Source organism: Myodes glareolus, chromosome X (genome assembly GCF_982192425.1).
Source record: "Myodes glareolus chromosome X, mMyoGla1.1, whole genome shotgun sequence".
Classification (NCBI taxonomy): domain Eukaryota; kingdom Metazoa; phylum Chordata; class Mammalia; order Rodentia; family Cricetidae; genus Myodes; species Myodes glareolus.
In genome coordinates, this window is record NC_142053.1 from 123,738,980 (window position 1) to 123,811,068 (window position 72,089).

At 37.1% G+C, this 72,089-nt stretch overlaps 2 protein-coding genes and 1 pseudogene across 2 annotated transcripts; all 3 read right to left on the reverse strand.

Annotated features, from left to right (window-relative positions):
- Positions 1–13,012: 13,012 nt before the first annotated feature.
- Positions 13,013–36,198, reverse strand: LOC146889058 (odorant-binding protein-like). Its single transcript, XM_087902566.1, has 5 exons — positions 36,142–36,198; positions 35,575–35,714; positions 27,471–27,541; positions 13,779–13,889; positions 13,013–13,128 (listed from the first exon to the last, which is right to left on the reverse strand). The coding sequence occupies exons 1-5, from the start codon at positions 36,196–36,198 to the stop codon at positions 13,013–13,015; spliced, it is 495 nt and encodes a 164-aa protein (XP_087758692.1).
- A 7,704-nt stretch (positions 36,199–43,902) lies between these two features.
- LOC146889059 (bromodomain testis-specific protein pseudogene) lies at positions 43,903–49,868 on the reverse strand (annotated as a pseudogene).
- Positions 49,869–62,935: 13,067 nt separating this feature from the next.
- Positions 62,936–68,747, reverse strand: LOC148117462 (odorant-binding protein-like). The gene is made up of 6 exons (XM_087902567.1): positions 68,660–68,747; positions 68,091–68,230; positions 66,908–66,978; positions 64,843–64,953; positions 64,093–64,194; positions 62,936–63,018 (listed from the first exon to the last, which is right to left on the reverse strand). Exons 1-6 carry the CDS (start codon positions 68,714–68,716, stop codon positions 62,936–62,938), a joined length of 564 nt encoding a protein of 187 aa, XP_087758693.1. The 5' UTR covers positions 68,717–68,747.
- Positions 68,748–72,089: the final 3,342 nt, after the last annotated feature.

The window sequence follows — 72,089 nt, forward strand, 5'->3', positions numbered from 1 at the left end:
TTGACTATTATACTGAATCTTGGGTAGGAGAAGCAATTTTCAAAGGAATGAGGAGACATAAAAATGCCACATATTCTAATTGTGGTAGAATAGGACATCTGAGAAGAGATTGTAGTCAAAGAAATTTTAGGATTGATATCTCCTCTGGGAATAGCAAGAATAGGACGATATAGCCTTCAGGTATATGTAGAAGGTGTGGGAAAGGCCAACATTGGACAAATGAATGCAGATCAGCAAAAGATAGACAAGGCAGTCCAATATCATTGGGAAACTCCTTGAGAAGCCCGTCACAGGCCTCCATGCCAAAAGTGGCTCATTCATTCCCAGTCACTGTGGAAGTTATGTCTCATCAGGAATATTTAAAAAAATGCAGAACCTTCTGTAAAAAAAAATTAAACTATTCTAGATAATGGAATAAGCATTGAGGATAAATAAAAAAGTCTGATAGGAAATAGGAAACATATATTCTGGCAGACTTCTGTAAATAATCAAAGGTTAAAGCTAAGAGTGTGTTTAAATTGTATTGTAATTGTTGATTTGATAGGCACAGGTGTGGACATTACTCCAGAACCTTGGCATCTAAGCTGGCCTCATGAAGAGGCACATGTTCAATTACTAAGAATTGGAACCAAATCTCAAGTTAAACAATGCATCAGATGGGATGACTGCATAGGACCAGATGGTCAGAGCGAGAAGCTAAGGCCATATGTGGCTAATATTGCAGTATATTTATGTGTAGTGACCTGCTACAGCAATGGAATGCCCAGAATAACATTCCTGGAGTTCACAGGAACGCGCAATTGCAGGAAGGATATTATAAGGTACTGTACACAAAGGTTACAAGTCATTCAGGCTGTATAGGAACACAAAGCAATTAGCAAACCTTAAGAGGTTCCAACAGCCTTACCTTTATAATGGTTAACTGAGAAAGCAATATTGGTTAAACAATAGCCTCTAACTGAAGAAAAGCTGCAGGCTTTAAAACAGCTGGTACAAGAACAAATAGATGCTCACCATATTGAAGAATCTACCAGCCCTTGGAATTCTCCTGTATTTGTTGTTAAAAATAAATCTAGTAAATGGAGAATATTGACAGATCAAAGAGCTGTCAATAAGGTAATTCAACCAATGTTCCCTGTACAATCTGGAATTCTGCTGCCATCTCTATTAACAAAAGGATAGCCTCTTATAGTTATAGATTTAAAAGCCTGTTCCTTTATTATACCTTTACAAGAAAAGGATAGAGAAAAATTTGCCTTACCATGCCTACTTATAATTCTCAGTCTACTAGAAGATATCAATGGACTATTCTCCCATAGGGAATACTCAATAGTCACACTCTGTGTCAACATTTTGTCAGTCAGTCATTGGAAATGTAATGTAAGCAAATTCCTGAGTCTAATCTACCATTACATGGATGATATTTTGCTATCTGATTCAAATGCAGATAGATACTTTAGAAAGAATGTTTGAAGAAGTAAGAAAGTTTTGCCTAAATGGGGATTACAAAGTGCTCCTAAAAAATACAGAAAGGAGATTCTGTCAATTACATAGGTTATAAAATAGGTCACAGAAAATTATAACACAAATGCACAAATTAGGAGAGACAGGTTGCAGACTCTTAATGACTTTCAAAGCTTGTTAGGAGTCATTTCCTGTCTATGAACGGATGTTGGGATAAAATCTGATTTTATAATTCATTTAAACAAACCTTAGATGGTGATGAAGACTTGAATAGTCCCAGAGAATTAACAGCTGAGGCCTAAATTTGACTAAAATTTGTTGAGTAGAAATTACAGAAGGCACCTGTGGATAGGATAAATCAAAATCTTAATTATATTCTAGTCATATTGCTGTCCAGAATTTCTCCTATAGGAATTTTAATGCAGAAGGATTTTATTATCTTAGAATAAATTTTTTACCACATAACCAAGCGAAAAATTCTCTGAATTAATTATAAAAAAATAAATTGATATTTCTTCAATTAACAAGTATAGACCCAGCAGAGATTATAGTGCCTTTTACTACTGATGAAATACAAAAGTTATGGGAAAACAATGAATCATGACAAAGAGCTTTTGCTAATTTTGGTAGAAACTAATAGCAATTATCCCAAATATGATAGACTTAACCTTATAAATGGGACTTCTTGGATTCTTCCCTGCATTATATGGGACACACCAATAACTGGAGCCTGTACATTCCATACTAATTCAATTAAATCAGGAAAGACAGGCTACAAATCAGAAGAATTAAGTAAGGTGGAACAAAGCCCTTATGATTCTGTCCAGTAGGCAGAATTATATGCTATTCTCATGGTGCTGAGGGAGTTTAAAGAACCTCTTAATATAGTTACTGATTCACAATATGCAGAAAAAGTTGTTTTGCATATTGAAACTATTGAACTTATGCCAGGTGACACAAAATTGACTTCATTATTCATACAGGTTCAAGATATAACCAGAAATAGGCTTTGTCTGATGTACATAACACACATCTGGTCCCATACAGGTCTGCCTGATCCTATAGCACAAGGTAATGCAAAAATTGATCAGTTATTGTTTGGAAGCTTGTTTCAGGCCTCAGAATTTCATAAAAACATCATATCAATAAAAAAGGTTTAAAGAAAGAGTTTTCTATTACATGGAAACAAAATAAGATTATAAAGAGATGTGCTACTTGCTCTTTCTATAACCAAACACCAATGCCTGCAGAGAGTAACCCAAAGGGTACTCAAAGAATGAGATACGGCAGATGAATGTGTTCCTTTTAACAAAATTTGGTAAATTAAAATATGTACACCACACCATAGACACATATTCAGATTTTTAATAGGCAACAGCTATAAGCTCAGAAAAGGCTGATTCAGTAATCACACATTTCTTATAAGTTATGGTCATCATGGTTATACCTGCACAAATGAAAACAGATAATGGTCCAGTGTATGCCTCTAAAAAATTCAACAATTTTTGCTTATTATATTATTTAGCATATTACATATATAACACATTCCTACAGGTCAAGCATTTATAGAGATATCAAATTGAACTGTAAAGGATATATTAAACAAACAGAAATGGATAGAAAATACTTCCAGAAATAGATTACATAATGCTTTTTATAACCTTGAATTTTCTTAATGCTAACGAGAAAGGGACAACAACAGAAGAGAGACATTGGATAATATAAGTCTTCTGAATTAAATCAACTGATATATTTCAAGAATGTGTTGACCTCACAAAAGAACCCAGGAGATATGCTATATTGGGAAAGGGGGTTTTGCTCTTGTTTCCACAGGAGAAGAAAAACTATGGAAACTACCAAAATTAATAAAGATTCACTTTAAAAACTAGAAACTTCTTGACAAAGAGCAATGATAGCTCATCCACAATGGTAACAACCATACAGGTGGTATGAAAACCACATAAGGGTTGGGGTAGGGTTCTGTTCTTGTCATTGTTGACAAATATTTATTTTCAGAAGGTCAAGAGACTCTAGACATCTAGATTCGTAAAGAGGCAAAGATTATTATCCAGATTGAATTATCAAGCAAAGAAAATTATGACTTATGAGGACAAGTCATCTGAGGGTAATAGTCTCAAAACACAAACTAAAATAATAATCAAGACTCAATTAAAAAATAAAAGCTGGCTTTGAAGTTGGACACTGGTTCTATCCTTCTCTAATTACCAGCATGTTGTAAATAAAAATTCAGAGTTTCTGTCTCATGTCAGGAGCCATGATATGGGACAGAAAGAAAAATGAATTTAGAAAAAAACTAACTTTTCTTCGTACCTATTTTTGTCTCTATCATACCTTTCACTGAATATGTATGTCTGTATATGTTTTTGTATAAATAATGTTGACGTTTTCCACAATAAACAATGAATTTTCCTGGAGTAATCTTTGAAATTTCCAGGAAGAAGATGGGACTCTACAACAACAACTCCACCTGATTGATATGACATCATGATTCTGATAGAGCTACTGTAATACCTGGTTTGGTACCAGTTGCTCAAGATGCTTTCAACTTCATTATCTGAAGTGGCAGACTTTTTTTTTTTTACAACGTTCTCCACAGAACTCCAAATAGGAACCTCAGAAAAACTCTCCTGAATACTCAAAGACTATTTGCAATTATACCAGACAGTAATCATGGAACATAACCATCATTTTACTTTCACAGGATCCCATAGAAAGAACATTGTCCTCATGACAGCTGGAAGTAATTTTAGAAGATGACATCCCCTCTCCCAATAAAGTTTGACCTCAGGGTTTGGGATATCATTTTGGGGTTGATTATAATTGGTATGTGGTTGGGGTTAGGGGGAAAATTATGTATGCTCAGGCAACTCTTTGAACAAAAGGGATGGGGAATTGGATGGGATAATAGATTAGTGTGAACTTACTCAAACTAATAATAACAGTAAGTAATAGTGTGAATACTTGTGAGTTATAATTAATAAGCAATTTACATTGGTATAGATTCTTGTATATTTATACAAACTTAAATTATACTGAATATGTTACAATTTCATCTATAATGTTTGTATACCTAAGCAAAGTTATTTTGTCATACTGTAATCACTACTTCTGCTTAAAACATTTTTGTATATTCATACAATTTTAGGATATATTTATCATATTGCAATGTACATTTTTACCTCTGATCAAGATACTTATACATTGTTTATATTATTGTCCTCATTTGTTGCAAAGTTCTTTATTATATAATATTCTCATATGGTGCAGGAGAATTGTCTGTATTCTGTCAATCATGTTTCAAATAAAACACTGATTGGCCAGACAGGAAGTATAGGCGGGTCAACCAGACAGGAAGTAGAGGTGAGGCAATAAGAACAGGAGTATTCTGGGAAGCAGGAAGCTCCCTCCGCAGTCCTGCCCAGATCACAGAAGAAGCAAGGTGTAATCTGCCCGGCTGAGAAAGGTACCGAGCCATGTGGCTAATGTAGATAAGAACAATGGGTTATTATAGGCTACAAGAGTTAACAAGAAGCCTGAGCTAATGGGCCAATTAGTTTTATAACTTATGGAGATCTCTGTGTGATTTTCTCTAGGACTTGATGGTTGTGGGGTACTGGGTGGGACAGAAACCCCAGCAAGCAGGTACCCTAATGTTACATGACATATTGTATATAATATGATGTATTAGTCTTTATGTTATATAGGTATTAAGAAGTATAGATCAATAGTCATCTATGTTTTTCATATTTATACTTAGACTAATCAGGTTCTTTATAAATAGATAGATTTTGTTCTACATAGATAGGTAATCTTCAACCATTTCAAAAAGCTGTAGAATAGAATTTAAATAACTTAGGTTTCTGTTGAAGTAAGACATGGCTGCTCCTGGCTACAGCAGCTCTGTTCTATTCCTGAAAGAATGTTGAGTACCAAAGACACTCTACTTGCAGCTTTTCTTTTTGGCAAAACTGGCCTTTGGGTAAGGAATTGCCTATGCACTGACTACTGACAAAATGCATTATGTCTTGACAGGAAAGGCAGGATACAAGAAAATGCTGTCAAGTCTTTCCAAGGCAGGGTAAAACAGTTTTGAAATTTTTTTTGCCTCTAAAAATGGTCTGTCAATTATTCTATGCCTTAGCCAAAGTTGGTTGCTCCAGCAATGAAAATGAGACTTTAGGTGATTGCCCAGGTAGCCAGTTGTTTCTGTCATTTGTTGCACATTTTGGAAGTTGTTTGATTACACTTCCTGCTTATTCAAGTAATCTTATTTCCTTTCCACATCTTTGATGGGGTTGAAGACTACATAGTTTTAGTAACTTTCCTCTCATAAATTGGCCAAGTTATTTGTTATACAAGACTTAAACTCATTAGGATATTATAAGTATTGAAACATTTATCATGCATTTCTTGCTTGATATATTTGTTCTTATTGCATATAATTTTGTATTAAGCTTAGAACTGTCTTATTTAAACAAAAGGTAGAAGTGCTTTAGGAATTCCTACCACCAGTAGCCTTTAAGTTACCTGCCCACTTGGGCATGGCCTCCTATAATATTTATGCCAATGTAAAGCATATGTCTGGCATTTTTTTCTGGCTGTGGGAGTCAGTTTCTCTTTCCCAATATAGCAGAGGATTGTGATCTGTGAGTCTTCCCCTAAATAAATAACCCTCTATCATTCTCAATTCTGAGCTAGTGTGGGAATTTTTAAGTGTCCTTCTTCAAAGGGTTTAGGAGAGGCTCTGGTCTGGTCTCTGTCAAACAAAGACAGAGACCTTTCATGTACAAAGGTTACACAAGCCCCAAGCCTTGTGGACTGATAATCAGCTTTACATTGCTATCCTGAAGGAACAACCCTGTGTGGCTAATGTTCCAGCTCCTCAGTACTTTTCTTTAAACGCAAAGACTTTGGTTCCTCCTACACTGATAGACTTTAAAATCATAATTTCCCTGCCTCCACTCAACATGTCCTAAAATAAAAGAAGTCAACCACATCATAGAGAGTGCAAATAACTTCCAAATTTTCATAAGTACAACACAGTCTGTCTCTATGTTATTTTGCTTTCTATAATGTTTGGATATTTAATATTTTGAAATAATGTAGACAATATTAAAAATAAAACATATACTTCATTACATTAATTTAAAATAATAAATGTTTGCTAAAACATAATATTTATTTATAATTTTTCACATGGAAAAATATGATGATGTGGTTATGGTTTGTGATTAAGAGATAAAATCACTACTCACTTCCAAATACATGCTTTGTTTCAAATTTAGAAAAGTATAACTCATAGAATTCAGATAAGAATATTTCTAAAAAATAACTGACATTTGGGAAATTTTTAGAGAAGCACAATTCTCTTTTTGTCTTCATGTAGTATTCTTTCCTGTTTTCAGTAAATGAAAGTAAGTGAATACTTCCATTTATATTCTTACTTCAAATTGACCATATACTCATTGTTTGTTGAATGTTCAAACCAAATGGATCACTCATTTACTACTGTTTTCTCAGGAATTCTTCTACAGTCTTCTTGACAGAATGGTTAGGATCAATACTGACAAAGAATGAATAAGATATGTCTGTGACTATTGTTTTCTCCAACTCTGTTGATACCTATTCACACCATTCATTATTTCCAAGAAAGAATGGAAGACTTTTAGTTTTACGAGGTCAGAGTTGTTAATACTTGGCAAATGGAGCCCTGTTTGGATAATCCTGTCTTACACCTATATCTTTTAAGGTATTACCTATGTTTTCTTCTAGTATATCTACTATTTCAATAGAGCTCCATATATCTAATTTTTGTAAAAAAAAATAATAGATTTGGTCTAATTTTCTATACTGCAAGTAGATACCCAGTTTTCTCAACTACATTACTTGAAGATGCTGTCTTTTCTCCAACATAGGTGTTTTCCTTTTATTAAGGTCAATATGCCCATAGTAATAAGTACTTCTTTTTGGGTCCTCTTGATTCTATTGGAATACACATCTATATTTGTACCTGTACCAGATTGCATATATTTATTATTCTGTCTAAATTTTAAGATTATGATTAGAATTACATCACCATTTGCCCTTTGTACTCTTCCACATTCATAGCTTTTTTTCCCCAGGAATTGTTCTTACTTACATATTTCTGTATGTTTAGTCCTCTATTTTCCAAATAGATAAATATAACCGGCTCAGTCTGTATAATGTTAATTATGTGTTTACAAGATGATCATTTGTTACTGAACTGCTCCTCCGTGGAAAGATAATATCTTTCTTTCTTAAGATTAATTAGTTGCATGTGAGTGATATCTGTAGGGCTGAGGCCTCTTGATATTTCCCCAATATCTACTTTGGCATCCCTATTGTGTCTTCCTTGTTCTGCTGCTGTTGAGGCAGTTATATAGATGACACTTTGTGGGGGTAGCATCAGATACTACTAGGATATAGAATCTCATACCAAACATCATGGTCCTCTGGTTACTTCCATCTTTATGCTTCATGTTCCCTAAACCTTAGATATGGGAATGTTTTTTCATATATCTATTGTGAATATGCTTTATATCTCTGCTTTCTAATTGATTGTTGTTTTCTGTAATGTTTCAGTATGTTGAAAACACTTGTTTTGTTTATGAGAGGTCAAGAATAAACTTTTCTGTGTTCGTTAGCACAGAAAAATGTGTGTTTTGATATTGTTGTTATATTGTTGTTGTAATTTCTGTTGTTGCTGTTGATACTGTTAGCTGATATCCTGGCAGTTATTTGTACTATATATCTAAACACTGGTCCTGCGTAGTTAGCTAGATTTTTTTATAACTCTAGACCTATAACATACCTTGAAGACTTAAATGGCAATACCTCCTATACTGATCATTTTATTACAGTATTCTTTTAAGAATCTATAGTCTTCTCAGGTTCCATATGAAAAATAGGAGGCATATTCATTCTTATTTCTGTGAAGAATGTCACATCTTTTGTGGTTTTTTTTTTTAGTTTGGCATTGTATTATATCTGTGAATTGTTTCTTGCATGACAATCACTCTCATAGTATTAATTCTACCATTCTGTGATTATTATATGTCTTTCTAGTTTATAGGACTTTTTCTCAATCTTTCTTCTGAGATTATAAATTTACTTTCTTTTTCTTGGTTATGTTTAACCCAAGATTGTTTTTTTCTTTGATGTTGTTGTGAATGGGATTCTACTCATGGTATCTTTCTAAGGTGGCTTTGTTGGTAGTATATAGAAAGGCTGTTAATTTTTGAAACTAATCCTTTCCTTGTCATACTTCTGAAATTTTGACTCTACATGTACATGTGTTCTGGTACATTTTGGGTATGTCTTTGGTATAAGATCATGCCATGTGAAAATGGGGTTCTTCTCATAGGCACATGATTTTAATGTCCTTCAGTTTCTGTATTGCTCACTGTCATGTATCCACTCAACATTATAGTGGAGTGGGGAGAGTAGGAACCCTGTCTTTTTGCAAGATTTAAGTGGGTTTCCTTGCAGGTATTTTACATATAGAATGTGTATTGACAGTACTTTTGCCAGAAACAACTATAATATTATGAAGTATAGTTCCTCCATTAATATTATAATACAGAGGGGCTGGAGAGATGGCTCAGTGGTTAAGAGTATTGCCTGCTCTTCCAAAGGTCCTGAGTTCAATTCCCAGCAACCACATGGTGGTTCACAACCATCTGGAATTAGGTCTGGTGGCCTCTTCTGGCTTTCAGGCATATAGGTAGACAGAATTATCTATACATAATAAAGAAATAAATAATAAATAAATAAATATAAAAAAATATTATAATACAGAATATTATCTTGAGTATGAGGCATTTTATCATAGTTTTTTTTCTTGAAATACTGAATTAATGATAACATTGCTTGCCTTATATTGCATGGTTTATCACATTTATAGAATTCTGTGTGTGGAATCAAGCTTGTACCTCTGGAATAAAGTCACTTAAATCAATATGAATGAAATGCTTGATATGAACGTGTATGCATTTTTCTAGTACTTTATAATGGTTTTCTGTCTTTACTATCACCAGTTATGTTTTTTAAGTAATTTTATTAAATTATAAAGGTTTCCATTTACGCCCCTCTTCCCAACACCCTCCCACTCCCCCCCTCCCTCTCCTCCTCCCTCTTTGCCCCTAAGGGCAGTCAGGGTTTCAAGCCCTGTGGGAAGTTCAAGATCGTTCCCCCCCCCCTCCAGGTCCAGGAAGGTGAGTATCCAAACAGACTGGATCCCAAAAATCCAGTATATGCAGAGGAAACTAGTCCCAGTGACATTGTCAATGGCTTCTCAGAAAGACTCCAGGCCAGCCACATTCAGAAAATCGGCGACATTCAGAGAATCTGGTTGGATCACGTGCTCGTTCAGTCGCAGTCCAACTGCCCTTGGTAAACTCTCATTAGATCCGACCCCTTGTATCAGTGGGTGATAGCATCCCTCGCAGTCCTTCGTCATTTTCTTCCTCCTTCTGCTCCTCATTTGGACCTTGCGGGGCTCAGTCCGGTGCTCCAATGTGGATCTCCGTCTGTATCGCCATCCATCGCCAGATGAAGGATCTATGGTGATAAGCAAAATATTCATCAGTATGGTTATGGGCCAAGGCCGGTTCAGGCACCCTCTCCTCTGTCCAGAGAACAATCTGGGGATCTCTCCTTGGACCTGGGATCCCATATATAATCAAGTTTCCTATAAACCCTAAAATGACTCCCTTAGTTGAAATATATTCTTCCCTGATCCCATATTCATCCTTCCTCCCTTCCCCCCATCCCGGTCAACCAAGCTTTCTCCATTCCTCCTCTACTCCTTCTCTCTAACCCTCTCCCCTTCCAACAACGCTCCCACCCACCCCCCATGCACCCAAGGTTACCTGGGACTCTTGACTATTTCCTACCTCCTGGTGGATAGCTAAATAATCTTCAACAGGTTCGTCTTCTTATTTAGCTTCTCTAGGATCACGAATAATAGGCTCAAAGACCTTTAATTATGGTTAGAATCCACTTATGAGTGATTACATACCATGTTCCTCTTTTTGGGTCTGGCTTACCTCACTCAGTAAAGCGTTTTCTATGTCCATCCATTTGCATGCAAAATTCAAGATGTCATTATTTTTTACCGCTGAGTAAAACTCTAATGTGTATATGTTCCACACCTTTTTTAACCATTCTTCTATTGAGGGGCACCTAGGCTGTTTCCAGGTTCTGGCTATTACAAATAGTGCTGCTATGAACATAGTTGAACAAATGCTTTTGTAGTATGAGAGGGCATCTCGTGGGTATATTCCCAAGAGTGGAATTGCTGGGTCCTGAGGGAGATTGACTCCCAGTTTCCTGAGAAACTTTGCACTCACCGCCTGCCCCGGGCCGCGTGCCCACCCCGGCTGAGATGGAGGAATTTAAGCCACCAGTTATGTTTTTCTCTATGTGCACAAATAAATGTACGCGTGTTTGTTGAAGAGGATTAAATTCATACAGGCTATGTATAACAGGTTTGGGAGTTATCCTTTACATTCTATGTATAAAAAATGTCAAGAGAATTTTGCTGTAATACTTCTTTGACAAACTTGTTGTAGTACTGATGAAAGTTTAAATAACAGGACTTTTCAACAGAAAATTGTTATTGTTTCTTTTTCATAGCATTTTTATTACTATTGAAGGTATTTTGCTTTCTTTATATCTTTAGACTTCATTAGACTGGAAGTAACAATATTGTCTCATGTATTTTGTTTTTCTTTGTTCCAAGCCCTAAAAGAAAATTGCCTCTGCTTTTTCTAATTTGATAGTTAACTACATCCTAAGGAGTTGTTGAAATAAAAAGAGAAAATTGCAACAAACATATGCATTTATCTAGGTAATGGCATCTATGGAATACCATTCTTATGCATTTATTCTTAAAATGGAAATGACTCATATGTACACTATTTAAGAATATCCTTATTCATTTGCTTACTGAAGTCATTTAACAAAAGATAATCTCCACATATAGACTTTCAAAATCATATTTCATCCTCCTTTTAAATAATATGTTACACAGAGGCATACCCAAAGTGTTTATTCTGTGAAATCTTTATAGTATTAGGAACATTCAACTGCATATCACAATTTTTAGCTAAAAGTAAATATGAAGCACAACATAAAATTGCTTTTTTTCAGTGTTCTTACTCATGGATCTCCAATAATTTTCACATTTCAAATTATTTCAATAGGTTTTAGTAATACAATATCATTTGTAACATCAGAGTGATTATTTTATTACTTTATTGAATATTTATGTGCATTTTGAATATGATACTTTTCTCAAGGGTTTTCTTGCTTCTTCAAACACTTTATTTAATCATTCAAAAATAAGAAGATCTCATATATCTTAGGAAAAGAAAGGAAAGGCAAGTCAGGAATTTGGTATATCATCTTCTGACTTCACAATAGAGAAGACAATTCATTTAAATAGAAATGATTATCTATATATGATACTGATTCCATGATCAAGAGGATATGATGCCTAATTCTATTCCTGCTGTCATCTGTGTATACATTAAATCAAAAATTAAAACATGATTGAACAGAAAGGAAAGATTACATCATTGAGAGTTCATGGATGCAAAATTAAATATAATAATATAATGAGTATAGAGAAAGAATGGTACACAAATAGTTCCTTTGCCAGAAATCACCAATACTTTGTAATTTGAATTTTATAGAAGCATTGTCAACAGAAATTAATGACATTCTGTGGATATACATGAAAATTTATATTGAGAGGTTGCAAGGAATATACTGAAAACATCAACATGCTTGTACCATATCTGTGAAAATAGTATCCCACAATCATAAGTAAAGTAAGATTTTACAAATAACAAGGCACATTCTCTTGATGGAGTATTCCTCAGTATAAACATATTAGCAATTCTGAATTAGATAAAATCCTTTATATTTTTAAAAAATATCCTATCCTTCATTTCTATCTTTCTAAGATTTTCTCTTTTAAATGGCTCATGATATCATGCCTTGGTTTGGTAATTTTTAGTTCACTTTTCCTTGTTGAGATACTTATCTCTAATTTTTTTATGCAATAAGCACAAATCCACTCAAATATGAAGGAATATTAGGTCTGGCTTCTGTTTCTACTCACCTATAGAATGTTGTTATTCAGGACAAGTATCTGTAAAAACATGAAAGGGGTAAGGATTGACAGAAATGGTTTCTTATAGGAATATGATAATAGCTCCCCAAGGATTATTTTTGGAAACAGTAACTGAAAGATTACATTTGAAACATATGATCTAAATCAGGACTCTTACTGATTACATAGGTAGATTGATAGATACATAGATAGAAACATAGATAGATTCAGTATGCATATATACACACATGAATCTATGAATATACATCAATATGCATACACACACACACACACACACACATATATATATATATATATATATAGAGAGAGAGAGAGAGAGAGAGAGAATTTTATGGCAAAAATAATATTAAATAATATAAAATAATATTAACTGGGGTTACCCGTAGGAAGAACTTCTTGAGTGTTTTCTGTTGGAATGTTCTGTTCCTTAGCAAATTCTTCAAGTTTCTTATATTGTTCAGAAGTCAAAGATTGACCTTTTCCTATAGTGCATTAAAGACAATGTCAGAGACATGTTCAAGAATTTTGAAGAAATTACATTACTTCTTTATTGTCCCTGCATCATATGAAATAGAAAACTCCAACTGCTTCAAATTCATCTATACTGATTGGGTCACACAGACAATAGTACTTTTTCCCAAATTCCATGGACATCAATTATCAGTGTTTCATGATGTATCAAAAAATAAAGCAAATTCTCTAGAGAATTCTCACATCTCAATCCAATGTACTTTCAAAAATATAACACTAGGTAGTCCTGGATGCCTATCAATGGAACCTTCACACTTCTACTGAGTCTATACTCTAGAGTTCATAATATAATTTAGTATACACTTGATCAAATGACACTCAAAATGGTCTAAACATTGGACAAATAATATTTGTTCCCTTTTTTCCAGTAAGGAAACATGAACATAAACACTTCCAATAGCATTCCCCATCACCCCTAGTCCTCAATAACCATGCTACTGAAATTATAATATAATATGAAAGTTGGTCCACACAAAAATCATACTGTCATTTAGTGGAGAGGAGTTTGAAAATACCATACTTGGAGTGTGAATCTGATTTAATCTCCATTTGCAGGGTATTACTTCTGTTACTACATCAGAAAACCCACTACCATTGTCACCAACAACAAAAATCTGGTTTGTTGATTGGCAAGCTCTATCCACATTCTTACTGGTAAAGACTATATTCTCTGGTGTTGCATGCCCAGGTTCAAATCTATTTTCACCTTCAACTGTAATAATGGAAACATTTCAAGCTCAGTGTCACCCATTTTCTACTTTGTTTAACGTCACATGTTGAATTAATGTTAATATTGACATCAACTGTAGAAAACATCTCTGATTCACTATCATATGACACAAGTGGGCAAAGGTATTCTTGTAGTCATTCATTTTGCATATCCAATCACAATGGGGTGACTAATCATTTCCACTCTTTAAACCTGATAGTGAATCCTAGGTACAGACACTGTTCCTTTTTTCTGAATTCCTTGTGTCAAGATATGTGGGATCACTGTGTTGGGTATTCTTTCCCCTTTCAACCAGATTCAAAAGATCACTTATCAATTTCCTGAAAGTATAAAACTTTGGTGTCATATCATAGTAATATTTGGTAGGAAAATTAATACGTATACAAAAAGGACATACTAATTAGAAATATGCACAAATGTCTTCATCTTGTAAGAATATGGATGGGAAAGATGTAAGAATGAACATTTTTAGTTTAATAGACATTCACACCGTGTGTGTGACTGTCTCTCTGTGTGTGAGAATTTTTCTGTTTGCATATGGTTCTGTGTGTGTGTGTGTGTGTGTGTGTGTGAGTGTAGTATTTCCTCTTAAAGACAAGGATTATATGATAAAAGCAGTTCACCGGAAAATAAAAGGATTTTAGGATCTTGCAATTTTTTTCATTTTTTATTAAAAATTTCCACATCCTCCCATTTCTATCCTTTTCCCCTCCTCCCCCTCCCTCTCCAGTTCAAAGAGCAGTCAGGGTTCCTGACCCTGTGGGAATTCCATACAGGTCTAGGAAGGTGAGCATTTAAACAGACTAGGCTCCCATAAAGCCAGTACATGCAGTAGAATCAAAACCCAGTGCCATTGTCCTTGGCTTCTCAGTCAGCTCTTACAGTCAGCCACATTCAGAGAGTCCGGTTTGATCACATGTTCCATTAGTCCCAGTCCAGCTGACCTTGGTGAGTTCCCATTAGATCAGTCCCACCATCTCAGTGGGTGGATGCACCCCTCGGGTCCTGACTTCCTTGCTCATGTTCTTCCTCCTTCTGCTCCTCATTTGGACCCTGGAAGCTCAGGCCAGTGCTCCAATTTAGGTCTCTGTCTCTGTCTCCATCCATTGCCAGATGAAGGTTCTATGGTGGTATGCAATATATTCCTCAGTGTGGCTATAGGATAAGGCCAGTTCAGGTGCCCAAGGAGCAAGTTGGGGACATCTCCTTGGAGACCTGGGAACCCCTCTAGAGTCAAGTCTCTTGCCAACCCTAAAGTGGTTCCCTTAATTAAGATATCTACTTCCCTGCTCCCATATCCACCCTCCCTCCATCTCAACCATCCCATTCCTTCAAGCTCTCCCCATCCTCCTCTTTTCTCTCCTCATCTTCTTTACCCCCACCCCACCCCCACCCTTAAGCTCCCAATTTTTGCCTGGCAATCTTGTCTACTTCTAATATCAAGGAGGATAACTATATGTTTTTTTGGGTTCACCTTCATATTTAGCTTCTCTAGAATCACCTATCTCTTGTATTCTGTTGGTTATGCTTGTCTCTGTAGTCTCTGTTCATTTACCCAAATTTTACATATCCAGCCATCCCTCAGTTTGTGTTTTCTTCATTGCCTCTGTTTCAGTTTTCAAGTCTTGAACTGTTTCCATTAACTGTTTGATTGTTTTTTCTTGGATTCCTAGGATTTCTTTTAGGGATTTATTCATTTCTCCAAACTTTTTGCTATTCTTCTCATTCATTTCTTTAAGGGAGTTTTTCACATCCTGTTTAAGGGACTCCATCACTTTTATAATGTCTATTTCTTCTACTTCTTTTTGATTAGGGTGTTCAAGTTTTCCTGTTGTATGTTCACTGGATTCTGGTGTTATCATGTTGTTTTTCAGATTGTTGAAGGAATTCCTGCATTGGCGCCTGTCCATCTCTTCCTTCAAATGGTCTCCAATGGATCTTCTGGTACAGGAGCAGGGCCACTTGCTGGCCAGAGACCTTGCAGACAAAAGGGCAGGCTTGCTGTGTAGGCTCAGTTAAACAAAAGAGCTCCTGTGTAATTGCACTCACCAATTTTTCCCCAGACCCTTAGCCCCAAAGCAGCCTGAGTTGGAGAGCCTATGACCCTGCAGAAGAGAAGGGGTGCCTGGGAGCAAGCTGGGATGGGATAGGAAGAGAAAGGCAGTAGCCGGGGAGAGAAGCCCTTGCTAAATGACCATCCAATGTATCTTCTGGTGTAGGATCAGGGCCACTTGCTGGCCAGGGACCTTGCAAACTCAGGATGATATTTTCCACAATATTAATTCTACTATTCTATAACTTTTAAATGTCTTTCTACTTTATAGGATGATTTGGCTATGTTTTATGTATAATATCATGTCATCTGAAAATGAGGATAATTTAGAGTCCAGATAATTTAAATTCATCTTTTCATAGGTGTTCTACTTTAATATCCTTCATTTTCTGTATTGTTGATGGTAATGCATCAAAATGACATTTTAAAGCATTAAAAGTGAAGTAGAGAGAGTAATTGTTTAATATATATTGCCCATAAATTTGAATGTACTTTGATTTTTTATATCTTCTGTCTTCAGGGGACTGAATATAACAACACTGTCTAATTTCTTCTCTTTTTCCTTGTTACAAGCCCTCAAAGAAGAGTGTGTCTGCCTTTTCTATTTTTAGAGCAAACTACACTCTAAGGAATCATTGTTATACACAGAGAAAATTGTAATAAACAGATGCATATTTTCAGGGCTTGTTATCTGGTAGATCATACTCAGAAATTTATTCTTCATGTGTGACTGACTCATATTTACACTATTTAAGCATATCCTGATTCATTTGCTTACTAAAGTCATTTAACAAGAGATAATATCCTCTGATGGACTTTTGAAAACTTATTTAATACTCTCTTTTATATAATGTATAATATGGGGACCTACCCAAAGGGTTTATTCTGAGAAATCATTTACTGTGTTAGGATCTTTCAAACACAAATCACAATTTTCAGTTAAAAGTAAATATAAAATACAACATGCAATTCACTTGGCAGTGTTTGTTCCCATCATTCACCAGCAATTTTGACGTTTCTAAATTTTTCCAATAGGTTTTAGTAATACAGATATCATTTGTTATACAAGAGTCATTATTTTAATTAGCTTAGTGGATGTTTACATGTTTTTTGAATGATATCCTTTTCACAAGGTATTATTGCTTCTTGAAATATTTAATCATTCAAACAGTAAGTACAGCTCATAGGTCATAGGACGGGAAAGAAAAGGAAAGAGAGAAAATTGGAATGTGGTATCCGGACTTCACAGGAAAGGGGAAAATTCATTTAAAGAGATATGGTGATTTGTATGTAATACTGACTCCATGGTCAAAAGGATATGATGCATAATTCTCATTCTGTTGTCATCTGTGCAGACATGAAAGCAAAAATTAAAACATAGTTGAACAGAGAAGTTTTCATCCTTGAGAATGTATGAATGTAAACTTAAATATAACAATAAAGAGTATAGAGAAAAGATTATACATACATAATTCCTTTCCTAGAAGTCACCAATACCCTGTACTTGGTATTCTATAGGAGCACTTTTGGCAGAAAATAGTCATATTCTGTGGATATACATGAAAATTTATATTGAGAGATTTCAAGGAATATACTGAAAACATCAACATGCTTGTACCATATCTGTGACAAATAATGCCACACAATCATAAATAAGGAAATATTTGTCAAATACAAGACACATTCTCTTAATGAAATATTCTCCCCCCCTCCGCCCCCGCCACCCCGGTGTAGGAACTGCTCTTCCACATTTATAAGGAGCACTATACTGCCCTGGTTCTGCTGGGGGACCGCGGGCCGGGGCAGGCGGTGAGAGCAAAGGGGCGGGAGTCCCTTTGTTCTGATAGCCGGCCTGCAGCAGCTAAGACCGCAGGCAGGGACTCTTCTGACCAGCGAGGGGCTCTGATCCTGTGCATGGGTAAGTGTGTGGACCGGTGAGGGGACACACAATATTCCCGCCATCCTTATCTCCCTGGCTACTCCAAAGGGGCAGCTTCCCCCAGCTAATCCCTCTTTCCTGCTACGCCATCCCAGCTTTTGGCCTCGAACCCCTCCCCTCCTCTCTCCCTTCTTCGGGGCTTAAATTCCTCCATCTCAGCTGGGGCGGGCACCGCGGGCCGGGGCAGGCGGTGAGAGCAAAGGGGCGGGAGTCCCTTTGTTCTGATAGCCGGCCTGCAGCAGCTAAGACCACAGGCAGGGACTCTTCTCACCAGCTAGGGGCTCTGATCCTGTGCAGGGGTAAGTGTGTGGACCGGTGAGGGAACACACAATATTCCCGCCATCCTTATCTCCCTGGCTACTCCAAAGGGGCAGCTTCCCCCAGCTAATCCCTCTCTCCTGCTACGCCATCCCAGCTTTTGGCCTCGAACCCCTCCCCTCCTCTCTCCCTTTTTCCGGGCTTAAATTCCTCCATCTCAGCCAGGGTGGGCACCACGGGTCTGGATAGGTGGTGAGTGCAAAGGGAAGGAAGTCCCTTTGTTCTAATAGCCTGCCTGCAGCTAGCTAAGACTGCAGGCAAAGTGATTCCTGGATAGCAAGGGACACTAATCCAGTAGAAGAAGACCCAGCAGAGGGAAGAGCCATTGGAGAGCATCTGAAGGAAGAGATGGGCAGGCGCCAAGGCAAGAATTCCTCCAACAATCTGAAAAACAACATGAAAACACCAGATCCCAGCGATCTTACGACAGAAGGACTTGAATGCCCTATTCCGGAAGAAGTGGAAAACAGTGTCATTATGAAAGCAATAGAGTCTCTTAAACAGGGTATGAATAACTCACTTAAAGAAATAGAAGAGAAATATAACAAAAAAATGGAAGAAATGAGTAAAGAAATGGAAGACAAATATAACAAAAAGTTTGAAGAAATGAGTAAATTCATAAATGATACCCTGGGAAACCAAGAAAAAGCAATCAAACAGGTAATGGAATCAGTGCATGAATTGAAAACTGAAATGGAGGCAGTGAAGAAAACACAAAACGAGGGCCGGCTGGATATGGAAAATCTAGGTAAACGAACGGAGACTACAGAATCAAGCTTAACCAATAGAATACAAGAGATAGAAGAACGAATCTCAGATTATGAAGACACCATAGAGAAAATAAACGCCCTGACCAAAGAAAACAGCAAATCCAACAAATTCTCATCACAAAACATTCAGGAAATATGGGACATAATAAAAAAACCAAATCTAAGAATAATAGGAGTAGAAGAAGGAAAAGAATTGCAGATCAAAGGTCCAGAAGATATATTCAACAAAATTATAGAAGAAAACTTTCCCATCCTAAAGAGGGATATTATTATGAAGGTGCAAGAAGCATACAGAACACCGAATAGACTGGATCAGAAAAAAACGTCCCCTCGCCAAATAATAATCAAAACACAAAGCAGTCAGATTAAAGAAAGGATATTAAGAGCTGCAAAGGAAAAAGGTCAAGTAACCTATAAAGGTAAACCTATCAGACTTACACCAGACTTCTCTATAGAAACCATGAAAGCCAGAAGGTCCTGGATAGAGGTACTGCAGATATTAAGGGACCATGGATGCAAGCCCAGACTACTTTACCCAGCCAAGCTTTCGTTCACTATCAACGGAGAAAACAAAATATTCCAAGATAAAAACAAATTTAAACAATATGTAACTACTAATCCAGCCTTACAGAGAATACTAGAAGGAAAATTACATCCCAAGGAATCCAACACTGCCAACACTGACTACAATAATTCAGACATCTAGCGACCCTTCACTAGCACAATTCAAAGAAGGAAAACACATACACTCTATTACCACCAAAAAAAATGACTGGAGTCAACAACCAATGGTCATTAATATCTCTTAATATCAATGGACTCAATTCACCTATAAAGAGGCACAGACTTAGAGTTTGGATACGAAAACAGGATCCAACATTCTGCTGTTTACAAGAAACACACCTCAACCACAAAGACAGACACCTACTCAGAGTAAAGGGTTGGGAAAAGGTCTTCCAAGCAAATGGACCTAAGAAACAAGCGGGTGTGGCCATTCTAATATCTAACAAAATCGACATCAAACTAAAATCAATCAGAAGAGATGGAGATGGACATTTCATACTCATAACAGGAACAACTCATCAGGAAGAAGTCTCAATCCTGAATATCTATGCCCCTAATGTAAAGGCACCCACATATGTAAAAGAAACTCTTCTAGAACTCAAGGCAGTCATCAAACCACACACGCTAATAGTAGGAGACTTCAACACTCCTCTCTCACCAATGGACAGGTCAATCAGACAGAAACCAAACAGAGAATTAAGAGATTTATTGGAGGTATTGAATCAAATGGACTTAACAGACATCTATAGAACACTCCAACCAAATAGGAAAGAATATACCTTCTTCTCTGCAGTTCATGGAACCTTCTCGAAGATTGACCACATACTTGGCAACAAAGAAAACTCCCACAGATACAAAAAAATATTAGTAACCACCTGTGTCTTGTCAGACCACCATGGATTAAAATTAGAATTCAACAACAATGCTACCCCCAGGAAGTCAACAAACTCATGGAAGTTGAACAGTCAACTACTAAATCACCCCTGGGTCAAGGACGAAATTAAGAAAGAAATTAAAGTCTTCCTTGAATTTAATGAAAACAAAGACACAACGTATTCAAACCTATGGGACACTATGAAAGCAGTGCTAAGAGGAAAGTTCATAGCAATAGGTGCCCAAATAAAGAAAACGGAGAAAGCACACATTGGAGACCTAACAGCACACTTGAAAGCTCTAGAAAAAAAAGAAGCTGATTCACCCAGGAGGAGTAGAAGACTGGAAATAATCAAACTGAGGGCTGAAATCAACAAAATAGAAACAGAGAAAACAATCCAAAGAATCAATGAATCAAAAAGCTGGTTCTTGGAGAAAATCAACAAGATTGACAAACCCCTATCCAAACTAATCAAACGGCAGAGAGAGCACATGCAAATTAATAGGATCAGAAATGAAAAGGGGGATATAACCACAGACTCAGAGGAAATTCAGAGAATCATTAGATCTTACTACGAAAGTTTATATGCCACAAAGTTGAAAAATGTAAAAGAAATGGACATTTTTTTAGATAAGTACCATATACCAAAGTTGAACCAAGAACAGGTGAATAATCTAAATAGACCTGTTAGTTGTGAAGAACTAGAAGCTGTTATCAGAAATCTCCCTACCAAAAAAAGTCCAGGACCAGATGGTTTCAATGCAGAATTCTACCAGAACTTCCAGGAAGAGCTAATTCCTATACTCCTTAATGTATTCCATAATATAGAAACAGAAGAGTCATTGCCAAACTCCTTTTATGAAGCTACAGTTACCTTAATACCAAAACCACACAAAGACACAACCAAGAAAGAGAATTATAGGCCAATCTCACTCATGAACATCGACGCGAAAATTCTCAATAAAATCCTGGCAAACCGAATCCAGGAACACATTAGAAAAATTATCCATTATGATCAAGTAGGCTTCATCCCAGAGATGCAGGTCTGGTTCAACATACACAAATCTATCAATGTAATCCATCATATAAATAAACTGAAAGAAAAAAATCATATGATCATTTCATTGGACGCTGAAAAAGCATTAGACAAAATTGAACACCCATTTATGATAAAGGTGTTGGAGAGACTGGGGATACAAGGATCATACCTAAATATAATAAAAGCAATATACAGCAAGCCGATAGCTAACATCAAATTGAATGGAGAGAAACTCAAAGCCTTTCCACTAAAATCAGGAACACGACAAGGCTGTCCACTCTCTCCATACCTCTTCAATATAGTGCTTGAAGTTCTAGCAATAGCAATAAGACAACATAAGGAGATCAAGGGGATTCGAATTGGAAAGGATGAAGTTAAACTTTCGTTATTTGCTGACGATATGATAGTGTACATCAGTGACCTCAAAAACTCCACCAAAGAACTCCTACAGCTGATAAACACCTTTAGTAACGTTGCAGGATACAAGATCAACTCCAAAAAATCAGTGGCCCTCCTATACACAAAGGATAAAGAAGCAGAGAGGGAAATCAGAGAAACGTCACCTTCCATGATAGCCACAAATAGCATAAAATATCTTGGGGTTACACTAACCAAGGAAGTGAAAGACCTATTTGACAAGAACTTTAAGTCTTTGAAGAAAGAAATTGAGGAGGATACCAGAAAATGGAAAGATCTCCCTTGTTCTTGGATTGGGAGGATCAACATAGTAAAAATGGCAATTCTACCAAAAGCAATCTATAGATTCAACGCAATCCCCATCAAAATCACATCAAACTTCTTCACAGACCTTGAGAGAACAATAATCAAGTTTATTTGGAAAAACAAAAAACCCAGGATAGCCAAAACAATCTTATACAATAAAGGAACTTCAGGAGGCATTACCATCCCTGACTTCAAACTCTATTACAGAGCTACAGTATTGAAAACAGCTTGGTATTGTCATAAGAACAGAGAAGTCGACCTATGGAATCGAATAGAAGACCCGGATATTAACCCACAAACCTATGAGCACCTAATTTTTGACAAGGGAGCTAAAGGTATACAATGGAAGAAGGAAAGCATCTTTAACAAATGGTGCTGGCATAACTGGATGTCAACCTGTAGAAGGATAAAAGTAGATCCATACCTATCACCATGCACAAAACTCAGGTCCAAATGGATTAAAGACATCAACATCAATCCGTCCACTTTGAACCTGATAGAAGAGAAAGTGGGAAGTAGTCTACAAGATATAGGCACAGGAGGCCTCTTCCTAAGTAGGACCCCAGCAGCACAGACAATAAGAGAAACAATGAATAAATGGGATCTACTGAAACTGAGAAGCTTCTGTAAAGCAAAGGACACTGTCAGTAAGACAAAAAGGCTGCCTTCTGACTGGGAGAAGATCTTCACCAAACCCTCATCAGACAAAGGTCTGATCTCCAGAATATACAAAGAACTCAAGAAACTAGGCACTAAATCTCTAAATAACCCAATTAAAAAATGGGGTACTGAACTGAACAGAGAATTCACAACAGATGAACTTCGAATGGCCAGAAGACACTTAAGGTCATGCTCAACCTCCTTAGCAATCAGGGAAATGCAAATCAAAACCACTTTGAGATACCATCTTACACCTGTCAGAATAGCTAAAGTCAAAAACACCAAGGATAGCCTATGCTGGAGAGGATGTGGGGTGAGGGGAACACTCATCCATTGTTGGTGGGAATGCAAACTTGTGCAGCCACTGTGGAAATCAGTGTGGCGGTTTCTCAGGAAACTGGGAGTCAACCTCCCTCAGGACCCAGGAATTCCACTCTTGGGAATTTACCCTAGAGATTCCCTAGCATACAACAAAAGCATTTGTTCAACTATGTCCATAGCAGCACTATTTGTAATAGCCAGAACCTGGAAACAGCCGAGGTGCCCCTCAATAGAAGAATGGTTAAAAAAGGTGTGGAACATATACACGTTAGAGTTTTACTCAGCGGTAAAAAATAATGACATCTTGAATTTTGCATGCAAATGGATGGACATAGAAAACGCTTTACTGAGTGAGGTAAGCCAGACCCAAAAAGAGGAACACGGTATGTATTCACTCATAAGTGAATTCTAACCATAATTTAAAGGTCTTTGAGCCTATAATTCGTGATCCTAGAGAAGCTAAATAAGAAGACGATCCTGATGAAGATTATTTAGCTATCCGCCAGGAGGTAGGAAATAGTCAAGAGTCCCAGGTAACCTTGGGTGCATGGGGGGGTGGGAGGGTTGTTGGAAGGGGAGAGGGTTAGAGAGAAGGGAGTAGGGGAGGAATGGAGAAAGCTCGGTTGACTGGAATGGGGGGAAGGGAGGAAGGATGAATAAGGAATCAGGGAAGAATATATTTCAACTAAGGGAGTCATTTTAGGGTTTATAGGAAACTTGATTATATATGGGATCCCAGGTCCAAGGAGAGATCCCCAGATTGTTCTCTGGACAGAGGAGAGGGTGCCTGAACCGGCCTTGGCCCATAACCATACTGATGAATATTTTGCTTATCACCATAGATCCTTCATCTGGCGATGGATGGCGATACAGACAGAGATCCACATTGGAGCACCGGCCTGAGCCCCCCAAGATCCAAATGAGGAGCAGAAGGACAAAGAAAATGACGAAGGACTGCGAGGGATGCTATCACCCACTGATACAAGGGGTCGGATCTAATGAGAGTTTACCAAGGGCAGTTGGACTGCGACTGAATGAGCACGTGATCCAGCCAGATTCTCTGAATGTGGCCGGATTCTCTGCATGTGGCTGGCCCGGAGTCTTTCTGAGAAGCCATGGACAATGACACTGAGACTAGTTTCCTCTGCATATACTGGATTTTTGGGATCCAGTCGGTTTGGATACTCACCTTCCTGAACCTGGAGGGAGGGGGGACGAACTTGAACTTCCCACAGGGCTGGAAAACCTGACTGCCCTTAGGGGCAAAGAGGGAGGAGGAGAGGGAGGGGGGGGAGTGGGAGGGTGTTGGTAAGAGGGGCGTAAATGGAAACTTTTATAATTTAATAAAATTACTGTCAAAAAAAATATTCTTCATTATAAAAGTATTAGCAATTCTGAACATGATAAAAGTCCTTTAAACTGTTTCATAAATAAAAAATATTCTATCATTAATTTTGTTACTGTAAGATATTCAACTTTAAAAGACAAATAGTATTCTGCCTTAATTTTGCCTAATTCAAAATTCATTTTTTCCTTTGTCACATACTTATCTCTAATTTTTATGTAATAAGCATAAATCCATTCAAATATCAAGATGATTAGGCATGGTTTCTCTTTCTACTCACTTAAAGAATGTCATTATTTAGGACAAATTTCTGTAAAAGAACATAAATGGGGTAAGGATTGACATAAATGTTCTCATAAAATTATGAGAACAGTTCCCCAAGGATTATTTTTGGAAATAGCAACTGAAAGATTGAATATGACTAGATATAATCTAAATCAGGAATCTTACTGAGCATATAGAAAGATAAAAGGATAGATAGATGGATATATATGTAGATAAAAGACTGTGTATGTATATATACATGTATGTATGAATATAAGTCAACATATATACATGTATAAATATGTATCTATATATTTCGAAATTATATGGCCAAAATAATATTCACTGAGGTTACCTGTATCCAGAAGATCTTGAATGATTTCTGTTGGAATGTTCTGGACCTTATCAAATTCCTCAAATTTTTCATATTGTTCAGGAGTCAAAGGTTGTCTTTTTCCTATATTGTATAATTGACAATGTCAGAGATATGTTCAGTAGATTATGTAGAAATTAAATTGCTTCCTTAGTATCCCAACTGCTCCAATTTCATCTACCCTGGGTGGGTCAATGCAGACAATAATACTTTCCCAAAATTCTATGGACACATTTAATGAAGTGTAAATGATGGTATGACATCACTTTTCAGGGTTTCATGATGTATCATCCAAAAATAAAAACAACTTCTCTAGAGAGCTCACTCATCTCAATACTACCCACTTTCAAAAACATAACACTAGAAAGTCATGAATATCTGTCAATGGAACCTTCACATTTCCTGCAAGTTTATAATCTAGAGTTAATGTTTGAATTTATTACACACTTGTCCAGTGACACTCAGAATTGTTTGAGCTTTGGGAAAATAATATATGCTCCCTTCTTTCCTGTGAGAAAATATGAACATAAACACTTCCAATAGTTCCCTCATTACCCCAAGTCTTTAATGATCATGATACTCAAATTATAAAATAATGTAAAAGTTATATTTTCCCAAAACAATCAGATTATTATTTAGTGGACAGAAGTTTGGAATCACTACAATACTGTATTTGGAGGGTGAATCTGACTTAATCCTCATTTGTAGGGTGATAATTTGGTTACTATTAAAAAAAAATCCACTACCATTCTTACCAACAAACATAAATCAGGTTTTTTTTTCTGGCTAGTTCTATTCACATTCTAATTGGCAAAGATTATGCTTTCTGGTGTTGAATACACATGTGTAAATATACTGTCACCTTCAATTGTAATAATAGAAACATTTCAGAATGAGTCTCACTCATTTTTTACTGTGTTTGACATCACCTGTTGACTAAACATTAATATTGATCCCAACTCTTACAATCATCTCTATCATATGACACAAGTGGACAAAGATATTCTTGTAGTCATTCATTTTACATATCCTATCATAATATGGTAACCAATCATTTCCACTCTTAAACCTGACGGTGAATCCCAGATACAGACATTTCCCTTTTCTCTGAATTCCTTGTGTTAAGACCTATGGGATCACTCTTTTGGATATTCCTTCTCCTTTTAACTGGAAAAAGATCACTTAACAATTTCCTGAAAGTATAAAACTTTGGTGTCATTCCATGGTAATACCAGGTGGATAAATGAATACATATTCAAAAAGAGACCATAGTAATGAGAAATATGCACAAAAGTTTTCATCTTGTAAGATTATTGATAGAAAAGATATAAGAATGAACATTTTGTTTACTAGATGTTCACACAGTGTGTGTCTCTCCCTGTGTATGAGAGTTCTATGTACATATGTCTCTCTCTCTCTCTCTCTCTCTCTCTCTCTCTCTCTCTCTCTCTCTCTGCCTGTCTCTCTCTCCTTCTCTCTCTCTGTCTCTCTCTCTGTCTCTCTCTGTGTCCCCCTCTCTCTCTTTCTGTTTCTTTCTCTCTCTCTGTGTGTGTGTGTGTGTGTGTGTGTGTGTGTGTGTGTGTGTGTGTGGTGTTTGTGTGTTTGTGCCTGCAAATGAAATTTCCTCTTACTGACACTGATTAAATGATAAAAGTTGTTCAGGGGAGAATAAAAGGATTTTAGGATCTGGTCATTTTCTGTTACAGGACTGCTTTTTAATATCCAAGTAAAGTTTGGAAGACAGTAGACTTGCCAGAAAAATGTATCCTCTATTCATGTGATATCAAAGCATAAGTCAAACCAGTTACAAATCAGGTGAATAATGTTGCTATTATTATACAGAAAAGGAAGGTTTAAGATGGCACTCTTAATTTAAATCCTTTATGAACTCAGGTTGATAGATAATGCCTAAAATATAAGTGATTGATGGCCTGAGGTATAAAGTTTGCAAAGATGTTTGAGGCCTCTGAGACCTATTAGAGTGTGTCAGGCCTGTCCAATAACAAACCGAGATACTGTATGAAAGAAAAGTCACTGAATATTATCTAGAGGTAAATTTTCATGCAGGAAACAATTTGGAGATGTTTTGTTAGCATTACTCACATCTTCAGGTAATATTGTTCTTCTCCATGTAAACTTCAGATGACCTACAATATACTCCGACTTTGAAGCTTATTGCAGTTGGTTGGAAGGGTTGATAAATTTAAAAGTAACCAAAATGGTTTTAAATTTATGTACCTATGGGTGGCTGAAGTGTCAGCTTGTATGTACACACCCACGAAGCTTTTGTTCAGAGAAAGCTCCCAAATCCCCTTCTCACACTGTGCTCTGTACTGGCCATCTTCTTGCCTATTCCCAATGACTTTGCTATTTTTACATTTGACATTTGCCCTAAAAATTAAACATGGAAACAATGGTTTATTCTTTATAACCTTTGAATTCATATTAAAATCATTCAAGTAGTATGATGAACTTGATGAAGTAATACTATCTGTGAACTGTGTACAAAGTTGGAAGAGAAGTACCTATGCTTACCTCAGTTCTCCTGATTCTTGTTTAGAAAATATCATCCTCTTTGTAATGATGCACATGACTTCCTTGATTTGGGACAATTTTGACAAATCCTATGAAGGCTCATATTTCTTGCTTATCCAAATTTCACTATTCACTGAATATTATGTTTAATATGTTAATTCTCTTGTCCTAGTCTAACAATAATATGTACATAGAATTATATGCTTGTGTTATGTAATATTATTTGTAACCTAAAAGTTAAAAATGTGGGTAGAACATAGTAATGATTTAAAGCATTTAAAGTTCTTATGATGATATGCACTCTTTCATTGAACATTGTCATCCAAATGTCAGAAAGAGAATCTTTGAATCTAGAGCATCAGAGACAGTACTTTACAAATTAGATTTATCTAATCTGGGTGTAGAAAACTTTCCTCTGACTTCATTGACTAAATAACATAACATGTGTGCCTTTGAACCATATGCTCACACATACTTTTGAATTAATAGAAATTAGATTATTAGAATCTCTTGCATACAATTTTAGAGTATAAAATTCAAGCACAGGACTCCAACCTGGGCAAATTCTAAAGAAACACTTAAGAAATTGGAGACAGAAGACCAACTAGCCCTGTTGCACTGCTTAGGAGTTCTTCCCAGAGAGGTGTGTGGATGCTCACCTGGGCAGCCTGCCTGCCTGGGAAGAGAGCACAGCCCCCAACCCAGCTTCTGCAGCAGGGTCTTCGGTGTTCCAAGGGACCCCTCCCCTTTCCCCCACTGCTGCGGGCCCTTTGCCTCCCGGGTCCTGGGAAGACCAGCTAGCCCTGTTGCACTGCTTAGAAGTTCTTCCCAGAGAGGTGAGTGGGTGCTCACCTGGGCAGCCTGCCTGCCCGGGAAGAGAGCACAGCCCCCCCCAGCTTCTGCAGCAGGGTCTTCGGTGTTCCAAGGGACCCCTCCTCTCCCCCCCCACTGCTGCGGGCCCTTTGCCTCCCGGGTCCTGGGAAGACCAGCTAGCCCTGTTGCACTGCTGAGGCGCTCTTCCCAGAGAGCTGAGTGGGTGCTAGCCTGGGCAGCCTGCCTGCCTGTCCGGAAAGGGAGCACAGCCCTTCCCCCCTCAGCTTCTTCGGCAGGGTCTTCGGTGTTCCAAGAGACCCCTCCCCTCCACCCACTGCTGCGGGCCCTTTGTCTCCTGGGTCCTGGGAAGACCAGCTAGCCCTGTAGCACTGCTTAGAAGTTCTTCCCAGAGAGGTGAGTGGGTGCTCACCTGGGCAGCCTGCCTGCCCGGGAAGAGAGCACAGCCACCCCCCAGCTTCTGCAGCAGGGTCTTCGGTGTTCCAAGGGACCCTTCCCCTCCCCCCCACTGCTGCGGGCCCTTTGCCTCCCGGGTCCTGGGAAGACCAGCTAGCCCTGTTGCACTGCTGAGGCGCTCTTCCCAGAGAGCTGAGTGGGTGCTAGCCTGGGCAGCCTGCCTGCCTGTCCGGGAAGGGAGCACAGCCCTTCCCCCGTCAGCTTCCTCGGCAGGGTCTTCGGTGTTCCAAGAGACCCCTCACCTCCACCCACTGCTGTGGGCACTTTGTCTCCTGGGTCCTGGGAAGACCAACTAGCCCTGTTGCACTGCTGAGGAGTTCTTCCCAGAGAGGGCTGAGGAGCTCTATCCAGAGAGTGCTGTGAAGTCCTACCCAGAGAGTGCTGAGGAGTTCTATCCAGAAAGTGCTGAGGAGTTTCATCCAGAGTGGAGGAGATGGGCAGGCGCCAATGCAAGAATTCCTCCAACAGCCTGAAAGGCAACATGACATCGCCAGAATCCAGGGAGCTCGAAACTAGAAGAATTGAACACCCTACTCCAGAAGAAATAGAAGAAATCGACTCTAAGCACTTCTTTATGAAAATAATAGAGGAACTTAAACAGGAGGTGAAAATCTGCCGTAAAGAAATGGAAGATAAGTATAACAAAAAAATAGAGGAAATGAGTAAAGAAATGGAAGGGAAATATACCAAAAAGTTTGAAGAAATTAGTAAATCCGTAAATGAAATTCTGGGAAACCAAGAAAAAACAATCAAACAGGTAATAGAAACAGTTCAAGATTTGAAAACTGAAATGGAGTCAATGAAGAAATCACAAACGGAAGGCCGGCTGGCTATGGAAAATCTGGGTAAACGAACAGAGACTTCAGAAACAAGCTTAACAAATAGAATACAAGAGATAGAAGAAAGAATCTCAGACTCTGAGGACACCATAGAGAAATTAAACACTCTGACCAAAGAAAACAACAAATCCAACAAATTCTCATCACAAAACATTCAGGAATTGTGGGACACAATAAAAAAACCAAATCTAAGAATAATAGGAGTAGAAGAAGGAGAAGAATTGCATTTCAAAGGTCCAGAAAATATGCTCAACAAAATTATAGAAGAAAACTTTCCCATCCTAAAGAACGATATTCGTATGAAGGTTCAAGAAGCATACAGAACACAGAATAGACTGGATCAGAAAAAAACATCCCATCGTCATATAATAATCAAAACACAAAGCATTCAGACTAAAGAAAGGCTATTGAGAGCTGCAAAGGAGAAAGGTCAAGTAACTTATAAAGGTAAACCTATCAGACTTACACCAGACTTCTCGATGAAAACCATGAAAGCCAGAAGGTCCTGGATAGAGGTACTGAAGAAACTAAGAGACAATGGATGCAAGCCCAGACTACTTTACCCAGCCAAGCTATTGTTCACTATCAACGGAGAAAACAAAATATTCCAGGATAAAAACAAATTTAAACAATACGTAGCTACTAATCCAGCCTTACAGAGAATACTAGAAGGAAAATCACAACCCAAGGAATCCAACATTTCCAACACTGCCTACATTAACTCAGACATCTAGCGACCCTTCACAAGCACAACTCAAAGAAGGAAAACACATACACTCTACTACCCAAAAAAATGACCAGAGTCATCGATCACTGGTCATTAATATCACTTAATATCAATGGTCTCAACTCACCTATAAAGAGGCACAGACTTAGAGATTGGATACGAAAACAGGATCCAACATTCTGCTGTCTACAAGAAACACACCTCAACCACAAAGACAGACACCTACTCAGAGTAAAGGGTTGGGAAAAAGTTTTCCAAGCAAATGGACCTAAGAAACAAGCGGGTGTGGCCATTCTAATATCTAACAAAATCGACTTCAAACTAAAATCAATCAGAAGAGATGGAGATGGACATTTCATACTCATAACAGGAACAATTCATCAGGAAGAAGTCTCCATCTTGAATATCTATGCCCCTAATATAAAGGCACCCACATATGTAAAAGAAACTCTTCTAGAACTCAAGGCAGTCATCAAACCACACACACTAATAGTAGGAGACTTCAACACTCCTCTCTCACCAATGGACAGGTCAATCAGACAGAAACCTAACAGAGAAAAAAGAGAATTATTGGAGATATTGAATCAAATGGAATTAACAGACATCTATAGAACACTCCACCCAAATAGGAAAGAATATACCTTCTTCTCTGCAGCTCATGGAACCTTCTCGAAAATTGACCACATACTTGGTAACAAAGCAAAATTCCACAGATACAAAAAAATATTAGTAACCACCTGTGTCTTGTCAGATCACCATGGATTAAAATTAGAATTCAACAACAATGGTACCCCCAGGAAGCCAACACACTCATGGAAGTTGAACAGTCAACTACTAAATCACCCCTGGGTCAAGGAAGAAATTAAGAAAGAAATTAAAGTCTTCCTTGAATATAATGAAAACAAAGACACAACGTATTCAAACCTATGGGACACAATGAAAGCAGTGCTAAGAGGAAAGTTCATAGCACTAAGTGCCCACCTAAAGAAAATGGAGAAAGCACACATTGGAGACTTAACAACACACTTGAAAGCTCTAGAAAAAAAGAAGCTGGTTTACCCAGGAGGAGTAGAAGACTGGAAATAATCAAACTGAGGGCTGAAATCAACAAAATAGAAACACAGAAAACAATTCAAAGAATCAATGAAGCAAAAAGCTGGTTCTTGGAGAAAATTAACAAGATTGACAAACCCCTATCCAAACTAATCAAAAGGCAGAGGGAGAACTTGCAAATTAATAGGATCAGAAATGAAAAGGGGGACATAACCACAGACACAGAGGAAATTCAGAGAATCGTTAGTTCTTACTACGAAAGTTTATAAGCCACAAAGTTGGAAAATGTAAAAGAAATGGACATTTTTTTAGATAAGTACCATATACCAAAGTTTAACCAAGAACAGATGAACAATCTAAATAGACCCTGTTAGTCGTGAAGAACTAGAAGCTGTTATCAAAAATCTCCCTACCAAAAAAAGCCCAGGACCAGATGGTTTCAATGCAGAATTCTACCAGAACTTCCAGGAAGAGCTAATACCTATACTCCTTAATGTATTCCACAATATAGAAAAAGAAAAGTCACTGCCAAACTCCTTTTATGAAGCTACAGTCACCCTAATACCAAAACCACACAAAGACACAACCAAGAAAGAGAATTACAGGCCAATCTCACTCATGAACATTGATGCGAAAATTCTCAATAAAATCCTGGCAAACCGAATCCAAGAACACATTAGAAAAATTATCCATTTTAATCAAGTAGGCTTCATCTCAGAGATGCAGGGATGGTTCAACATACGCAAATCTATCAATGTAATCCATCATATAAATAAACTGAAAGAAAAAAACATATGATCATTTCATTGGATGCTGAAAAAGCATTTGACAAAATTCAACACCCATTTATGATAAAGGTGTTGGAGAGACTGGGGATACAAGGATCATACCTAAATATAATAAAAGCAATATACAGCAAGCCGACAGCTAACATCAAATTGAATGGAGAGAAACTCAAAGCCTTTCCACTAAAATCAGGAACACGACAAGGCTGTCCACTCTCACCATACCTCTTCAATATAGTGCTTGAAGTTCTAGCAATAGCAATAAGACAACATAAGGGGATCATGGGATTCGAATTGGAAAGGATGAAGTTAAACTTTCGTTATTTGCTGACGATATGATAGTGTACATAAGCGACCCCAAAAACTCTACCAAAGAACTCCTACAGCTGATAAACACCTTTAGTAACATGGCAGGATACAAGATCAACTCCAAAAAATCAGTGGCACGCTTATACACAAAGGATAAAGAAACGGAGAAGGAAATCAGAGAAACATCACCTTTCACGATAGCCACAAACAGCATAAAATATCTTGGGGTTACTCTAACCAAGGATGTGAAAGACCTATTTGACAAGAACTTAAAGCCTTTGAAAAGAGAAATTGAGGAGGATACCAGAAAATGGAAAGACCTCCCCTGCTCTTGGATTGGGAGAATCAACATAGTAAAAATGGCAATTCTACCAAAAGCAATCTACAGATTCAATGCAATCCCCATCAAAATCCCATCAAACTTCTTCACAGACCTTGAGAGAACAATAATCAAGTTTATATGGAAAAACAAAAAACCCAGGATAGCCAAAACAATCTTATACAATAAAGGAACCTCTGGAGGCATTACTATCCCTGACTTCAAACTCTATTACAGAGCTACAGTATTGAAAACAGCTTGGTATTGGCATAAGAACAGAGAAGTCGACCTATGGAATCGAATAGAAGACCCAGATACTAACCCTCAAACTTATGAACACCTAATTTTTGACAAGGGAGCTAAAGGTATACAATGGAAGAAGGAAAGCGTCTTTAACAAATGGTGCTGGCATAACTGGATGTCAACCTGTAGAAGAATGAAAATAGATCCATATCTATCACCATGCACAAAACTCAAGTCCAAATGGATTAAAGACATCAACATCAATCTGTCCACTTTGAACCTGATAGAAGAGAAAGTGGGAAGTAGTCTACAAGATATAGGCACAGGAGGCCACTTCCTAAGTAGGACCCCAGTGGCACAGACAATAAGAGAAACAATGAATAAATGGGACCTGCTGAAACTGAGAAGCTTCTGTAAAGCAAAGGACACTGTCAGTAAGACAAAAAGGCTGCCTTCTGACTGGGAGAAGATCTTCACCAAACCCTCATCAGACAAAGGTCTGATCTCCAGAATATACAAAGAACTCAAGAAACTAGACACTAAAACTCTAATTAACCCAATTAAAAAATGGGGTACTGATCTGAACAGAGAATTCACAACAGATGAACTTCGAATGGCCAGAAGACACTTAAGGTCATGCTCAACCTCCTTAGCGATCAGGGAAATGTAAATCAAAACCACTTTGAGATACCATCTTACACCTGTCAGAATAGCTAAAGTTAAAAACACCAAGGATAGCCTATCCTGGAGAGGATGTGGAATGAGGGGAACACTCATCCATTGTTGGTGGGAATGCAAACTTGTGCAGCCACTGTGGAAATCAGTGTGGCGGTTTCTCAGGAAACTGGGAGTCACCTCCCTCAGGACCCAGCAATTCCTCTCTTGGGAATATACCCTAGAGATTCCCGAACATACTACAAAAGCGTTTGTTCAACTATGTTCATAGCAGCACTATTTGTAATAGCCAGAACCTGGAAACAGCCTAGGTGCCCCTCAATAGAGGAATGGTTAAAAAAGGTGTGGAACATATACACATTAGAGTTTTACTCAGCGGTAAAAAATAATGACATCTTGAATTTTGCGTGCAAATGGATGGACATAGAAAATGCTTTACTGAGTGAGGTAAGCCAGACCCAAAAAGAGGAATACGGTATGTATTCACTCATAAGTGGATTCTAACCATAATTAAAGGTCTTTGAGCCTATAATTCGTGATCCTAGAGAAGCTAAATAAGAAGACGAACCTGATGAAGATTATTTAGCTATCCGCCAGGACGTAGGAAATAGTCAAGAGTCCCAGGTAACCTTGGGTGCATGGGGGGGGGGGGTGGGAGGGTTGTTGGAAGGGGAGAGGGTTAGAGAGAAGGGAGTAGGGGAGGAATGGAGAAAGCTCGGTTGACCGGGATGGGGGAAAGGGAGGAAGGATGAATATGGGATCAGGGAAGAATATATTTCAACTAAGGGAGTCATTTTAGAGTTTACAGGAAACTTGATTACATATGGGATCCCAGGTCCAAGGAGAGATCCCCAGATTGTTCTCTGGACAGAGGAGAGGTGCCTGAACCGGCCTTGGCCCATAACCATACTGATGAATATTTTGCTTATCACCATAGATCCTTCATCTGGCGTTGGATGGCGATACAGACGGAGACCCACATTGGAGCACCGGACTGAGCCCCCCAAGATCCACATGAGGAGCAGAAGGATGAAGAAAATGACGAAGGACTGCGAGGGATGCTATCACCCACTGATACAAGGGGTCGGATCTAAAGAGAGTTTACCAAGGGCAGTTGGACTGCGACTGAATGAGCATGTGATCCAACCAGATTCTCTGAATGTGGCCGGATTCTCTGAATGTGGCTGGCCTGGAGTCTTTCTGAGAAGCCATTGACAATGACACTGGGACTAGTTTCCTCTGCATATACTGGATTTTTGGGATCCAGTCTGTTTGGATACTCACCTTCCTGGACCTGGAGGGAGGGGGGAGGAACTTGAACTTCCCACAGGGCAGGAAACCCTGACTGCCCTTAGGGACAAAGAGGGAGGAGGAGAGGGAGGGGGGGAGTGGGAGGGCGTTGGGAAGAGGGGAGTAAATGGAAACTTTTTATAATTTAATAAAATTACTTTAAAAAAAAAGAAATTGGAGACAGTGTCTAACTTCTGTGTAGTGTCCAGAGCTAACTCATCATGGAAAAACATAATCCCATTTCTGGAAATAAGGCTTCAAGTTTATGACCAGAAAGAGAACATTCACCTGTAAGTTTAACAACATAAAATCTGTAAAATTGAAATACTATGCTCAGGTTATATGGTTGACAACTTACTTACTTGATATAAAATGTGACTTCCAATTCTTTACATGCCTCAGTACAAGCAAGTTTGCGAGCATAGAGTCTCGGTGGTCCTCCTTGCTCTATTATGTCCACATTGTCATCAGCAATAGAAATGGTAATCCACTTTCCTTCAGTCTGAACAAATAACAAAGGCCATTTTAACGTGAGTTGATATCAAATCTCTGACTGCATTTCTTGGAAATACATAAATTATCTAAAAATATAAGTCACTAATATTTTGTTCATTAGTTAAAAATTATGCTTCTAGGGATATAGAATAACACAGGGTAATATGATGACTCAATTTACATAGCATTTGATACCTGGGAGATTTTGGAACTACTCATGTGCTGGTCTCTTAAGCTCTGAAATTCAGCTCATAGTTTCCTTATTTCATTAGTTTCATTTTAGAAAAATCTGATTGAAAAAGTATGCATGAGTGAAAGTCAGAAATGTTATTTCAAGAATATGGACTTACATGGACAAACTGAATGACATATCACATCAACAGAAATATGCTATTGAATAACATCAAACCAGTTCACAGATCAAATAAATTTACCTCAGCATGACCATGAGCTGGACCAAATGCCAAAGTCAGCAGCAGAAACTTTATCATGGCGGTGCCTGACGTTGGTCCTGTGTAGAAGCTCAAAGTATGATATTAGTTGTGAAGGAACTGAACTGACAAAGCTTCTATACAGTTTGTTAGAGGGAGTTTCATGGAATCAATCAATGGTTATGCACCACAACATCTTGCATCTGTCCAGTATTTCTACTTTGACCCTGTTGAATGGTGTATGAATGCATATCCTAATAAAAATAGACTAAAGATCAGGTTCTGTTGGGATGATTAATTGAGCTTTCCTCTCAGAAAGAAATAATTATTCTTTTGAGCGCATTAAAGCAATGATTTTGCCTCCAGAACTATACTAGTGGGTAAAGGTCACAATGCATATGCATATGTCCTATCAGATTCATTTAAAACCATGGCACATGATTTAAAATACATTCTGAATCTAAGCATGATACAGCGCAGTTAAATGAATTTAAAACTGTAGCTTGGACTATATGAGCCAAAGCAACCACACTATTAGAAGATAAGATGGTAAAACTAAATAAGTATTTCCTTTATGGATATTGATTTGTCCTATGTTGCCTTATGTCTTTCCAGACATTGACTACTTCATTCTTCTAGTACAATGAATTCAATGGTTATGACATAGAACTACAAGAGATATCACCAATTTTTAACTGTATAACGAATGAAAAAAATGCTGCTAGATGTCCCCATGGAATGAATACAGGTACCATTAATCAAAGGAAACCAAATCAAGTGAAACAGTCTATAAAAATATGATGTACAGAAAAACTGCTAAATATGCAAATGAACTCTGCTCAATATATGCTTAGGTATCCTAAAGCAAGGACCCTCCCTGCCCAGTTGACTTCTTTACACATCAAAACCAAGATCTGTGTTGTGCTTACCCATAAGATCTTGTCATCCATTTCTAGGAACATGCAAAGTTATCAGAACTCTGCAGTACTTTTTTGTCCTCTGGGGCTTCCCTCTCTAACACGTGGAATAACCTACACTTACCACATTAGTGTTTTTGTTTGACAACCCATGATTAATAATTATACAATTATAAAGAATTTGTCAGTCCTTCATGACAGTTTCTTTAAATTATATTCTATTATTCCTTCTATTTTCTTAATTTTGAGATTATAGAATAATTGCACCATTCTCTGCTCTTCTTTCTTCCCTCTAAACCCTTCAATATGCACCGCTTCATTTCTCAATTTTGTGGATCTTTTGTCAGTAAATGTTACATGCATGTGAGTCCAAGGTCACAAGTGAGTCCTTAATATTAATATGAAGATTGGGAACTGGAAATAACAGGAGAGACCTAACATGCAACACTTGTCCTTTCATATCTGGGTTAGCTCACTCAGTAGAATCTTTATAGTACCTGCCATTTGCCTGCAAATGTCATGATTTCAGTTTTCTTTACAATGGAATACTTGTAACTTGGTGTACCTGTATCACTATTTCATCATTCATTCAACAGCTGTAGAACTTTTAGATTGTTTCCACTTTCTAGCTGCTGTGAAAAGATGTCGTGAGCCTACATGAGAAAAATACCTGTAAAGTCGAATATCAAGTCATTTAGGCATATTCCAAGGAGCAGTATAACTGAGTCACATGGTCCATATTTACTTTCAGAAAACTATGTATTCTCCACACTGTTTGCAGATTTGCTATACAATTTTGCAAAACCAACAAAAGGTGTCTCTGGTCTCCTTGTTTAAACTCTCTCACTTTCCATGTCTCTTTCTGTCTCTGTCTTTCTTTCTCCTTCCTTGTCCCATGTCCATTGTGACTGGACTGTCACTTTTCTCATACTTTGTGTTTTAAACTTGTCATGTATCCTGGGTATTCATTCACAGCTAGCATGTTTGCTTACACTAGACATAAACTAACCATTTCCTGTGTGCTGGAAGTTATGGAAGGGGACTTGTCTCATGGGATTATACATTTCATTTCTGAACTATGGGCCAATGATATGTTGGTGTAGGAAGAACATTGTCCAGCCCTATTCTTTGTAGTTGTGAGTCCATTAGTGCCCAAGCATTAGTTCCAAAGCTAAGGGAGCACATATAGTAAACTTATAGGGTCACAGATAAACTTAATAAATAAATGATAATGTGAAAGGGATTTGTTGGGTGGGGGAGGATATTTGATAGGATTGAGATGACATCAGAGAAAGAATTCGCATTATATTTTTTATATGTGGGAAATCATCATAAACAATTTTAAAGGCACGTTACTGGAGATATCTATGAGAAGCCCATGTTTTCAACACAGAAAGGAAATATTTTTGAGTACAGAAGGAAATGGGAAGCATTGACACATTCTGTAGATTCAGGTTCACAGGCCTGGGCCTGAGCCACATAAACTCTTTCTTCCACAAAATCCGTCAACTCTGATCCACGACCCAATCTTATGTTTAGTGACACTCATAGAAGGTGCATTTTCTCCAAATTTTAGAAATATAACAATAACAGTGAAGTTCAGTGGTGGTATTGCACACCTTTAGTCCCAGCATTCATCAGATTGAGACAAATGAATGCTTGTGAGTTCAAGGTCAGCCTGGTCTATACAAAGAGTTTCAGGACAGGTTACAAAACTACACAGAGAAACCCCATCACAAAAAAAACAAAAAATAACATAAAGTAGCAGTGGAATGAAGAATAGTTCTCATTCTTTCCTCATGTGCTTTTGCTGTCTGTAACCAGTAAGAATAAGTGGGAAATCCACTTTAAAATCCAATTACAGACTGATGATATGCTTCTCTCTTTGCTGACCTTTTTAAAACAAGGACAGGATTGACTTGTGTTTTATAAGAAATCACTTAGAAATCAGCTGCTGTATTTCTTGACTTGATACTCAGAATCAATACGAAAAGAGTTAGGTCCTATTTGACATAATTGCTTCTATCATTTTGCCAATATTCAGCTACTACGCACAGATACATTGTAGTATATTTATCATGATTTCCATTGGAAGTCTAATTTATATTATCAGAAGGAATAAAGGGACCTGTTAAATGATTACTCCATTTCATTATTTTCTATAGCCCTCTGTTCAAATCATTACTCATTTATATAAGCTGCATTTTATTAATATTACTGATTTTGCTATACATTTTGATATATGTACTATTTTCAATAATGTTTTTAATATTCAGAATAAGTGTGCTGTTATAAATAAGGTATTTAAGTATCTTCTCAATATAAGAATTTTCTACCAACTTATCAAGTGATAAGTTCTCCTAAACACGTTCCAGTTTTCCTCCTAGATAGAGTGATCTTGCATTATCCTGGATGTAGCTCTATGTACTGTGGAAAACTACTCATATATTCATTTTCCTGAACAATTAATACATTGTAAGGAATGACTTCTTTACTGAAATGTTTATTTACTTTTTTCTCCTTCCATCATCTTTTCTTTTCTGTATGGCAGGAGCATGTCCTGGATATTCCCACTGCCCTTGTAGTAGTAAAAACATATTCATTCTGTGTTTACTACTTCACCACTCTGACTCATAGTCTCTATAATCTAAAGGTTAATAAAATTTACCCCTCCTCTCTTCGTCTTTGGAAATCCTAGAATGAAACATTCTGTCACTGATGATTTTACTAAATGATTTCCCACATTTAATTTCCAAGTTCTTAGACTTTAACATGATAGTTCTTTTAATGTCTCCTCCGATTCCCTTTTTAGTTACAAATACATATGTTTCACCTGGACACAACTCCAATGTATTGGGGAAAATGACTCTAAAAGTTTTAATTGAAGTTATTTGTTCCCCTCCAAAAATATGTTTATGTTTAAAATATTTTCCCCTGTGCTTATCAAGACCCTATCAGATATTCATTGACAACTGTATCCTCTATAATTTTCATTATACAGTTTATTTTTAAATTTCCAAATTAATATATACATTTTGACCTAAATGTATTATGAAAAAGATACAAGTTATTTTCTAAAATCCTACTGAAGTTTAGAGTACAAAGTTGAATCAACCATGAGAGTCTGAAAAATAAATATTCTTTATTTTTAGTTGAATGACAAATCACTTCAGAGTCCCCAATATCAACAGTTCCATGTGGCTTTGGTGTCATGTTCAATCCTAGGCAATTTGCCTCATCTGTTCAGGTTTAGATCAAATCAGAACAGCTTTTAAATATTTCCTTCTTCCTCCATTTTACTCTCCTCTCTGACATTAATGTGCAAGGAAACTGCCTATGTCTTTGCTTGAGCATACACATGTAGAAACTTAGTTAAAGGTTTCATTTTCTGAAAAGATTTATGGGAAACTAAAAAATTCATTCACTTAAATTCCCTTGGTTCTATCTATGCTCCTAAAACAGTCATATTAGTTCATCAAATTTTTAGAACTTTGGTTATGACAACTAATTTTAAGAAATTTCCTTCCTGAATAATGACAGTGAGGAGGGGGATATGGGATGGTTCAGAAAGAAGAAATGTAAGGGACAATTGGTGTGGCTATAATATAATATCTTAAATTTAAAAGAATAAAAAAATAGATTTAATGTCTGCTATAAATATATTTGCCTCTCTGTTTATTTTCAACTGTCTAAAATCCACTTTTTAAAATTTCTTTCACATTTCCTTGATTTTTATTTTATATTAATCTTATGAGTGATATTTTGATCTTATATTCAGTATTCTACCAAGAGTATGGTCACAGAAGAAAAACACCAAGGATATTTACACTTAACTTTCTCATCTAAGTACACATTGCGTTCTCAGAGCCTTCTCTCACTCTGATGACAGACCTTATGATAAGGTTCTGCTAGATGGAGAAAACTCAGGCAATATTTTCAACAGTAAATACAACTTTGCACACATAAGCTATTTGTCCTTATTTTGTTTGGTTCTTAGATCCAAACATCTCACAGAGGAACCAATGTACTTCTATATAATTTCTTCTGTTTCTTCTTGTCTCTGCCTTTTTCGTTGCAGAAGTAAATTTGGCAGACACTAGAATAATAAATTCACAAGCCATTGCATTGAGAAAAGGGTGCTGTTGAGAGTTGCTCAATTGAAACTATGTATATATGGAAATACCTTAAATATTCTTCAAGACATGTAATGAAAAATATACATAAATAGTCCTCAACAAAGAGAGAAATAACATAGTAAATATTGAGAAGATTCAAATGAATCACAGTCAAGTATCATATTGCCCTGATGTAAAATATATGAAGTTCAGTGCTCTGCTGTATTAGAAAGAAAAATCCAAACTCAAATGTCAATGTGTTCTTTACATACCGGTGCTGTTTTAATACATTTTCTTGTTTTCAGTTGTCATCAACTTTCATCATTATCTCTTTTTTCCTTCCTTGTGCCTTTTACCCAAACTTACCCAAATGTAAACATCTTTTATGCACTCAACCACTCAACATCAGACCCTTTAACTTAAATTATTACTAATATATACATACACACACATACTCTCACACACATGTATATGTATATATACATATATATTTATATATACATATAACCTGATGAGTGCTATTTTCTTCTTTGAATGTCTATGGTTTCAGGGCTTACTACTCTGCATTGAACAACCAATTACAGAGGCACTTTTCTCTGGGCTTGTCTAATTCTCCTTATTTATACACTCATTAGATATTTGTGGTCATTGTTCAGTGCTGGTATTCTGCATAAAATTACTCTTTCGTGTAAACATTGTGATTGATATTCATTTATTTCCAACTTTAATTCTATAAATTCTCACAGAGAATTTGGCACAGCAGAATTCTTGGTATTCTGGAATTTATTATCATTCTACACCCTTTTCAGAGGTTTTTCCTGATCCCTAGATGCAGAAACTGAGATGTAGATTAATCCTTTGGGACCTGGCTTCCACAATCTGTTGTTGTCTACCTTGAGTCCAGGCCTGGGTTTCTGGGATAGTTTCCATTTGAAGTAAAGAGGAATGAGAATCTTTACTTACTATGGAGATCTACTTACACTTCTCTCTGGTTATAAAGATAAAGGAGGGTATTGTGCTTGTCTAGCAAGTCTGTAGTATTAGGTACTTTTCTAAAATCCATGATCTCACTAGTCCTGGGCACTTGATAAGGTTTCCAGTACCAGGAATGATTTGCCTCCTGATGTGCCATCCTTGAGTCCTAACAGACAGCTATTGGTTGTCATTGATAAGAGTGTCACTTCTTGTACCCTTTTACTTATCTTGAAATACTTCCATTGTCATTCTTCATAAGTGCTTTTTCTGGGTAGGGTTGTTTGTTTCTCCTCCTTGGCATCCTAAATAATATTTTCTATAACAGGGAGAAAGAAATGACAAGAAAGAAAATTTAGGATCTTATATCCAGTTAGATTATAACACTGCTGTAATAACTGTACTGCAGTTTCAGCCATATGGACCCACCCACAACCTCTGAGATGCAACCAAACTCAGAATACAGAATTTATATTGTTTTAGCAATAACATTGTCAGCCTGACAAATCACTCAAAAGCAGTTTTCTCATTCTTTATATTACCTATTTGTTAGTTTATCATTCCTGTGAGGAATCTATTAGCCCAAGTAACTTAGGTTCCTTTAAGATAGAAATTTCTGTACACATATATATGTATATACTTACATTGACATGTTTTGAGTAAAACTTTACGTAAATATAAAATATAAATACAAAATAAAATTTAAAAATGAATTTAAATATGAACCATAGAAGATTTATCAAATGTCTTTGCTCTTATTTCACCTTCCTGACCTGTTCCCCTGTTGTATTAAATTATCTCCCTCATCCCCACTTGGAACCTTGGCCCTATGGTTTTGTTTTCATCTTTGTAGCACCTTTATCCCTCATTAACTTCCCAATCCACAGTCCTAATGTGCATATGGTTCCTTTACACTGTCCTGATGTCTTTGTTTACTCAACATTCTAAACTCAGATCTATAAATTTGTTGCTGGGAATTCCAGATAAATAAGAAAATGTGGTTTCTGGTGTCTTGGTCTGGGTTGTCTCACTTGATGTGAACTTTCTTGCTTCATTTCATTCACTTGCAAATTTCGAGACTCATTTTTATTTACAGCTGAATCGTGATCTATATTACATGTTAAACACTTTCATATTCAATCCTCAGGTGAAGAGTATTAAGGTGGTTTACATTTTTCAGCTATTGTGAATTGAGCAACAGTTAACATGACCTAGAAAATGTCGTTGAATAAGAAATCAATTCCTTTGGACATGTGACAAGCAGTTGTATAGTTGTTTCATATGCTAGATTTACTGTCAACTTCTTGACAATCATCCACAATGGTTTGTAGAGTTGTACAATTTAGCAAACCTTCCAAGAGTGAATGAGTGTTACCTTTTCCCTTCACCCCTTCCTGCTTCTTCTGTTTGTTGTCCTATTCTTGTTTTTATATACTTTTACATATTCTTCATTTTTTTCAGTCAGATAATCCCTTTCAGACTTGCTTAGATCAGGACTATAATACATAGTTGACAGTCCTCGGTAGAATGATAAAAATCTATTCATTTTTAGAGATCAAAATTATAAAACTTTTTATAAATTATGTATTGAAAATGAACATATTTATTAAAATGCATGTGAAAAATATTTAATTATTTTAGGGCAGTCAAAACATAATATATGATTGGTATCTTGCTGGTTGAAATTAATCACTTTACTACATGCATTGTAAATATTTTTATCATTAATTTAAACATGATAATTAATTTAAAACTGAATTTTAATAAAACTTATTTTCAAACATTGCCATGATGTCACTTTGAAGTGTCATGTCAATGGTACCCGCCATGCTTTTCTTCTCCTCTGCTCTTGCTCTTTCTCCCTTGCTAAGTTCTGGTCTTTGAGACGCTAGAGTTTGCTTAGGTCTTGAGCTTCTAATGACTGCTGTTTATCCTGCTCTTCTCCATGACACTTGATTTCCATTTTGTTTGATAAAGGTTCTAGAGTCAATCCATTCCCAAGCTTCCTCTGATTCTCTTGAGGTACTTTTGGTTCCTTTGGATTCTGTTCCAGGTGTTTCCGCATCTGCTGCTTCTGAGTCTGGGCTTTCGCTTCCTTTTCCATTGCAGCTTTTCAAACTGGCTGAAAAGCTCATCTGAAGATTTTAGTAAACTTGATTTCACTGGCTTGCATAAACTTTTCCAAGACTCTGCATTCGTAATCTTCATATCCTTCGGCACATGAACATGAGTCTGGCTCTATCATTGTGGAATTCTCAGCAGAGGTACGCACCACAGTAGGGCCATTCCAGACTTGTTTGGAATCACCTGAAAGAGACTGAGTCTGCACAGATGCAGTCTTCTCCATGGTCTGCAGATGTCCTGACATATCATAGCCATTCACCTGCTGGGATTGCTTCTGTGGTGCTGCACATGGTGGTGTAGCCTGCTGAGCAAGCCTAGGGTCAGCAGAGCTGCATCTTGCACAGAAAATTGTATCTTTATATTCTCTTTCAGAGGTAAATCATTCTGTTTTGCATCAGTAAATTTAGGAAACATTTCTGGTTCTGAATCGCTGCTGTCAGAGGAACTTGAATCACTGCTGCTGCTCGTGGACCACAAGCTGCTGCTGTTGGGGCTGTTGCTGTCACTCAGGCAGGTACAGCTCACCAGCTGGGGTTGTAGGTGGCACGGACAGGGGCTGGGGCTTCTCTTGGAGTTTAGCTGGTTGTTGATGTCCAGCAACTGCCTCTCCAGCTCCAGTTTCTTTCTGGGAATGGAGCTCTTTCTTAGAGCAGATGACCTTCGCTTGGGGCTTCAGTGACTGCTTCCGCAGGCAGGCAAGGACATACTTCTCCAGTCTCAGTCAATCTCGATCTCGTCTGGGTTGGAGTTTCTCAGGGAAAGCTCCCTTGACTGTTATATGAACTATGTGCCCAAGCTTTTCCCTAGAAAGTTTGTTTATGTCCAGACTCAACTGTCTTTTCTCACCATAGTTCATGGGCTTCGCGTTATCTTCATCTTCAGATTTCAAAGGTGGCTTCTTCTTTTTTGGTTGAATGCTCTAGGGCCTTTCTTTCTGTTTCGTTAGTTTAAGCTTTTTCTTTGAATTATCATCTATTATAAACCTTTTTTTCTTCTTTTCAGTGCCCTTCTAGACTTTTCATTTTTATTTATTTATTTATTTAGCTTATGTAATGGAACTTGGGACACAACTTGTAGCTGCTGATGAACAGCAATAAGTGTTCCTGAAGCTTGGCGAGGTGCTGCACTTGCCCATCCTCAGAGTCTTCAGAAGAGTAGTCCTCCGAGGAGGCTTCGCTGCTACTCTCTCTATTGAGGGTTTTCGCACCTCTTGCAGGGCAAGCTTAGGTATTGACAGAGACTGTTCCTACATTCATGGCAACTCTGGCCCCAAAATAATCACACAGAAATTATATTATTTGCAATACTGTTTGGTCAATACCTTAAGTATATCTTTACCCTAAACTAACCAATCTCCATTAATCTCTGCATTACCACAAGGTCATGGCCTATTGGAAATTTCTCAGTGAGCACCCATCAAGGCCTCTGTCTCCTGTGGTGGCTACATGGCTTCTCTCCAACTCTGCCTACTCTCTCTCTCCCTCTACATCTCTGTTTAGATTTCCTACCTTGAGGTACTCTGTTAATTCATTAGCCAAAATTAGCTTTATTCATTAACCAATAAAATCAACACATATACAGAAGAACTTCCCACATCACTCAGGAACCCTCAAATTTCATCCTTTTATGTCAATTCTCAGGAGTTAGTCAGCTGCTTTTTCAGACATGTTATTTCCTTGCACCGAAGCATCTCAAATATCTTAGTTTAGCCCAGAGATCCTCTTTTTTATTATTTCTTCACCTCAAGAAAAACAAGTATATAACCCACATTCAGCACATTATATAGAACATGGCAATGAAATTAGATCTAAAGGCTTACACTAAAAACACTTTGTTGAATGAGGCATCTCCCATGAAACTAAAATGATACAAAATTTTGAGACAGGATCTACATATGTAGCACTGCTTTGCGTGTATCTCTGAAACCACCATGGTCAGCAGGGTAATGATCCGCAGGAAGCAAGAAGGTAGTTTGGAACAAAATGACTAAATAATCTTTGTTTGTCTGACACTAAGAAGTTTATTCTAGCAATATTTGGGCACCACACAATTGGGTGAAAACTGGCCTTGTATTTTATTAACTCAATGACATGTACACAATAAATCACAAAGTATGCTAAATAAAGATCCAGTGTGAATACATCAAAACTTGTTAGAAAACACAGGTGAAACCTTCCATAAAGATAGGTTCTATAAATTGCCTACATGTGACACATTCCATAATAATGGGTGCTACAGAATGACTGCATGCAACACCTTCCACTAAGTTAGGTTCTGTAGACTAATGAGATAAATCGAAGATCACTATAAAGGTTGCTGCAGGAATTCCTACCACCAGCAGCCTTCAAGCTACCCACACACTTTGGCTTGGCCTCTCATATTATTATGCCAATGTAAATCACATGTGCAACCTCGTTTCTGGCTGCAGGATTTGGTTGCTGTTCCTCATTCCAGCAGAGAGTTGTGATCTGTGAGTCTACCCCTAAATAAATAACCTTCTATTATTCTTAATTCTGAGCTAGGATGGGATTTCTTTTAAGCATCCTTCTTCATCCAGGGCCCCATGTGGATTTGGATTTCACAGCTAAGGGGTGAACGACCCGAAGGCCTAACCAGTCCACAACTCAGAAAGTCTCTCAACCCTGCCTGCTTGTCTTACGTTTACCTATGCAGTATTTTTAAAAACCCCTCCACAGCAGAGCTAACTGTGTGCAGCAACTTAAAAATTTCCAAAGCTCGTGAACATCCTCCTCTTCTACTACTGCATTCCATGCCTCATGGTTTCTCTTGTGCAGCTTCTGGTTTGTGCTCCCTGCCCGAGAGTTCTGGGCTTCTTGCTTCATGTCTGGAATTGATTTAATTGTTTTTAATTTGTCAATCAAAGCATATTTCTCACTATTTAATCAGTACCAAAGCAAGAAACTAAAGTGGCTCAGGACCATTCCTGTTGCCATCTGTTGCATCGCAGCTAGTCACCACTCTGCAACTAGATATCTGCTGGTCAATAAAAATTATTACACCTAAAACAATTTCCCAGATCTCATAAAGGGTAATTAATAAATAAATATGGCAAATTACATTAACATTGAAACTTTTGGTAATTTTTTTTGCTAGTACTATGAACTGTATTTTGCAAGGCTTATATGGTTATGATGATACATCCATTTATTGGATACTGGGACTCAGTGTTTTTCTTCATATTATACCCATGAGAAAATGACTTGATAACAGAGCCAAGAATGAGGTACTTTTAGAAATGATACAGTCTTTACAAACTAATAATGAACAGCTTGTTAACAGGATTAATACCATTGAAAATCTAAAGTTACCTGAAAAAATTAATACAATTGAAAAGGGACTGACAAAATTGAATCCGTGTCTAAAGGTTCTGAGAAATTACTTGAAACACTTCATACAGTTGATTTTGACATTTAAAATTTGTTAAAAAGTTATGATAGGTTAGCAGATAGAGTATCTCTTCAGTATGTCATTCTGCACACTATCCAAATAATGTTCAAAGAAGAGGTGTTATCATTAAAGAAAAAAACTTCAGACCTTGGAATGACAAATCCAGAAAGAGGACCAAATGCTAGAGGCATCTGTGAAATCACGAGCAATATATACAGGCCAATGATATAGAACAATTCTGTATTCTGTCAATTATGTTTTAAATAAATGCTGATTGCTCAGTAGCCAGGAAACAAGTATAGGCGGGACAACCAGATAGGAAATAGAGGTGCGGCAATGAGAACAAGAGAATTCTGGGAAGGAGAAAGCCCATTCCTCCCCAGTCCTCTTCAGACACTGAAGAAGCAGAATATGATCTGCCCTGCTGAAAAGGTAAAGAGCCATATGGCTAACATAGATAAGAATAATGGGCTAATATAAGTTATAAGAGTTAACAAGAAACCTGAGCTAAGCGGGCAATCAGTTTATAACTTATGTAGATCTCTGTGTGTTTTTCTTTGGATCTAAATGGCTGTGGGACCTGGTGGGAGGACAGAAATCAGGCAAGACAGAAAGCTCAGTCTACAGGCCAGGAGACTTGGGCTTTACAAAAGATAATAGTAAAAAGATTTGAAATGATTGAGGAAATTTTTAGAGCTGATGGACAGGGAAAGAAGGCTCAAGGACAGGATTTAACATCACCAGCAACTGTCAGAGTTTTAGCTTCCTACCCTGTAATCTACTCAGATGAAGCATTGAGATCTAAAGGCCCAAAAGGATCTAAAGAAGGTAGATGGATACCTATAGAAATGAATATTCTAAACTAAATTAAGCAAGCTGTTGTAACTTATTGCTTGCATTCCACATTTGTTAAGGAAATGATAAAGACATGGTCTTTAAGCATTAAGGTGACACCACATAACTGGCTTCAGTTAGTTTTGGCAGTCCTGGATGATAGGCTCCATTTATGTTTGAATGTTATTTCAGAGAGGAGGGTTAAATTTTAGAACAACATGGAAAAGCAAAGGGACTTGAGACTTCCCAGGATCAAATTCATGATGAGGGCACTTATGCTGAGTGACAGGTTCGAGCTCTTTATAATGAACAAACCTTGTTCCTATGCCACAAAGCAGCCTTAAATGCTTAGGACAGGATTCAAGAACTAGGAAAAGGAAGGCAATCATACACTATGGTGAAACAAGGCCAGAGAGAACCCTTTAGTGACTTTTTACAAAGATTAACTAAAGCTGTTCAAATAAGAGAAAGAGACCCAGATGCTAGATGAGTACTTACTGAATCTCTGACTCTTGAAAATGCTAACTTAGAATGCAAAAAGATACTTGGGCCTTTATAGGTTATATCAGCACCTATGGATGAATGGATCTTGCATACAATGAACATTGAGACAGTTGACTATTATACTGAATCATGGGTAGGAGAAACATTTTTCAAAGGAATTGAGGACATATAAAAATGTCAAATGTTTCAACTGTGGTAGAATATACATGTGAGAAGAGATTGTACACAAGGAATTCCTAGGATATTCCCTCTAATAATGGTAAAAATGGGAGGACTCATCCTTCAGTTATATATAGAAGATATGGCAAAGGCCAACTTTGAACCAATGAAAACAGATCAACAAAGGTCAGACAAAGCAATCCTGTAGCATGTAGGGCCTGCTTGTTTGTGTTTCTGTCCCTGCCTGGTACCCCACAACCGGCAGGCCCCAGAGAAAATCAACCACACAGATCTCTATAAGTTATAAAGCTGATTGGCATATTAGGTCAGGCTACTTATTAGCTAATGCTCACATCTTGATTAACCCATTTTCTGATCTATTTTAGCCATGTGGCTCAGTACCTTTTTCAGTGGGGCAGATCATATCCTGCTGCTTTACTGGTCTGGGCAGGAGTGGGAGGAATCAACTTCCTCCTCCCCAGAATTCTGCTCTCCTTGCATCATTTCCACTTCCTGTCTGTTTTTCCCGCCTATACCTCCTGCCTGGCCTATCAGCATTTATTTAAAACATGATTGACAGAATACAGAAAATTCTCCCACACCACAACCCAATGTCATCGGCAAACTCCTTGAGAAGCCTGTTGCAGGTTCCCAAGCCAAAAGAGGTCCAATCATTCCAGGTCATCATGGAGGACATGTTTCACCAGGAAAATTAAGAAATCCAGAACCTTCTGTAAAAAGTCATACTGTTCTTGGTGATGGCATAAACATGGAAGACATATCAAAAATTCTGATAGAAAATAGGAAACATATATACTGGAAGACTTCTATAAATGATCAAAGATCAAAGCTAAGAGTGTGTATAAATTATATTGTAATTGTTGGTTTGATAGATACATGTGTGTATGAGAGTATCATTACTCCAGAAATTTGGCAATCTAAATTGGCCTCTTTGCTACATCCACGGCTATCATGCCAGTGTAGCAGAAATGCTTACTGAATGGACTGTTCCCGTAAGGATTGGGATTTGGGTTTCACGGAGATACGACCCTGGCTGTCCCTTGGCAATCAGCTGTGGTTATGATGCCACCTGAAGTTGCTACCTGCACTGACTCGATCTTGCTGTCTTTGGCACCGATATGTTTGTCTTTTTCTTGTCTTTCTGTGATCCTTGCATATTGCCAACAGATCAGACTATTCCAGGCAGTTACAAATACAAACAGGACTGCTGAAGACATTTTGAGCTCTGCCCCACTATTCATTAAAGCCTTAAAAGAAGTAGCCAGTTCTGGGAATTGACAGGGTCATTATTAGAATAATTCCTTGATGATGTGGAGCAAGAGGAGTGAATTTTACTAGGAAAAACCTTAGAAGCCTTCTACAGGAAAACAACATTAGGCATTTGCCTGGGAAATATGTGCAGTTGTAAACAGAAGGCCTATGAAACCTTCCTTGTGGGAAGAAAAAGACCTAACCTAAGCTGACAACATCTGAGCCCGAGAATTAAGAAGGGAGGAGAGTTGAGATTAGTGATGTGGAGCGGATTTCAGAGAGGATCGAGACTATGTCTTTGAAATTTCCTAGCAGAAAGTTTTCCCAAGAAGATAGTGGTCTTCTTCTTTCCCACCCAGAAGCACAAGGTCACATAGATCAAACCAGCCAGCCACCTGGTACAAGCTGATAAAGATAGCCTAGCTCAAGGGCAATGGCCTCTCTGAAGGCAAGAAAGAGAGTCAAAATATGAGAGGGCAAAAGTCCTTGTACCCATGCCAAAGCATGTTCAAAGATTCTTTTTGTAAACTGTTTTATGCTGTTCTTTTTTATTCTATGATTTGATGATGTATGCCTTTGCCAAGTTCTTTGATTGTAAAAGAATACAAAATCTTGCACTGATAAAAGTAAAATTGCAGCAGCATTTTTCAATCACATTGAGGGTGTCTGTCTGTCATTCATTGTCGTTTTCTGAATTCTCCTGAGCCTTCGCCCTGATTCTCCCATGGTCTGAGTGGCTCACCTGAGGCAGTCTGTGGCACCACTTCAAGAGGCAGATGTTCAATTACAAGAAATTGGAACCATATCTCAAATTAAACCAAGCACAAGATGGGTTGACTGCATAGGACCAGAAGTTCAGAGAAGGAAGTTAAGGCCATATGTGGCTAATATTGCAGTAAATTTATGGGTTGTGACCTGCTACAGCAATGAAATAGCCAGATTAATATTTCTGCCATCCCAGGAACTCATAATTCTGGGAAGGATATTTTAAGGTACTATATACAAAGGTCTCCAACTGTTCAGGTACAAAAATACAAAGCTACTAGCAAACCTCTAGAGGCACCAACAGCCTTACCTTTAAAATGGTTAACTCACAAAACAATATGGGTTAAACAATGGGCTTTAACTGAACAAAATCTGCAGGTTTTAGAAAAACTGGTACAAGAGCAATTAAATGCTCATCATATTGAAGAATCAACCAGCTTGTGAAAAAGAAATCTGGTAAATAGAGAATGGTTTCAGACCTAACAACTGTCAGTAAGGTAATTCAGCCTGTGAGCCCACTACAATCAAGCATTCTTCTGCCATCTCTATTAACAAAAGGATGGCCTCTAATAGTTATTTATTTGAAAGATTGTTTCTTCACTATACATTTATAAGAAAAGGATAGAGAGAGCTGCCCTATTTCAGTGCTGAGGAGTTCTATCCAGAGCTGTCCCTATTTCAGTGCTGAGGAGTTCTATCCAGAGGTGAGTGTGTGGTAGCTGGGGCGTGTAACATGAGGGGCTGTTTGTTGGGGGTTTTCTGTCCCGTCCGGTTCCCCCAGCTATTGAGTCCCAGAGAAAAATCACACACAGATCTCTTTAAGTTATAAAGCTGATTGGCCCATTAGGTCAGGCTTCTTACTGGCTTACTTTCACATCTTGATTAACCCATTTTTCTGATCTATGTTAGCCATGTGGCTCAGTACCTTTTTCAGTGGGGCAGCTCACATCCTGCCGCTTTGGTGATCTGGGCAGGAGTGGGAGGAATCAACTTCCTCCTCCTCAGAAGTCTCCTGCTCTCCTTGCATCATTTCCACTTCCTGTCTGGTTTTCCCACCTACACCTCCTGCCTGGCCAATCAGCATTTACTTAAAACATGATTGACAGAATATAGACAATTCTCCTGCACCAGAGGCGGACTGTCCCAGAAAAGAGCACAGCACTCCCCCTTCAGTTTCTGCAGCAGGGTATTTGTGTTCCGCTGGAATCTTCCCTGCCCCCACTGTCGCCCTTTTGTCTCCTGTGTCCTTGGAATACCAGCTGTCCCTATTTCAGTGCTTAGGAGATCTATCCAGAGTTTACATGGCAATACAAAAAACCCAGGAGAGCCAAAACAGTCTTATACAATAAAGGAACTTTTGGAGGCATTACCATCCCTAAATTCAAACTCTATTACAGAGCTACAGTATTGAAAACAGCTTGGTATTGGCATAAGAACAGAGAAGTCGACCTATGAAATCAAATAGAAGGCCCAGATATTAACCCACAAACCTATGAACACCTGATTTTTGACAAGGGAGCTAAAGGTATACAATGGAAGAAGGAAAGCATCTTTAACAAATGGTGCTGGCATAACTGGATGTCAACCTGTAGAAGATTGAAAGAAGATCCATATCTATCACCATGCACAAAACTCAATTCCAAATGGATTAAAGACATCAACATTAATCTGACCACTTTGAACCTGATAGAAGAGAAAGTGGGAAGTAGTCTACAAGACATAGGCACAGGAGACCACTTCCTAGGTAGAACCCCAGTAGCACAGACAATAAGAGAATCGATGAATGAATGGGACCTCCTGAAACTGAGAAGCTTCTGTAAAGCAAAGGACACTGTCAGTAAGACAAAACGGTTACCCTCTGACTGGGAGAAGATCTTCACCAACCTTTCATCAGACAAAGGTCTGATCTCCAAAATATGCAAAGAACTCAAGAAACTAGACACTAAAACTCTAATTAACCCAAATAAAAAATGGGGTACTGATCTGAACAGAGAATTCACAACAGATGAACTTCAAATGGCCAAAAGACACTTAAGGTCATGCTCAACCTCCTTAGTGATCAGGGAAATGCAAATCAAAACAACCTTGAGATACCATCTCATACCTGTCAGAATAGCTAAACTCAAAAACACCAATGATAGCCTATCCTGGAGAGGATGTGGAGTGAGGGGAACACTCATCCATTTTTGGTGGGAATGCAACCTTGTGCAGCCACTGTGGAAATCAGTGGCGGTTTTTCAGGAAACTGGGAGTCACCCTCCCTCAGGAATCAGCAATTCCACTCTTGGGAATATACCCAAGAGATGCCCTATCATACTACAAAAGCATTTGTTCAAGAATGTTCATAGCTGCAATATTTGTAATAGCCAGAACCTGGAAACAACCTAGTTGCCCCTCAATAGAAGAATGGTTTAAAAAGGTGTGGAACATATACACATTAGAGTTTTACTCAGCGGTAAAAAACAAGGACATCTTGAAATTTGCATGCAAATGGATGGAAATAGAAAACGCTTTACTGAGTGAGGTAACCCAGACCCAAAAATATGTACTCACTCATAAGTGAATTCTAGCCATAGTTAAAGGTCTTTGAGCCTATAATTCGTGATCCTAGAGAAGCTAAATAAGAAAGTGAACCTGAAGAAAATCATATAGTTATCCTTCTGGATATTGGAAGTAGAGAAGATTTCCAGGCAAACTTGGGTGCACAGGGGTTGGAGAGGTGGAAGTAAGGGGAGAGGGCTAAAGAGAAGGAGAGGGGGAGAATTGGTGATAGCTTGGGGGAATGGGATCAGGGGGAGGGAGGAAGAACGGTTATGGGGGCAGGGAGGTATATATCTCAACTAAGGGAGCCATTTTAGGATTTGCATGAGACTTGATTCTGGAGGGGTTCCCAGGCCCAAGAAGAGGTCCCCATATTGTTCCCTGGACAGCAGAGGAGAGCGTTCCTGAACTGGCCTTGGCCCATAACCATACTGATGAATATTTTGCATATCACCATAGAACCTTCATCTGGCCATGGATGGAGATAGAGAAAGAGGCATACATTGGAACACTGGACTTAACTTCCTACGTCCAAATGAGAAGCAGATGGAGGGAGAATGTGAGCAAGGAAGGCAGGATCAGATGGAGCCCTCATCCAACGATGGATGGAGATAAGGACGGAGACCCACATTGAAGCACTGGACTGAGCCCCCAAGGTCCAAATGAGGAGCAGAAGGAGGAAGAACATGACAAAGGAAGTCAGGACCGCGAGGGGTGCATTCACCCACTGATACATGGGGACTGATCTAATGAGAGCTCACCAAGGCCAGCTGGACTGGGACTGAACGAGCATGTGATCAAACCGGATTCTCTGAACGTGGCTGACATGGGGGCTGACTGGGAAGCCATAGACAATGGCACTGAGTCTTGTTTTTTCTGCATGTACTGGCTTTTTGGGATCCTAATCTGTTTGGATGCTCACCTTCCTAGACCTGCAGGGAAGGAGGAGGAACTTGAACTTCCCACAGGGAAGGAAACCCTGACTGCTCTTAGGACTGGAGAGGGAGGAGGAGAGGGAGTAGGGGGAATGGGAGAGTATTGGGAGGAGGGGAGAAAGTGGAAATTTTTACAAATAAATAAATAAGTAAATTTAAAAAAAAGAAAATAAAAGGATAGAGAAAAATTTGCCCTCACAGTGTCTACTTATAATAATTCTCAGCCTCCTAGGTAATATTAATGGACCCTTCTCCCAAAAGGAATGCTCAAAAACCCCACTCTGTGTCCATACTTTGTCAATCTGCCATTGAAATAAAATGTAAGCAAATTTATAAGTCTATAATTTACCATTACATGGATGACATTTTGTAAATTAAATCAAATGCAGATGCTTTAGAAAGAATCTTTAAGGAAGTAAAGAATGTTTTGCCTAAATGGGGATGACAAATTGCTCCTGAAAAAAAATACATAGAGGAGATTTTACCAATTATCTAGGTTATAAAATAGGTTTACAGAAAATTAGACCACAAAAGGCCCAAATTAAGAGAGAGCAGGTGTGAACTCTTAATGAATTTCAAAGACTGTTAGGAGACATTTCCAGGCTGCAACTGGCTGTTGGGATAACACCTGATCTAATAATTCATTTAAACAAAATATTAAATGGTGATAAAGACTTGACTAGTGTCAGAGAATTAAAAGCTGAAGGAGAAAAGAAATTGTCAATAGTTGAGGAGAAATTACAGGAGGCACATGTGAATAGGATGAATTCTAATCTTTAATTGTATTCTAGTCATATGGATTTTCAGAATTTCTCCTACAGGAATTTTAATGCAAAGGGAGAATATTATCTTAGAATTGACCTTTTACCACGTTAAACAGATAAAAAATTAAAAACTTAGGTGGAAAAAGTCTCTGAATTAATTATAAAAGCTAAATTGAAACTTTGTCAATTAGCAGGTATAGACCCAGCAGAGATTATAGTGCTTTTTACTACTGAAGAAATAAAAATTGTTGTAGGAAAACAATGAACATTTGCAAAGAACTTGTGCTAATATTTTAGGAGAGATTAATAGCAACTATACTAAAAGTGATACAATTAACCTTATAAAGAAGACTACCTGGTTCCTTCTCTGTGTTGTATGGGACACACCAATAACTGGAGCCTGAACATTTTATACTGATACAAATAAATCAGGAAAGGCATGTTACAAATCAGAAAAATTAAGTAAGTTGGAACAAAGTTCTTATAATTCTGTTGAGTAGGCAGAATTATATGCTATTCTCATGGTGTTAAGGGATATTATAAACCTCTTAATGTAGTTACTGATTCAGAATATGCAGGAAGAGTTGTTTTGCACACTGAAACTGCAGAATTTATACCATATGATACAGAATTGACTTCATTATTTATACAAGTTCAAGACATAAACAGGAATAGGCTTTGTCCCATATACATAACATGCATCTTATATCATATGGGTCTGCCAGGTCCTCTAGAACAAGGTAATGCAGAAATTGATCAATTATTGATTGGAAGTATATTTCAGGCTTCAGAATTTCATAAAACATCATGTCAATAGCAAAGGTTTAAAGCAAGAGTTTTCTATTACATGGCAACAAACTAAGGAGATTACAAAGAGATGTCCTACTTGCTCTTTCTATAACCAAACACTATTGGCTTCAGGGAGTAAACCTAAGGGTACTCAAAGAAATGAGACCAGGCAGATTGATGTGTTCAAATTTACAGAATTTGGTAAATTAAAATATGTGCATCACACCATAGACATGTATTCAGGTTTTCAATGCATAGCTGCTTTAAGCTCAGAAAAGGCTGACTAAGCAAATACACATTTATTAGGAGTTATGGACATTATGGGTATACCTGCACAAATAAAGACAGATAATGGGCCAGTATATGTCTTTAAAAATGAAACAGTTTTTGCTCATTATAATATTAAACAGATTACAGGTATACTACACAATCTTACAGGTCAGGCATTTATAGAAAGATCAAACTGAACTATAAAGGATATGTTAAAACAAACACAAAGGGACGGAAAATATTCCCAGAAATGATTACATAATGCTTTATTAACCTTGAAGTTTCGTGGTGCTAATGAGAAAGGGACAACAGGAGAAGAGAGACATTATATAATAGAAAAGTCTTCTGAAGTAAATTGACCAATGCATTTCAAGGATGTATTGACCTCACAATGGAAACCAGGAGATGTTCTACATTGGGGAAGGGGTTTTGCTCTTGTTTCCACAGGAGAAGAAATACTATGGATACCACCACAATTGATAAAGATTCACGTTAAAAGGGAGAATCTTCTTGACAAAATGAAATGACAGCTCATCCACAATAGTGACAATCATACAGGTGGTAAGGAAACCACATAAGGGTTGTGGCAGGGTTCTGTTCTTGTCTTTGCAGGAAAATACTCATCTTCAAAAGGTCAGGAGACCCTGCACATCTAGATACCTAAAGAGGAAAAGATAATTATCCAGATACGATCAGAAAGCAAAGAGAATTATGACTTATAAGGACATGTCATCTGAGGATAAGAATCTCAAAACATAAACTAAAATAATTATCATGATTCACTCAAAAATCAAAGCTGGCTTTGGAATTGGGCACTGGCTCTGTCCTTATCTACATCTGAGCATGTTGTTAAAATAAAAATTCAGAGTTTCTGTCTCATGTCAGGATCCTTGATATGGGACAGAAGGAAAAAGATTTTAGAGAAAAAAAAATACTTTTCTTTCTACCTATTTTTGTCTCTATGGTACCATTCATTGAATATGTATATACATATATATGACTGTATAAAGAATGTTAAAGTTTTCCACAATGAACAATGAATTTTCCTGCAGTAATCTTTGAAGTTTAAAGGAAGACGATGGGGCCCCAGCACAACAACTCCACATGGTTGATACGATGTCATGATGCTGATAGCGCTACTATAAGACCTGTTTTGAGTACCAGCTGGTTAAGATAGTTTCAACTTGGATTGATGAATTGGTACACTTTTTTTTACAACGTTCTTGCCAGACCTCCAAATAGGAAGCTTAGAAAAACCCTACTGAATACTCAGAGACTATTTGCAATTATATCAGAGAGTAATCTTGGAACTTAACCATCATTTAAATTTCACAGGATCCCACAGAAAGAATTTCACCCCCATGACAGCTGGAAGTAATTCTAGAAGATGACATCCCCTCTCCCAACAAAGATTGTCTTCAGGGTTAGGGACAACATATAGGTGTTGATTATAATTGGCATAGTGTTGGGGGTGAGGGAAAAATTATGTAGGCTCAGGGATCTCTTTGAAAAAAGGGAGCTATTGGATGTGATAATTGATTAGTGTGAGCTTACTAGCACTAATAGTAATAGTGACTAATAGAGTGACTACTTGTGAGCTATTATTTGTAGGTAATTTACATTGTTATAGATTCTTGTATATTGATGAAACTTAAATTATATTGAGTATGTTCTTATTTTCATCAACAATATTGGTATATCTAGACAAAGTTATTTAGTCATATTGTATGCATGCATCCTATCATTGCTTAAAACATTTTTGTATATTGATCAATTTTTAGGATATACCTATCATATTGCAATGTACATTTCTACCTCTGATCAAGATACTTATAATTTTATACGTTTTGAAGTCATTGTCCTCATTTGTTGCACAGTTATTTATTGTATAATATTCTATTATGAAGTCTTAGCCTTTAAGTGATATAAATATAATAATTATAGATCAATAGTCATCTGTTTGTCATACTTATAGTTAGGCTAATCTGGCTTTTTTAGATACATAAAGATTGTATTCTGCATAAATAGGTAATCTTCAACCGCTTCAAAAAGCTGTCGAACATGACATTTTCATAAGTTAGGGTTCTGTTGAAGTGAGACAACTGCTCCTGGCAGTACTGATCTTTTCCCGAGAGAATGTTGAGGACCAAAAACACTCCACTTGGAGCTTGTTTTCTTCTGTCAAAACTTGCCTTTGGGCAAGGAACTGCCCATGAATTGACTACTGAAAAAATGCACAATGTCCAGACAGGACAAGCAGGGTACAAGAAAAAAGAGTGTCAAATCTTGCCAAGAGAGGATAAGACAGTTTTGAAAATTTTCTTGCCTCTGAAAGTTGTCTGTCAGTTATTCTATTCTGCTCCAACATTGAAAAGGAGAATTTAGGTGATTGCCCAGATAACCAGTTGTCTCTGTCATTTGTTGCACATTTTGGAAGTTGTTTTTACACTTTATGCTTAGTCAAGTAATATTATTTCCCTTCCAGATCGTTGATGCTATTTGAAATGGGATTTTGCTCATGATAGCTTTCTAAGGTGGCTTTGTTGGTAGTAAATAGAAAGGCTTTTAATTTTTGAAAATGATACTTTCCTTGTCAGGCTGCTGAAATTTTGACTCTACTTCATGTGTTTGGGTACAATTTTGGTATGTCTTAGGTTTAAGATCATGTCATCTGAAAACGGGGTTAATTTAGATTTATCTTTCATAGGTACATGATTTTAATGTCCTTCAGTTTTTGTATCGCTCACTGTAATGCATCCAACTCGACATTATAAAGGAATTGGGAGAGTGGGTACCTTGTCTTCTTCAAGATTTTAGTAGGCTTCCTTGCTGGTTTTCTATATATGGGCTGTGTATTGACAGGATGCTGTCAGAGACAACTTTTAATATTATGAAGCATATTTCCTCCATTCCCACTATTTTTTAAATTTAATTTTGAAAGTATGAGGCATTCTATCAAAGGTTTTTTCTTGAAATAATGAATTAATGGTGACATTATTGCCTTAATTATATAGTATGATTAGTCATATTTATAGAATTCTGTGTGTTGAACCCAGCCTGTACCTCTGGAATAAAGTCACCTTAATTATTGTGGATGATATGCTTGATATGAATATGTATTCATTTTTCTAGTACTTTATAAAGGTTTTCTGACTTTTTTATCACCAGTTACATTTTACTCTATGTGCATGTATATATGCACACATTAATATATGCATGTGTGTGTGCTGATTGGGATTAAATTAATACCGGCTATATATAGCATGTTTGGGAGTGATCCTTTACATTCTATGTTTTAAAAAAGGTCAACAGAGTTTCGCTGTAATTCTTCTTTGAAGGACTTGTGGTAAGACAGATGTTAGGATCCTCCCCACTGATTTTGATCATGGCTGAATCAGTTTTCACTTCCACCAACCAGGGCCAAGTGCAGCCATTTCCCCCACTGATTTTGATCATGACTGAATCTGTTTTCACTCCTACCAACCAGGACCTAGTACAGCCCTTTCTCTGCATCATAGACAAAATGTCTGAGTCGTTTCAATTTTATTTTCCTGATGCCTAAAGACATTGAACACTTGGAAGTGTGTCTCAGAAATTTATGTTTCACTTTCTGAGAACATGATTTTTAGTTTTATAATACATGTTTTGATATGGAGTCATGTGTTGTCTTGGTGTTCATTTTGCTGAGGAGATAGAAAAATGAAGATTCCTGCATTGTTAACGTGCAAAACTGACACTTTTGGGAGGCTTCAGGCTGTTGTAAGAGCATATCTGCAGAAACAATGCATTCTGCAACTTGATGAAGGAAGATTATTCCTGGTCACCATGAGAGTACTACCAACTAAGATCAGTATTTAAATCATCCCTAGTAGTCATGATTAAGAAATTACCATTCAGAATACATATAGAAATTACAATAGTTGATGCAAAGAACAATGATAGTGGAATGTTTATGGAACTAAGGATGATTTACATTCTACAGCTCAGGGTGTAATTTCAACTAATCACCTCTGAGTTACCTCTCAGATTGGGCACACTTTACCCGTGTTATCATGATGTGAATGGTGAGCTTTAGAGCTTCCATGCCTTTTGAAGTCTTGGCAGCTAAGAAAGCAACTTCTGATAGGAAAAGACATAGCCATATTCCCTTTACCTCTAAAATAAGACTTATAGGTAATAAGTAATTGAAGAATAAGGGGACAGCACTGGATACAAATGCATATTAGAAACTCTAAATGAACATAATTGGGTATAAATTTCTGTGTCAACCACTTCTTTCTTCATGCATACACATATTTACACATATATTGAAATGAATTTGTATATTCATGAAGAAGTTGGAGAAATTTCAAGAAGAGGACACAGGGATATCAGTAATTAGTAGGAGAACAAAGGTGATATGATGTAAATGTACACTGAATATACCAAATTATCAGAAGACATTGGTCAATTATTTTTTTCTAATGTAATGTCGTTTTGCAAGGCACACAATGAAAGTTTAAATAATGGGATTTTTCACAGAAGAATTGTCATTGTTTCTTATTCATGTCTCTTGTTTATGAATATTGAATGGACTTTGCTTTCTTAATATCTTCAGACTTCATTAAACTGTATGTATCAGCATCATCTAATATTTTTGTTTTTACTTATTCCAAGTCCTAAAACAAGATTGCCTCTGCCTTTTCTAATTTGATAGTTAACTACATCCAAAGGAATTGTTGTAATTCAAAGAAAAAATTTTAACCAGCACATGCATATTTGTAGGGCATGGTATCTATGGAATATCATTCTTATGAATTTATTCTTCAAAAGTAACTGACTCATATGTACACTATTAAAGCATTTCCTGATTCATTTGCTTACTGAAGTCACTTAACAAAGGATAATCTCCTCAGATAGACTCTGGAAAACATATTCCATCCTCTCTTTTAAATAAGGTGTAACATGGAGGCAGACCCAAAGACTTTGTTCTGTGAAATCTTTTAGAACGTTCAACTGCAAATCATAATTTTAAGCTGAAAGTAAATATGAAGCACAACATTCTTCAGTGTTCTTACTCATGGATCTCCAGTAATTATCACATTTCCATTTATTTAGATAAGATTAAGTAATATTGATATCATTTGTTACACCAGAGTGGTTATTTTATTAGTTTAATGAATATTTATGTGCTTTTTGTTTTTTATTTCTAATATTTTATTAAGAACACAAATATGATATAGAATATAATTTTATTGCTACTGAAAGTAATATTTAATCAAGTTGTTGAGTATGGAATAGTATACAGTTGAGACATAGAAGTTTTATACAAACAATTTCGTATTTTAACATTGAAAGTATTTTGGTATTTTGTCTTCAAATACATTTCTATTTTACTAAGTATTCTGAATGAAATTAACTTTCCTGCTACTGTTTACTCATCATTATATGCTATTGGCTCTTTCTAGAACTACTAAAATTTCTTCTAAAGTATTAAGTGTCCAGTGCTTTCTAACATGACTAGAATATGATGTTTCCAAACCTGGACCACAGAACATTCCTAATCTTTATTTTCTTGTAAACATATATATCAAAATTGGCAAGTTTAAAGATTTTTCCCATGTCATTTTTAATTTACTCGATTGCTTTTCTGAAAATCAAATAGTTAATCAAAAATGTTTGGATATATTCTACATTCATATACATTGGTGATCTGTTGTCCAAGAAAGGTAGACTTCATAAGCAGTAAAATGAATGTTATATTTAGCACAACATCACCACCAATAAACATGTTTTATTTAATTATTTTAAATTCTTTAGAGGAAAATGACATTTTCATTTTATATTTCATATATTTTAATGTTAATTATCATTCTTTTTTTTTTTAAATCAGGACCGCGAGGGGTGCAATCACCCACTGATACAAGGCGACTGATCTAATGAGAGTTCACCAATGCCAGTTGGACTGGGACTGAACGAGCACGTGATCCAACCAGATTCTCTAAATGTGGCCGGATTCTCTGAATGTGGCTGGCCCGGAGTCTTTCTGAAAAACCATTGACAATGACACTGGGACTTGTTTCCTCTGCATATACTGGATTTTTTGGGATCCAGTCTGTTTGGATACTCACCTTCCTGAACCTGGAGGGAGGGGGGAGGAACTTGAACTACCCACAGGGCAGGAAACGCTGACTGCTCTTAGGGAAGGAGAGGGAGGAGGAGAGGGAGTGGGGGGAGTGGGAGGGTGTTGGGAGGGGGGCAGAAATGGAAACTTTTATAATTTATGTGCTTTTTGAATGAGATCCTTTTCACAACATCTTTATTGCTTCTTGAAACACTTTATTTAATCATTCAAAAATATGAAGACCCTATAAATCATAAGAAGGGACTAGAAAGACAAATCAGGAATTAGGTATATGGTGTTCTGACTTCACAGGAGAGAAGACAATTCATTTAAAGAAATGGTGATTTTTATATGACATTAATTCCATGGTCAAGAGGATATGATGTATAATTCTATTCCTCCTGTCATCTGTACAGATATGAAAACAAAAATTAAAACATGATTGAACAGACAGGAAAGATTTCATCATTGAGAGTTCAAGGATGCAAAAATAAATATAACAGTATAATGAGTGTACAGAAATGATGTACACAAACAGTTCTTTTCTTAGAAATCACCAATACCTTATACTTTTGATTCTATAGAATCACTGTCAACAGAAAAAAATGACATTATGTGTCCCTACATGAAAATTTATATTGAGAGGTTTCAAGATATATACTAAAAATATTAACATCATTTCACCATATCTGTGACAAATAATACCCCACAATCTTAAGTAAAGTAAGATTTTTACAAATAACAAGGCACACTCTGTTGATGGAGTATTCTTCAATATAAGCATATTAGCAATTGTGAATTAGATAAAATTCTTCATATTTTTATAAATAAAAATATTTTATCTGTCATTTCTATCTCTATAATATTTCTCTTTTAAAAGACATATGATATGCAGTATCAATTTTGCTAATTTTCAGTTCACTTTTTCCTTGGTGTCATCCTTATCTCTAATTTTTACATAATAATCACAAATCCATTCAAATATCAAGTTGGTTAGGCATGGTCTCTGTTTCTACTTACCTACAGAAAGTCATTATTCAGGACAAGTATCTGCAAAAGAATATGAACAGGGTAAGGATTGACATAAATGTTTTCATTTCTGTCAATATGATAATAGATCCCCAAGGATTATATCTGGAAATAGAAGCTGAAAGATTGCATATGACTCTATATAATCTGAATCAGTGATTTTACTGAGTAGATATATAGGTAGATCGATTGATAGATAGATAGAGAGATAGAAAATAGACAGATTCATTATATATATATATTCTATATATATTCATTATATGCACATATATTATATATACACATATTATATGTATACATAATGTGTGTATAATGGATATATATAGAATATAATGTATGTATGTATATATATATATATATATATATATATATATAGAGAGAGAGAGAGAGAGAGAGAGAGAGAGAGAGAGAAATTCTATGGCCAAAATAATATTCATTATTCATTGTGGTTACCTGTAGCCAGAACTTCTCTAATGTTTTCTGTTGGAATGTTCCGTTCCTTAGCAAATTCCTCAAGTTTTTCATATTGTTCAGGAGTCAAAGTTTTACTTTTTCCTACAGTGTATGAAAGACAATGTCAAAGACATGTTCAAGAAATATGGAGAAATTATGTTGCTTGTTTAGTATCCCTGCATCATATGCAATACAAAGTCCCAACTGCTTCAAATTGATCTGTCCTGGGTGGATCAATACAGACAGTAGGATTTTCTCCAAATTCCATTTTCAGTGTTTCATGATGTATGCAAAAATCAAGCAACTTCTCTAAGGAATTCTCACATCTCAATCCTATGTATTTTCAAAAATATAACACTAAAGAATCATGAATATCTACCAATGAAACCTTCACATTTCTCCTGAGTCTACACTCTAGAGTTCATGATTTCTTTAGTACACACTTGGTCAAATGACACTCAAAATGGTTTAAATTTCCGGACAAATAATATTTGGATCCTTCTTTCTAGTAAGGAAACATGAACATACACACTTCCAGTAGCATTCACAATCACCAAGAGTCTTCAATGACCATGCTACTCAAATTACAATATAATGTAAAAGTTGGTCCACACAGCAATCATATTGTTATTTAGTGGAGAGGTGTTTGGAAACACCGTGATACTGTACTTGGAGTGTGAATCTGACTTAATCTCTATTTTCAGGGTGATACTTCTCTTACTACATCAGAAAACCCACTACCATTCTTACCAACAACAAAAATCAGGTTAGTTGTCTGGCCAGCTCTATCCACATTCTTACTGGTAAAGACTATGTTCTCTGCTGTTGCATGCACAGGTTCAAATATATTGTCACCTTCAACTGTAATAACAGAAATATTTCAATCTCAGTGTCACTCATTTTCTATTTTGTTTGATGTCACCTGTTGACTAAACATTAATATTGATCCCGACTCTAGCAGTCATCACTTATTCACTATCAAATGACACATGAGGGCAAAGGTATTCTTGTAGTCATTCATTTTGCATATCTAATCATAATGCAGTGACCAATTATTTCCACTCTTAAAACCTGATAGGGAATCCTAGGTTCATACACGTTCCCTTTTCTCTGAATTCCTTGTGTCAAGACCTGTGGGATCACTCTGTTGGGTAATCCTTCCCCTTTCAACCAGATTCAAAAGGACGCTTGTCAATTTTCTGAAACTGTAAAACTTTGGTGTCATACAAGAGTAATACTTGGTGGGAGAATTGATACATATGCCAAAAAGGACATACTAATTAGAAATATGCACAAAAGTTTTATTCTTATAAGATTATGTGTAGAAAAGATGTAAAAATCAACATTTTAAGTTTACCAGACATTCATATTCTGTGTGTGTCTGCCTCTCTGTATGTGAGAGTTTTTCTGTTTGCATTCTGTGTGTGTGTGGGGTAGAGGGGTGCGTGCGTGTGTGTGTGTGTGTGTGTGTGTGTGTGTGTGTGTGTGAGAGAGAGAGAGAGAGAGAGAGAGAGAGAGAGAGAGAGAGAGAGACGTTTCCTCTTAAAGACATTGATTAATGATAAAAGTGGTTCATGGAAAATAAAAGTAATACAGGATCTAGTAAATTTTGATTACTTGACTACTCTATAATGTCATATAAACTTAGGAAAATAATAAACTTGGCAGAAGAATGTACTCTCCCTTCATTAAAGATCAAACCAAAGATCATCCTATGCATAATTCAGTTGAATATTTTTGCTATTATTTTAGCAATTTTACAGAATTCAAGAAGTCAGTCTGAAATTTTTAAACAGATTTCTCTAACTGCTTTTCGACATTGAACTTTATCTTCCAATCATCTAAATGTTATGATCGCTACACTGCAGGAGAATAGGAAACTTTAAAATAGGACCATTAGTTTAAAGTTTCTATGAATCCAGGAAGACAGTTCAGGCCTGTAATATAAGTGCTTGTCCGCCTGAGGCAAGAAGTTTGCAACGATGTTTGAGGTCACTGAGACCTACCAGTGAGTGTCAGACCTGTCCGGTCACAAACAGAGATATTGTATGAAAGCAGCATTATTTGTCATAGCCAGAACATGGAAACAACCTCATTACCCCCTTGTCAGAAGAATGGATAAGAAAAATACAGTGCATTTATACAATGGAATACTACACAGCAGGGAAAATGACATCTTGAAATTTGCAAGCAAATGAATAGATCTAGAAAACATCATATTGAGTGAGGTAACCCAGACCCAGAAAAAGAAATATCATATATACTCAATCATAAGTGGTTTTTAGACATAAAGCAAAGAAAAACTACCCTAAAATTCATAATCATAGAGAACCTAGACAACAAAGAGGACCCTAAGAGAGACATAAATAGATCTAATCTACATGAGAAGTAGAAAAGGACAAGATCTCCTGAGTAAATTGGGAGCATGAAAAGCACGGGAGAGTAGAAGGGGATGGGAGAAGAAAGGAGGGGAGGAGAGATAAATATATAGCCTAATAATAACAATTTTAACAAAAGAGAAGACACTGAATATTATATAGAAATAAATTTTCATGCAGGAAACTATTTGGAGACCTTTTGTTAGCATTACTACGCATGTCTTCAGGTTCAGTGTTCTTTTACATGTAAACTTCAGGTGACCTACATTGTACTCTGACATTGTAGAATATCTCAGTTGGTTGGAAGAACTGATGAATTTCCAAGTAACTAATATTGTTCTAGGTTCATGTACCTATGAGTGGCTTAAGTGTCAGCATGAATGTGCTCACTCAAAATGCTTCTGTTTGTAGAGGAAGCTCCCAGATCCCATACTTACACTGGGTTCTGTATTTGCCATCTTCTTGCCTATATCCAATGACTTTGGTCTCTGAACATTGGCCATTGGCACTAAAAATCAAACAGAGGATCCCTGGTTTATACTTTATAACCTTTAATTCATATTAAAGATCTTTAAGTATTATAATGAACTTGTTGATGTAATAAAATCTATGACCAGGGTACAGAGCTGGAACAGAAGTACCTATGCTTACCTACTTCTCTTAATTCTTGTTTAGAAAATATCATCCTGTTTGTAATCATACACATGATTTCCTTTATTTGTGGCAATATTTCCAAGAACTGTGAGGAATCTGAAGGCTTCTTATCCAAATTTCACTATTCACTAAGTATGATTTTCAATATCTTTTTTTAAAGATTTTATTTATTATGTACACTGTTCTGTCTCCATGTATGCCTGCATGCCAGAAGAGGGCACAAGATTTTATTGTAGATGGCTGTGAGCCACCATGTGGTTGCTGGGACTTGAACTCAGGACCTCTGGAAGAGCAGTCAGTGTTCTTAACCTCTGAGCCATCTCTCCAGCCCCGATTTTCAATATCTTAATTATCATGTTGTAGTCCAATGATAACATGTACACAGGTTTATATGCATGTGTTTTAAGTGATTTAATTTATAACCTAAAACTTACATTCATAGCTAGAAGAAAGAAATGGTTCTAAGCCTTATAAGTTCTTATGCTGCTTTGCACCCTTTCAATGAACTTACTCATCTAAATGTCACAGAGTGTCTTTGAAACTAGAGCATCAAAGAAAGGGATTTGCAAAACAGATTTGTCTAACCTGTTTGTGGAAGACTTTTTTTGATGTCATTGATTGAATAATATAACGTATATGACTATGAGCCAAATATTCACACTTACCTTTCAACTTACTAGAAATGAGATTCTTAGAGTCCCTTGCATCTAATATTAGAGCAAAAAATTCAACCACAGGCCTCCAACAAAAAGGATTTCTAAGGAAACACTCAGGGTATTGGAGACTCTATCTAACGTCCATGAAATACCCAGAGCTAACCCATCCTGGAATAAAATAATTACATTGCTTAAGATAAGGCCTTCAATTTCATGACCAGAAAAAGAACATTTACCATTATGTTTGACAGCATAAATGCTGAGAAACGGAACTATTCTGCTCAGTTTACATAGTTGACAATTTGCTTACTTGACATAAAATGTGACTCCCATTTTATTACATGCTTCACTACAAGTAAGTTCACGAACGTAGATTCTCAGAGGTCCTTCTTTCTCTATCTTGTCAACTTTGTCAGCAGCAATGGCAATGGTAACCCACTTTCCTTCAAGCTGAAAAAACAACAAAGGCCATGAGAATGTGAGTTGGTACTCACATCTCCTATCCCAATCTTTGAAAATACATAAGCTAACTAGAAATACAAAATGAGAAATATTTTATCTATTAGTTAAAAATTATGCTTCTAGAGATGTAGAATAACACATGGTAATACGATGACTCAATTTACATAGCATTTGGTACCTGTGACCTTTCGGAACTACTCATGTGCTGGCCTCTTAAGCTCTGAAATTCAACCCATTGTACCCTTCTTTCAATTGTTTCATCTTAGAACAATCTGATTGAAAGGTTGCACGTGTGTGAAAGCCAGAAAGGTTATTTCATGAATATGAACTTGCATGGACAAACCGATTGAAACCTCACATCCACAGCAATATGCTGTTGAAGAACATCAAACCTATGCACAGACCAAATGAATTTACCTCAGCATGAGCATGAGCCAGACCAAATGCCAAAGCCAGCAACAGAAATTTTACCATGGTGGTGCCTGCCTTTGCTCTTCTGTAGAAGCTCAAAATAAGATGTTGGTTATGAAGGAACTGAACTGACAAAGCTTTTTATACAGTTAGTTAGAGGGAGTTTCATGGAATCAACCAATGGTTCTGTGCCACAACAACCTGCATCTGTTCAGTATTTCCTCTTTGGCTCTGATGAATGGCATATTATCTCATATCCCTAAACTAATAAGATTAGGCTAAAGGTAGGGTTCTGTTGGGATGACGAATTGAGTGTTCTTGTCAGAAAGAAAGAACTATCATTGTGAGAGCATTAAAGCAATTGTTTTGACTCCACAACTATACTGGTGGGTAAATGTCAATATCCATATGCGCATGCTGTAAATGGTTCATCTAATCAAAGTGACATGCCTTTTAAAATACATTCTGAATTTAAGCATAATACTATGCAGTTAAATGAATTTAAAACTGTGGCCTGAGAAATATGAGTCAAAGTAACTACATTCTTAGAAGATAAGATGGTAAAACTAAGGAACAGATTTTCTATATATCCTGTGCGACCTTTAAGTCTTTTACTATATTGACTACTTTATTCTTCCAGCACACGAAATTCAAAGGCTATGGTACAGAACTTCAAGAGATATCACCAAAACATAACTGTATAAATAATAGAAAATAAATGGTACTAGATGTCCACTGGGAATAAATACAGGTATCGTTAATAAAAAGAGCCAAATCATTATTTTTTCTGCTCTGTAATACTCCACTGAGTAAATGTACCACATATTTTTTACCCATTCTTTAGTCAAAGGGCATTTAGGCTGTGTCCAGTTTTTTACTATAACAAAAATGCTGCTATGAACATAGCTGAGCACATATCCTTGCACATAATTAAAATGCTACTGTTGAGTCTTGAGGTAAGCTGTTTCCTAATTTTCTGAGAAATAACCATAGTGATATCGAAAGAGGCTGTAGTAGTTTAAACTCACACCAATAATGGAAGAATGTTCCCTTTGCCCCACATCCTCTCCAGCATAAGTTGTCATAATTTTTTTTTGGCAATTGTTACAGGTGGAAGATGGAATCTCACAGTCACTTTCCCTTTGCAGCTATTAATATTCTTCCTTTATTCTGTATGCTTAGTGTTTTGATTATGATGTACAAAGAGATTCTATTTTATCTAGTCTTTGGTGTTCTGTATACTTTTTGTACCTACATAGGCATATCTTTCTTTGGGCTGGGAAAATTCTCTTCTATGATTTTGTTGAATATGTTTTCTGTGATTTTCAGCAGGACTTCTCCTTCTATCCCTATTATTTTTAAGTTTGGTCTTTTCGTGGTGTCTCATATTTGTTGGATATTTCATGTTAAGCTTTTGTTAGATTTAATGCTTACCTTGATGGATGAGTTTATTTCTTCTATTATACATTCAGGTCTATTTCCACAGATCTCCCTGTCTTGGGCCTGCTTACTCAGAGATTCCTGACTTGTGCCCAGTCATGCAGAGGTTTCTGGCTGAGCCTGCTCTTTCAGTGGTTGCTCCCTTGTACCTGTTCCTATGGAGGTTGCTGCCTCAGTCCTGCTCCAGTGGAAGTCACTGACTCAGGCCTGCCGTTGTGGAGGGTGTAGGCTCAGGATGTAATATTTTCTATAATGTTTGGATTCTTAATATTTTGAAATAATGTTAGCAATAATTAAAACAAAATATATGCTCCATTACATTAATTTAAACTACTTAAAACATTACTGCAACTTATTTATTGCTCACATCAAAAATATAAAGACATGGTTATGACTTGTGCTTAAGAGATTGGATCATCATTCATATTCAAATATTTGCTTCTCTTCAAATTTGGAAAAGCATAGATCATAAAATTCATATAAGAACATTTCTTTAAAAATGGCTGACTATTGGAAAATTATTAGCAGAAAGTTAAATCACTTTTAGTGTTCATGTGGTTTTCTTTCCTATTACCAGTAAACTAAAGTAAGTGAAGAAATCCATTTATATTCTTAATTCAAATTGATGATACGCTTTTCTGTTTGTTTTATGTTTTCAAACCTATGAAATACAGTTTCCATGTAATTTTTTCTGGGAAAAGCTAGCCGGGTGGGTGACAGGAAACGGCCCACTGCCCATCACTACAGATGGCGCCCATGTGGGTAACTGAATCCACAGAAATCCTGAGAAAGCTTGGCAAAGAATAAAGTAAAGCATGTTTTCTTGGTAGCAGCAATTTCTCAGGTCTGCTCTGCTTGCTAGAGGCAAGCAAGTGCTCTCATCTAAGAGAGGCTTCCTGACTCAGCTTTAGCTGCAAAACCCTGCAGCTCTTTTAAGACGTCCTGCCACAAAACACTAAAATTGTTTTTGTTGAAAAGCTGAACACATGCTTTTCAGTTTTCAACCATAGCAGGATAAAAGCTGTGCTGTTTTAAAATGGCAGCTTTCTGGGCCGTCCTGCCAGGGCAAGCTCTGACTCTTTCAGGCAGGCAGTCCGACTGAGTGTGGTCTGTGAGCAGAATGATGCAGCTTGCTTGCTGGCAGGGACCTTGGAACGCCATAGAGTTGTAGCAATATAAATGGCTACAGCCGGTACCTCTGCCATGAGGCTGGAAAGCTAAGGAATGAGCTGTATCCAGTCGTCAAAACCATGGCTCTCCATATTGCTTAGTAAATTAAAGACTCATGTGGTCAGAAAAAGAGAGATATACAGTAAAGAGAGATTCAAAGAGGAAGAAAACCTCTAAACGGTTTACAGTGTGTTAAAATATATCCAGGCTAAAGGTTAAAGTCATTAAAAATAAAAAGGAAAGAAAGAGAGAAGTAGGGTGTGGTGGTACACACCTTTAATCACAATGCCTGGGAGGCAGAGGCATATTGACCTCTGTGACTTCAAGGGGCAGAGGTAGATTGACCTCTGAGACTCCAAGGTGTGGTAGGACGTGACTTTAATCTCAATGCCTGGGAGGCAGAGACAGACAGATCTCTGAGTTCAAGGTGTTGTAGCACACATCTTTAATCCCAGCACTTGGGAGGCAGAGACAAGTGGATCTCTGTGAGTTCAAGGACAGCCTGGTCTACAAGAGTTATTCCAAGACAAAGATATACAGAGAACCTGTCTCAAAAAGTAAAAGTAAAAATAAAAGAAATAGAGGTTAAAATAAAGATGAAAAATACACAGAGACTCTTGATACTGTATGTTATTATGCTCTCTTTGAATTGTTTGAATGCTGAGGAAGGAGCAACAGCTGCTAAAAGATATTTGTTTATAAATGCTGCTGAACTAATCCAAGATAGATTTGTTGAAAATACCTTGACTTCAAAATTTGGATCTAAGGTTATGCTTTGGAAAAGTTCTTCTTTTGTTTTCACAGAGGATGAGACCCTGTGGATTGC

Bases quoted from the DNA above. Each gene is read 5' to 3' on its own strand.
- LOC148117462 (XM_087902567.1), bottom strand. From the start codon at position 68,716: ATGGTAAAATTTCTGTTGCTGGCTTTGGCATTTGGTCTGGCTCATGCT. The intron at 66,979-68,090 runs GTAAGCAAATTG...TTTGATTTTTAG, and splicing joins GGAGTCACATTTTATGTCAA to TGCCAATGGCCAATGTTCAG. The intron at 64,954-66,907 runs GTAAGTATGGGA...CTGTTATTACAG, and splicing joins TGGCAAATACAGAACCCAGT to TTGAAGGTGACAATATATTT.
- LOC146889058 (XM_087902566.1), bottom strand. From the start codon at position 36,198: ATGATAAAGTTTCTGCTGCTGACTTTGGCATTTGGTCCAGCTCATGGT. The intron at 35,715-36,141 runs GTAAATTTATTT...TTATTTGTTCAG, and splicing joins CAGCTCATGGTCATGCTGAG to ACTGAAGGAAAGTGGATTAC. The intron at 13,890-27,470 runs GTGAGAAGGGGA...CCATTATTACAG, and splicing joins TGGCCAGTACAGAGCACAGT to TTGAAGGTGAAAATAGATTT.